A 72,089-nucleotide genomic window follows, 5' to 3' on the forward strand; every position below is an offset into this window, starting at 1 on the left:
CTTCAGTGCTGCTGTGGGTCTGCTGGCAGATAAGCACACGTGTCTGTCCACTGACAATGTGGACATGGCTCTCAGAGGACTTTTCTTCCCCTGGGTCAGCCAGGGGACGGGAAAGGCACGCGTATTTTTGAGAGTGCTTCATGCAAAGCATCTTTTTCTTTTTCAAAAGGGAGCTCAACCGATGCCAGTCAAGTGGGGTGTGTGTGGCCCAGTGAGTGGCAACCAGGGAGACTGTGGTTGGAGTCCCCTCGCTGTGTCTCTAAAAGAACCAAGATGAACAAGTCATGGCTCTCAGAGGACTTTTCTTCCCCTGGGTCAGCCAGGGGACGGGAAAGGCACGCGTATTTTTGAGAGTGCTTCATGCAAAGCATCTTTTTCTTTTTCAAAAGGGAGCTCAACCGATGCCAGTCAAGTGGGGTGTGTGTGGCCCAGTGAGTGGAAACGAGGGAGACTGTGGTTGGAGTCCCCTCGCTGTGTCTCTAAAAGAACCAAGATGAACAAGTCATGGCTCTCAGAGGACTTTTCTTCCCCTGGGTCAGCCAGGGGACGGGAAAGGCACGCGTATTTTTGAGAGTGCTTCATGCAAAGCATCTTTTTCTTTTTCAAAAGGGAGCTCAACCGATGCCAGTCAAGTGGGGTGTGTGTGGCCCAGTGAGTGGCAACGAGGGAGACTGTGGTTGGAGTCCCCTCGCTGTGTCTCTAAAAGAACCAAGATGAACAAGTCATGGCTCTCAGAGGACTTTTCTTCCCCTGGGTCAGCCAGGGGACGGGAAAGGCACGCGTATTTTTGAGAGTGCTTCATGCAAAGCATCTTTTTCTTTTTCAAAAGGGAGCTCAACCGATGCCAGTCAAGTGGGGTGTGTGTGGCCCAGTGAGTGGAAACGAGGGAGACTGTGGTTGGAGTCCCCTCGCTGTGTCTCTAAAAGAACCAAGATGAACAAGTCATGGCTCTCAGAGGACTTTTCTTCCCCTGGGTCAGCCAGGGGACGGGAAAGGCACGCGTATTTTTGAGAGTGCTTCATGCAAAGCATCTTTTTCTTTTTCAAAAGGGAGCTCAACCGATGCCAGTCAAGTGGGGTGTGTGTGGCCCAGTGAGTGGCAACGAGGGAGACTGTGGTTGGAGTCCCCTCGCTGTGTCTCTAAAAGAACCAAGATGAACAAGTCATGGCTCTCAGAGGACTTTTCTTCCCCTGGGTCAGCCAGGGGACGGGAAAGGCACGCGTATTTTTGAGAGTGCTTCATGCAAAGCATCTTTTTCTTTTTCAAAAGGGAGCTCAACCGATGCCAGTCAAGTGGGGTGTGTGTGGCCCAGTGAGTGGAAACGAGGGAGACTGTGGTTGGAGTCCCCTCGCTGTGTCTCTAAAAGAACCAAGATGAACAAGTCATGGCTCTCAGAGGACTTTTATTCCCCTGGGTCAGCCAGGGGACGGGAAAGGCACGCGTATTTTTGAGAGTGCTTCATGCAAAGCATCTTTTTCTTTTTCAAAAGGGAGCTCAACCGATGCCAGTCAAGTGGGGTGTGTGTGGCCCAGTGAGTGGCAACGAGGGAGACTGTGGTTGGAGTCCCCTCGCTGTGTCTCTAAAAGAACCAAGATGAACAAGTCATGGCTCTCAGAGGACTTTTCTTCCCCTGGGTCAGCCAGGGGACGGGAAAGGCACGCGTATTTTTGAGAGTGCTTCATACAAAGCATCTTTTTCTTTTTCAAAAGGGAGCTCAACCGATGCTAGTCAAGTGGGGTGTGTGTGGCCCAGTGAGTGGAAACGAGGGAGACTGTGGTTGGAGTCCCCTCGCTGTGTCTCTAAAAGAACCAAGATGAACAAGTCATGGCTCTCAGAGGACTTTTCTTCCCCTGGGTCAGCCAGGGGACGGGAAAGGCACGCGTATTTTTGAGAGTGCTTCATGCAAAGCATCTTTTTCTTTTTCAAAAGGGAGCTCAACCGATGCCAGTCAAGTGGGGTGTGTGTGGCCCAGTGAGTGGAAACGAGGGAGACTGTGGTTGGAGTCCCCTCGCTGTGTCTCTAAAAGAACCAAGATGAACAAGTCATGGCTCTCAGAGGACTTTTCTTCCCCTGGGTCAGCCAGGGGACGGGAAAGGCACGCGTATTTTTGAGAGTGCTTCATGCAAAGCATCTTTTTCTTTTTCAAAAGGGGGCTCAACCGATGCCAGTCAAGTGGGGTGTGTGTGGCCCAGTTAGTGGAAACGAGGGAGACTGTGGTTGGAGTCCCCTCGCTGTGTCTCTAAAAGAACCAAGATGAACAAGTCATGGCTCTCAGAGGACTTTTCTTCCCCTGGGTCAGCCAGGGGACGGGAAAGGCACGCGTATTTTTGAGAGTGCTTCATGCAAAGCATCTTTTTCTTTTTCAAAAGGGAGCTCAACCGATGCCAGTCAAGTGGGGTGTGTGTGGCCCAGTGAGTGGCAACGAGGGAGACTGTGGTTGGAGTCCCCTCGCTGTGTCTCTAAAAGAACCAAGATGAACAAGTCATGGCTCTCAGAGGACTTTTCTTCCCCTGGGTCAGCCAGGGGACGGGAAAGGCACGCGTATTTTTGAGAGTGCTTCATGCAAAGCATCTTTTTCTTTTTCAAAAGGGGGCTCAACCGATGCCAGTCAAGTGGGGTGTGTGTGGCCCAGTTAGTGGAAACGAGGGAGACTGTGGTTGGAGTCCCCTCGCTGTGTCTCTAAAAGAACCAAGATGAACAAGTCATGGCTCTCAGAGGACTTTTCTTCCCCTGGGTCAGCCAGGGGACGGGAAAGGCACGCGTATTTTTGAGAGTGCTTCATGCAAAGCATCTTTTTCTTTTTCAAAAGGGAGCTCAACCGATGCCAGTCAAGTGGGGTGTGTGTGGCCCAGTGAGTGGAAACGAGGGAGACTGTGGTTGGAGTCCCCTCGCTGTGTTATACATGCTTTTAGAAGGGCATGACATGGCTTGGAGGTTGACTTTCATAAAATGCAAACTGTTGGCTACCAAAATGCTGCCTTTCCAACAACTGTGGTTATAGGCAATGAGGAACATACTGATGAAGATGAGACGCAGATACCCGATTGGGATGACAACTTAAATATTCGGTCAGGGCAAGAAGAGGCTCGGTCTGAGGGGGAGGGGAGTGCAAACACAACAATTGATGATGAAGTTCTAGATCCCACCTACTATCAACCCCCAGTCAGGCACTCGAGGAGGTCAACAGAGGCGGTGGAGGAGGATGCAACCGACGACGAAATTACCTTGCGCCTTCCTGGACAGAGTCGGAGCACTGGTAGCACGTCTACAACTGCATCCTCAGCCACCACTCTGCCTATGAGCATTATTCGGGGTGCATCAACAGGTCGCATGGCCTCTAAGCCTTGCCTAGCCTGTTCCTTTTTTGACATAGAAAAAGATCGCCCAAATCATGTGATATGTAAAATTTGTCATGATTCTCTTAGTAGAGGTCAAAACCTCAGCAGTTTGACAACTTCTTCCATGAATCGTCACATGAATAAATATCATAGGTCCCGGTGGGAAGCTCACTGTGCTGCAATGCGGCCTAGCGGAGCGAACCATCCACCGCCCGCCCCTTCCAGTGCATCCGCGCGCTCTTCATCTTCTAGGACTGTGGGGACAGCTGTCACACCTGTTTTTCCACGCAAAACTTCCACCACTGTAACCGCAACAGGCAGTTTGCTTGGTAGGTCGTCAGTTGGTTTGGAAGGGGAAACAAGTGAGTGTGTACAGCTCTCTCAGACATCGATAGCACCTACGTTGGATGAAGGCAACATCATGTCTCCGCCTGCACTTTCCTCACAAACCTGCATTTTTCCAGGGACACCCTACTCAACACCGTCTACACACAGCAGCCAGATCTCTGTCCCTCAGATGTGGTCAAATAAAAGGCCACTTCCTCCGACCCATGACAAAGCTAAGAGGTTGACTCTATCCCTCTGTAAGCTGTTGGCTACCGAAATGCTGCCTTTCCGCCTAGTGGACACACAGGATTTTAGAGACCTTATGTCTGTCGCTGTGCCCCAGTACCAGATGCCTAGTCGCCACTACTTCTCTAAGAAAGGTGTGCCCGCGCTACACCAGCATGTCGCACACAACATCACCGCTTCCTTGAGAAACTCTGTGTGTGAACGGGTGCATTTCACCACCGATACTTGGACCAGTAAGCATGGACAGGGACGTTACATGTCGCTGACTGGGCACTGGGTAACTATGTTGATAGATGGTGAAGGGTCTGCTGCACAAGTCTTGCCGTCCCCACGACTTGTGTGTCAATCCTCTGTCTGTCCAAGTTCCGCCACTGCTTCTGCATCCTCCACCTCATCTGGGTCCTCCACCTCCGCCCCAAGCCTGCCTGGTCAGGCCACCAGCGTTCTCACTGCGCAGAAGGAATCATGCACCCCTCATTACTATGCTGGCAGCAGAGCGCAACGGCATCAGGCGGTCTTTAGCTTGACATGTCTTGGGAATAAGAGTCACACAGCTGAGGAGTTGTGGTCAGCTCTGCGGTCCGAGTTTAATAAATGGTTGTCTCCACTCAACCTGCAGCCTGGTAAGGCCGTGTGCGACAATGCTGCAAACCTGGGTGCGGCCCTTCGCCTGGGCAAGGTGACACACGTGCCTTGTATGGCTCACGTGTTGAACCTTGTTGTCCAGCAATTTTTAACACACTATCCCGGCCTAGATGGCCTTCTGACCAGGGCACGTAAACTGTCTGCAGTGCTCACTTCCGCCGTTCAACCGCCGCAGCTGAGCGACTTGCATCGCTCCAGAAGTCTTTCGGCCTGCCGGTTCATCGCCTGAAATGCGATGTGGCGACACGCTGGAATTCAACTCTCCACATGTTACAGCGACTGTGGCAGCACCGGCGAGCCCTGGTGCAATACGTCATGATGTATAGCCTGGGCCAACGAGATGCAGAAGTGGGGCAGATCACCCTGATGGAGTGATCTCAGATCAAGGACCTATGCACCGTTCTGCACAGTTTCGACATGGCGACGAATATGTTTAGCGCTGACAATGCCATTATCAGCATGACGATTACAGTCATTTACATGCTGGAGCACACGCTAAACACTATTCGGAGTCAGGGGGTGGGACAACAGGAAGGGGAGGAACTACAGGAGGATTCATATGCGCAAGACACAACAACATCACCAAGGTCCAGACGTTCATCATCACCAACGCGGCAGGCATGGGACCATGGGGGACAGGGATCAACAAGGGCGCATGGTAGCAGGCGAGATGTTGAGGAAGGTGCAGGAGGACATGAAGATATGGAGGACGAACTGTCCATGGACATGGAAGACTCAGCGGATGAGGGAGACCTTGGTCAAAATTCAGTTGAAAGAGGTTGGGGGGAGATGTCAGAGGAAGAAAGAACGGTTAGCACCTCTATGCCACAAACACAGCGTGGACTTGGTCCGCATGGCTGCGCAAGACACATGAGTGCCTTCTTGTTGCACTACCTCCAACATGACCCTCGGATTGTCAAAATTAGAAGTGATGATGACTACTGGCTTGCCACACTATTAGATCTCCGGGACAAGTCCAAATTTTGTGACATAATTCCACCCATAGAAAGGGACGCACGTATGCTGGAGTATCAGCATAAGCTGTTACTCGATCTTAGCTCGGCTTTTACACCAAACAACCGTGCAGGTGAAGGGAGTGATTCTCCCAGTTGTAACTTGACAAACATGGGACGGCATCGTCATCTTCAACAGTCTACCCGTACCAGTAGGACCGTATCTGGTGCTGGTAACAGCAATTTTATGGAATATTTTCATAATTTTTTTAGACCCTCCTTTGCAAGGCCACCAGAGACAACAAGTCTGACACATAGTCAACGGATGGAGAGGATGATACAGGAGTATCTCCAAATGAACATCGATGCAATGACTTTGCAAATGGAGCCTTGCTCCTTTTGGGCTTCAAATCTAGAAAAATTGACAGAGCTCTCCAGTTACGCCTTGGAGATTTTGTCGTGTGCAGCTGCCAGCGTTGTCTCTGAACGTGTCTTCTTCAGTGCTGCTGGGTGTGTGCTGACAGATAAGCGCACGCGTCTGTCCAGTGACAATGTGGACACACTGACGTTCATCAAAATGAACAAGTCATGGATCCAGAAGGAATTTACTACCCCTGTGTCATCCTGGGGAGAGTAAATGCTTGTGGATTTGGAATGTGCTTGATGCAAATCAAAACATCCTGTTTGCAACTAGGGCACAAGTGCTGCCACTGATGGGGTGTCTGTGTGCCCAATGTTGGGAAAAAAGGTAGACTCCGCTTGGAGTAACCCTTGCTTGATGTGTTTTTTAAAAATGATACAAGATGAACAGATCTGAAGGCAAGATGAAGGCAACATCATGTCTCCGCCTGCACTTTTCTCACAAACCTGCATTTTTCCAGGGACACCCTACTCAACACCGTCTACAGACAGCAGCAAGATCTCTTTCCCTCAGATGTGGTCAAATAAAAGGCCACTTACTGCGACCCATGACAAAGCTAAGTGGTTGACTCTATCCCTCTGTAAGCTGTTGGCTACCGAAATGCTGCCTTTACGCGTAGTGGACACACAGGATTTTACAGACCTTATGTCTGTCGCTGTGCCCCAGTACCACATGCCCAATCACCACTGCTTCTCCAAGAAAAGCATGCCCGCGCTACACCAGCATGTCGCACACAACATCACCACTTCCTTGAGAAAATCTGTGTGCGACAGGGTGCATTTCAACACAGATACTTGGACCAGTAAGCATAGACAGGGTCATTACATGTCACTGACTGGGCACTGGCAAACTATGGTGAGAGATGGAGAAGGGTCTGCTGTACAAGTCTTGCCGTCCCCACGAGTTGTTTCAATCCTTGTTCTGTATGTAGAAGTTAATACACTGCTTCTGCCTCTTCAACCTCGTGTGGGTCCTCTACCTTGGCGCAAACCCTGTGTGGTCAGGCCACCCTTCCTTGCAACTGCGCACAAGGACTACCACACACCTCCTTACTATGCTGGCAGCAGAGCTCAATGCCATCAGGCGGTCAAAGCTTTACTTTGAAATGTATGGGAAATGTGAGTCACACCGCTATTACAGAGAATAGTAGTCAGGCAGGGTCAAAACATTAAATGAGGAACAGGAACAGAATGGGACGGCCAGGAAAGAATCAGAAAACAAGCAGAGTTGAAATGCGTATCGGCCAACAAGGTACATAAACAGCAAGCAGGAAAAGTAGTCAGGTAACAAGCACACAAAATCATAAAACTGAACTGGGGGTAAAATTAACCAGAGGTTCATAGCTATGTCTGGCAGTGGTCTGCAGACAGGATGGGCATAAAAAAGGGTGTGGTGTCTTCCCATTGGTTGTAGCTGAATGATGGTATTTCATCTGTGAGATACCCACCAGCTACATTCAGCCAGAGATTCTGCATCTGTCAAGGTAATGCAGCCCAGTGGGTGAGCATAACCTGCGTCCACCTGCGCCGCTGGCATCGACTACTCTCACATCATCAGCACTATTCATGAAAGGAACACGTTGTCACCTGGCAACCGGAGTACAAATTGACGGAGCGGACTACGTTGGTGACTTAACAGCCGTGTGCGGCAATGATGCAAACCTGGCTGCGGGCCATCCTCAGGGCAATGTGACACACGTGCCTTTTAGGGCTCACGTGTTGAACCGAATTCGCCAGCAATTTTTAAAACACCATCACGGCCTACATGGCCTTGTGCAGTGGGCACGCTCGCTATGTGCTCACTTCCATCGTGCGCACACAGCAGCTCAACAACTTTCATCACTCCGGAAGTCTTAGGGTCTGGCAGTTAAACGCCGTATATGCGATGTTTCGACACGCAGGAATTGGAATCTGCACATGTTGCAGCGTGTGTGGCAGCACCGCAGAGCCCTGCTGAAATACGGTAAGACATATAGCCTGGGATAACTTGATCCAGAGGTGGTGCAGATCACGCTGCTGGAGTGGTGTCAGATCAAGGACCTATGCACCCTGCTACACAGTTTTGAAATGTCGACGAAGATGTTTAGCACTGGCAATGTCATTCTCAGCGTGACAATTCTGGTCATCTACATGATGGAGCACACTGTAATTATTATTCTGAGTCAGGTGTTGGGACAAGAGGAAGGGGAGGAAGTACAGGAGGAGTCATATGCGGAAGGGATAACAAGATCTACGAGGTCCAGATGGTCAGCGGCACCTATGCGGCATTCATGGTGAGGGAGAGGGATTAACAAGGGCGCATAGTATCAGCAAAAAGTGTTGATGAAAGTGCAGGAGCCCATGAAGAAATGGAGGACGAACTGGCGATGGGCATGGAAGACTCAGCAGATGAGTGAGAGCTTGCTCACATTTCGGTTGTGCGAGGTTGTGGGTAGAGGGCAGAGGAAGGATGCACGATTCTCACCTCTCTGCCACCAACACACCAAGGACTTGGTCCTCCTGGATGCACAAGACACATGAGCGCCTTCTTGCTGCACTACCTACATGACCCTCGGATTGTATGAATTTGAACTAATCCTGAATACTGGGTTGCCACACTGTTAGATCCCCGGTACAAGACAAAATTTGGCGAACTAATTCCTGCCATAGAAATAGACGCACGTATACAGGAGTATCTGCAGAATGTGGTACGCAATCTTAGATCTACTTGTCCACTAAACACCAGTGCTGCACAGAGTGAATCTCAACGCTTTGTCATGGATAGGAGGAAATGGTCTTTTACTTGTCCACATCGGAGGGACCGAGGGATGGCTGCTGTGCTGAGATGGCGTTGAGTACGGTGTCCCTGCACAGTTGCACTTTTGGTCATATCCCAAAATGAGTTGAAAAAGGACAGATGCTGTTGGAAAGGGGAACAGGTGTGTTGGAAAGGGGAAAAAAGTTTTGGTCCGTGGATTTGGTGGTTAAGCAACTGTAACATTTGCTGAAGAAACAACATCTGTTACAGTGGGACTGGCAGATTTGGATAAAGTGGTATATAATCTGTGACCGCTATATAACGAAAATTAATAAGAAAAGAAAGAGAAAGGTATATATCCCCATCAGCAGTCAGTGTCCACCGTGCTCCCAGTTGGAAAAGGAGAGGTTGGCAACTTGAAGGTTTGGTGGAGGATACAGAGCTGTGTGGCTATGAAACTAATAGTAGCCTGAACCGAGTTAGACGCCATTCGGATCTGGAGACTGTGAGCCCTGTTAGCGTCACAGGGTCCACATGCCCACCCAGCCCAGGAACTCCCTGTTAACAACACAGGGGCCATTGAGTACGCTGACCGTGTGCGTAGGGGCCACACCTGTGGACAGCAGGCGCATCAGCAGCAGCAGGCCTGTTAATGCCACTGGGCTGCACAAGCAGGACTGTTAGGACAGGAGCTGGTCTTAACCGTTCTGCGTTACCAACTGTGGTGGTGGCCTGCATCCACCACCCGATCCCTGCCTACCTCTGGCCTAAAGCCGCAATGGGTTCAACACATGGAGGTGTGCTCTTTCGGAGCATAATAGAAGACTGCGCACCTCCTTGTTGGCTCCAGCCCCTTTTATAACCTGGGTCCGCCCCAAACCAGGGTGAACCACAATGCACCTCCTGGAGACAAAAGTAGAGTGACACGTCATGAGTGGCATAACTAGCGTCCTATTTGGAAACGCAACTTCAATGATGACCTCATGGCTGCCATGACCCAAACACCTCACCAGTCATCGTCTGAGCATCAATAATGCGGTGACAAGTCATAGGTGTGGGCCTCTGCAAGCCATTTGGGAGGACACCTGATGCCCTGTGGTCTATATGGGACCCCCACATCAGGGCCAGGGCCAAAGAGTTCATTACCGGACCTAGTCTCTGATGCAGGAAGTGCCTGAGCATGCTCAGTAGCATGAAATACAGTCTCTGAAAAAAGACTATCAGCTTTAGCATGGTGTCTATGCCCAAAACAGGACTTAGACCCGGCACGGAATGCAAGCACCTGTGCAAAGAGGCTTTTCACACTTAGTGTGGGAGCATGCGCTGTATCCCGAAATGAAAACTTAGCGTCAGGAATGGCACAGTCAGGCTGAGCATACTCACTAGGCGAAACACTGTAATTATGCTGCAGCTGGGGTACATCGGCACACGCATGCGCACTAGCTGCCTCTCCACACTTAGACGTGGAGGGGAAATTTGTCTTGGAGATGCTGTCTATGAACAGAAGGAAAAGCTAAAGGAAGCCTGACTTTCTATCCCTCCGAATTATGAAATGCAGCAATGAATTCCATGAGTTTGCTATAACATTAGCGTAGCAAAATGTGCATGAGGGTGTGATGTAGAGGTGCTAGAAATAGCTTGTCACCAGTGGGGCACTAATGGAATACAACAGCCAGTTCTATGATGCCACAAAATGGCAGTATTTTGTGCTATCATTATAGCTTATTAAAAACAGAGCACGAGGTTGTCATGCAGAGGTGCTGCACATAGATTTGCAGTAGTGTGAATTGACAAAAGTACAATAGCCACGTTTAGGATACAACTAGGTACAGTGAGTGTTTGCTAGTAAAATTGCTTAGTTTAAAAAAGTTGTAGTGTGCAATGCAGGCAGACGTGCTATGCAAATGTCTTTGCACTAGTGGGACTATAGCAAAGTCCAATAGCCACGTATAGGATGCCACTAGGTACACTGAGTGTGTGCTAGTATAATGGCTTCGTTATAATTTGTTGGAGTGTGCAACGCAGGCAGATGCGCTCTGCAAATGTCTTGGCACTAGTGGGACTATAGCAAAGTCCAATAGCCACGTATAGGATGCCACTAGGTACACTGTGTGTTTGCTAGTATAATGGATGAGTTTAAAAAAGATAGAGTGTGCAAGGCAGGCAGACGTGCTGCAAATAACGTTCCAATACTGTGAATTGACAAAAGTACAATAGCCACGTTTAGGATACAACTAGGTACAGTGAGTGTTTGCTAGTATAATGGCTTCGTTATAATTAGTTGGAGTGTGCAACGCAGGCAGATGCGCTCTGCAAATGTCTTGGCACTAGTGGGACTATAGCAAAGTCCAATAGCCACGTATAGGATGCCACTAGGTACACTGACTGTTTGGTAATATAATGGCTGAGTTTAAAAAAGTTAGAGTGTGCAATGCAGGCAGACGTGCTGCAAATAACGTTCCAATACTGTGAATTGACAAAAGTACAATAGCCACGTTTAGGATGCCACTAGGTACACTGACTGTTTGCTAGTATAATGGCTGAGTTTAAAAAAGTTAGAGTGTGCAATGCAGGCAGACGTGCTGCAAATAACGTTCCAATACTGTGAATTGACAAAAGTACAATAGCCACGTTTAGGATGCCACTAGGTACACTGACTGTTTGGTAGTATAATGGCTGAGTTTAAAAAAGTTAGAGTGTGCAATGCAGGCAGACGTGCTGCAAATAACGTTCCAATACTGTGAATTGACAAAAGTACAATAGCCACGTTTAGGATGCCACTAGGTACACTGACTGTTTGGTAGTATAATGGCTGAGTTTAAAAAAGTTAGAGTGTGCAATGCAGGCAGACGCGCTGCAAATAACGTTCCAATACTGTGAATTGACAAAAGTACAATAGCCACGTTTAGGATACAACTAGGTACAGTGAGTGTTTGCTAGTATAATGGCTGAGTTTAAAAAAGTTAGAGTGTGCAATGCAGGCAGACGTGCTGCAAATAACGTTCCAATACTGTGAATTGACAAAAGTACAATAGCCACGTTTAGGATACAACTAGGTACAGTGAGTGTTTGCTAGTATAATGGCTGAGTTTAAAAAAGTTAGAGTGTGCAATGCAGGCAGACGTGCTGCAAATAACGTTCCAATACTGTGAATTGACAAAAGTACAATAGCCACGTTTAGGATGCCACTAGGTACAGTGACTGTTTGCTAGTATAATGGCTGAGTTTAAAAAAGTTAGAGTGTGCAATGCAGGCAGACGTGCTGCAAATAACGTTCCAATACTGTGAATTGACAAAAGTACAATAGCCACGTTTAGGATGCCACTAGGTACACTGACTGTTTGGTAGTATAATGGCTGAGTTTAAAAAAGTTAGAGTGTGCAATGCAGGCAGACGTGCTGCAAATAACGTTCCAATACTGTGAATTGACAAAAGTACAATAGCCACGTTTAGGATGCCACTAGGTACACTGACTGTTTGGTAGTATAATGGCCGAGTTTAAAAAAGTTAGAGTGTGCAATGCAGGCAGACGTGCTGCAAATAACGTTCCAATACTGTGAATTGACAAAAGTACAATAGCCACGTTTAGGATACAACTAGGTACAGTGAGTGTTTGCTAGTATAATGGCTGAGTTTAAAAAAGTTAGAGTGTGCAATGCAGGCAGACGTGCTGCAAATAACGTTCCAATACTGTGAATTGACAAAAGTACAATAGCCACGTTTAGGATACAACTAGGTACAGTGAGTGTTTGCTAGTATAATGGCTGAGTTTAAAAAAGTTAGAGTGTGCAATGCAGGCAGACGTGCTGCAAATAACGTTCCAATACTGTGAATTGACAAAAGTACAATAGCCACGTTTAGGATGCCACTAGGTACACTGACTGTTTGCTAGTATAATGGCTGAGTTTAAAAAACTTGGAGTGTGCAATGCAGGCAGATGTGCTCTGCAAATGTCTTGGCACTAGTGGGACTATAGCAAAGTCCAATAGCCACGTATAGGATGCCACTAGGTACACTGAGTGTGTGCTAGTATAATGGCTTCGTTATAATTAGTTGGAGTGTGCAACGCAGGCAGATGCGCTCTGCAAATGTCTTGGCCCTAGTGGGACTATAGCAAAGTCCAATAGCCACGTATAGGATGCCACTAGGTACACTGAGTGTGTGCTAGTATAATGGCTTAGTTATAATGAGTTGGAGTGTGCAACGCAGGCAGATGCGCTCTGCAAATGTCTTGGCACTAGTGGGACTATAGCAAAGTCCAATAGCCACGTATAGGATGCCACTAGGTACACTGAGTGTTTGCTAGTATAATGGCTTAGTTATAATGAGTTGGAGTGTGCAACGCAGGCAGATGCGCTCTGCAAATGTCTTGGCACTAGTGGGACTATAGCAAAGTCCAATAGCCACGTATAGGATGCCACTAGGTACACTGAGTGTTTGCTAGTATAATGGCTTCGTTATAATTTGTTGGAGTGTGCAACGCAGGCAGATGCGCTCTGCAAATGTCTTGGCACTAGTGGGACTATAGCAAAGTCCAATAGCCACGTATAGGATGCCACTAGGTACACTGAGTGTTTGCTAGTATAATGGCTTCGTTATAATTAGTTGGAGTGTGCAACGCAGGCAGATGCGCTCTGCAAATGTCTTTGCACTAGTGGGACTATAGCAAAGTCCAATAGCCACGTATAGGATGCCACTAGGTACACTGAGTGTTTGCTAGTATAATGGCTTCGTTATAATTAGTTGGAGTGTGCAACGCAGGCAGATGCGCTCTGCAAATGTCTTGGCACTAGTGGGACTATAGCAAAGTCCAATAGCCACGTATAGGATGCCACTAGGTACACTGAGTGTTTGCTAGTATAATGGCTGAGTTTAAAAAACTTGGAGTGTGCAATGCAGGCAGATGCGCTCTGCTAATGTCTTTGCACTAGTGGGACTATAGCAAAGTCCAATAGCCACGTATAGGATGCCACTAGGTACACTGAGTGTTTGCTAGTATAATTGCTTAGTTTAAAAAAGTTGGAGTGTGCAATGCAGGCAGACGCGCTCTGCAAATGTCTTTGCACTAGTGGGACTATAGCAAAGTCCAATAGCCACGTATAGGATGCCACTAGGTACACTGAGTGTGTGCTAGTATAATGGCTTCGTTATAATTAGTTGGAGTGTGCAACGCAGGCAGATGCGCTCTGCAAATGTCTTGGCACTAGTGGGACTATAGCAAAGTCCAATAGCCACGTATAGGATGCCACTAGGTACACTGAGTGTTTGCTAGTATAATGGCTTCGTTATAATTTGTTGGAGTGTGCAACGCAGGCAGATGCGCTCTGCAAATGTCTTGGCACAAGTGGGACTATAGCAAAGTCCAATAGCCACGTATAGGATGCCACTAGGTACACTGAGTGTTTGCTAGTATAATGGCTTCGTTATAATTAGTTGGAGTGTGCAACGCAGGCAGATGCGCTCTGCAAATGTCTTTGCACTAGTGGGACTATAGCAAAGTCCAATAGCCACGTATAGGATGCCACTAGGTACACTGAGTGTGTGCTAGTATAATGGCTTAGTTATAATTCGTTGGAGTGTGCAACGCAGGCAGACGTGCTGCAAATGTCTTGGCACTAGTGGGACTATAGCAAAGTCCAATAGCCACGTATAGGATGCCACTAGGTACACTGAGTGTTTGCTAGTATAATGGCTTCGTTATAATTTGTTGGAGTGTGCAACGCAGGCAGATGCGCTCTGCAAATGTCTTGGCCCTAGTGGGACTATAGCAAAGTCCAATAGCCACGTATAGGATGCCACTAGGTACACTGAGTGTTTGCTAGTATAATGGCTGAGTTTAAAAAACTTGGAGTGTGCAATGCAGGCAGATGTGCTCTGCTAATGTCTTTGCACTAGTGGGACTATAGCAAAGTCCAATAGCCACGTATAGGATGCCACTAGGTACACTGAGTGTTTGCTAGTATAATGGCTGAGTTTAAAAAACTTGGAGTGTGCAATGCAGGCAGATGTGCTCTGCTAATGTCTTTGCACTAGTGGGACTATAGCAAAGTCCAATAGCCACGTATAGGATGCCACTAGGTACACTGAGTGTTTGCTAGTATAATGGCTTACTTAGAATGAGTTGGAGTGTGCAGAGGACAAGAGGGTACAGTGGCAGGATTGTGGGGCTCTGGGTAGAGGAATGGAAGCCTGCCTTTCTATTCCCTCCTAATGGTGAAATGCAGGGAGGAAATCCCTGACCTTGGCTACACAGACGCTGTTGCTGTTTGCAGGACCTGTCACTTATGGCTCTCTGACCCTGCCGGTACGAGCCCTTAAAAGGACTGCTAGAATGTGCTCTCCCTAAGCTGTCTAACGCTGTGTATGCAGCGCATACAGCTGTATCGGCGATAGGACAAAGGACGGAACTGCGACAGTGATGTCTGACACCAAAGACGCAGAAGGCAGATAATGGCGATCGTGAAGAAAATGTCCGGTTTTATAATGCAGGGACATGTGACATGCAGATCCTATCACACATGCCGTTGCTTCTCTGCCTCAAAGTCCACTTAGGTGTGTGTGTGTCTGTGATTGGCTGACATGCTGGCCAGCCCCACAAGACGCGCGCGCTTAGGGAAGGAAGACAAGAAAAAAAAAAAAAAAATGGCGATCGCCATTATAGAAACAGCAGTGATCTGAAGGCGCTGTTCACGCACACTATACACTGAAATGTGATAATAGTTTGATTCACAGAGTGACTTACACTATTACAGCAGAAACCAAGCTAAGATTTAGCTGTTTTTTGGCTGCTAGAACCGTTCTCGAACGTTTCTAGAACTATCGAGCTTTTGCAAAAAGCTCGAGTTCTAGTTCGATCTAGAACATGCCCCAAAATCACTCGAGCCGCGAACTGGAGAACCACGAACCACGAACCGCGCTCAACTCTACTGATAACACTAATTATAGCAAAAAGCAATTGAAATACCCCAAATGACACATACTGTATATATAATAGCTGGGTAATTGTCCTGGTGTGTGTGGCGTCTGCTGCACACACTGGGACCTGGGCTACCTCTTATCAACAGTTGTTTCTGTTTGCGACATGGAAGCAGATATATACAGGTCACAGGTACAGTACAGACCAAAAGTTTGGACACATCTCATTCAAAGAGTTTTCTTTATTTTCCTGACTCTAAAAATTGTAGATTCACATTGAAGGCATCAAAACTATGAATTAAAACATGTGGAATGAAATACTTACAAAAGTGTAAAACAACTGAAAATATGTCTTATATCCTAGGTTCTTCAAAGTAGCCACCTTTTGCTTTGATTACTACTTTGCACACTCTTGGCATTCTCTTGATGAGCTTCAAGAGGTAATCACCGGAAATGGTCTTCCAACAGTCTTGAAGAAGTTCCCAGAGATGCTTAGCACTTGTTGGCCCTTTTCCCTTCACTCTGCGGTCCAGCTCACCCCAAACCATCTCGATTGGATTCAGGTCTGGTGACTGTGGAGACCAGGTCATCTGGCATAGCACCCCATCACTTTCCTTCTTAGTCAAATAGCCCTTAGACAGCCTGGAGGTGTATTTGAGGTCATTGTCCTGTTGAAAAATAAATTATGGTCCAACTAAACGCAAACCGGATGGAATAGCATGCCGCTGCAAGATACTGTGGTAGGCATGCTGGTTCAGTATGCCTTCAATTTTGAATAAATCACCAACAGTGTCAGCAGCAAAGCACCCCCACACCATCACACCTCCTCCTCCATGCTTCACGGTGGGAACCAGGCATGTAGAGTCCATCCATTCACCTTTTCTACAAAGACACGGTGGTTGGATCCAAAGATCTCAAATTTGGACTCATCAGACCAAAGCACAGATTTCCACTGGTCTAATGTCCATTCCTTGTATTCTTTAGCCCAAACAAGTCTCCTCTGCTTGTTGTCTGTCCTTAGCAGTGGTTTCCTAGCAGCTATTTTACCATGAAGGCCTGCTGCACAAAGTCTCCTCTTAACAGTTGTTCTAGAGATGAGAAGGTGTGTCCAAATTTTTGGTCTCTACTGTATGTGTTGCTCTAATAATCTATTAATTTATCTAGGAGGACGCATAGCACAATGAAATGTAAAATATAGAGTAGGACCCCCCTATTGAGCTTTGACGTGATGTGGCAGGGGTGGCTCAAAAAATTGATCAATTATTTGCTAAAAATCTCATTTTGTATTATAGTGCAGTTGGAATAAATCTGTGAATTTACACTTTTATTTCATGCATACCACTCTCAGATCGTGCTGGCTCCCTTTTCTCATTATGGAGAGAGAACTGAAGGCGCTGCATATGTCTTCAGAATGTGAGTACACTCCTAGTAAAGTAACTGATCTGCAATATGCTGAAACTGAGGAATTAAAGGGTAAGTTGGACATTACAATGAAAATATAGGAATTACAGGCTCTACCACATATACTAGAGGTGCTTTGGGGATAAAGAATCATATAGTAAAGAAAACCCCAGCACTCAAAATGAAGACAAAGGGGGAATTATGCATAAGTGAATTTATTGACTAATACACTGCAAAAGGAACCTAACCAGAGCAACAGCACCAACGTTTCGGCATAGAGCGTTTCTCAAGGTTGTTGCTTGAAAAGGTGTGGAGACAATAACAATAATGAGTGCATTATATACAGGTGATACACAGATTATATACAGAATAATACAAATATACATGAAGATATACTGCGGAACGTACATCACTGGTCAGAGTAAGGAAACACGGGTCTCGAAGGACAACCGGAGGTTTGCAAATAAAGGTAAGGTTCCACACGTTTTGCAGAGTATGCTCTTAATCACATGGAGAGAGAGATAATTAGTACAGGTATAATAGCAAAATTGCGTACCATAGGAGATAATAATGGTCAGGTGACAAAGGTAAAAACAGACAGCCGCAGCTGCTATCCAAACCAGACAGCCGGAGCTGGTATCAGTGCCAAGGTGAGTGGAGAAGAAAGAAGCGAGGAGGAGAGAGAAAGAGAGGGAGAGAGAGAAAGAGAGGGAGAGAAAGAGAGGGAGAGAAAGAGAGGGAGAGAAAGAGAAAAAGAGAAAGAGAGGGAGAGAAAGAGAGGGAGAGAAAGAGAGGGAGAGAGAGGGGGAAAGAAAGAGAGGGAGAGTGAGGGGAAAAGAAAGAGAGGGAGAGGGAAAGAGAGAAAAGAGAAGAGGGAAAGAGAAAGAGGGAAAGAGAAAGAGGGAGAGAGAAAGATGGAGAAAGAAGAAGAAAAGGGAGAAAAAAGGAGGGAGAAACAGAGGGAGAGAAAAGGAAGGAAAAAGAGGAATGGTGCAGAGAAAGACAAAGGGGGAACAGAGGAAAAAATCTGCGGGACCAAGAATATTATCTCAAGAATCGCGTATACCGATGGCAATCATCTGCTCCATCTTGCAATTTTCGCCGTGGCGGTGGTTTCTCTTCTGGGTCCGACAGCGACCACTTTTCTACAGATTCCCAGTCTTTTTTAGGTCCGAGACGCCCCGGAAAAAACAGACGAGGAGGGGGCGGAAACACCGGGGGACGCCCAGACAGAGTTACAACTCGCTCCCAGGTAGGGACAACATTGTGTACAATATATCCAGCCAGACCCTGTCCCCTCTCGAGACCCAGGTCCTACAGAAGGGACTCTCCTTTTGTCCCATCCCCTCCTTCAGCACCTTTAATCTAGAATATGACCTTAACAGATTTTTAGAAATCTTTGCCTGAAAGCACACTTCGCTAATGGTACTCCCGAGTTTGGCCCACCATCCTCCGCATCCGTTACTTCTTCACCCCCTAGTGGGTTTACACTCAAGGGTCTCAACCTCAGGATCCCCAGCAGTTACCAACCCCCACGCTGCTACCACCCAGTTGAGACTTTCATCAGCCTAGTCTCGAGGGATGTTCAGGCCATTACTACGGACATTAGTAGGGGGTACTACCACCTGAGGAACTACATGACCCCCGATGAGCGCAGGGCCCTGACTTCTCTTAAAAATCATAAGAACATTGTCATCAAGCCAGCCGACAAAGGCGGGGCGATCGTGGTACTAGATAGAATCTACTACATTGATGAAATTCGCCAGCAACTTAGCGACACCAATACTTACCGCCCATTACCCCATGATCCCACGTCCCGTATTTCCACTCTTATACAAGAAAAGGTGCAACATTACAAACAGAATACCATAATTGACGAAAACTGAGTGAATTTTTGACTAACAATCACCCCATCACCCCGGTGTTCTATACTCTGCCCAAGATCCATAAGAATTTGACCTCTCCACCCGGCCGTCCCATCGTCGCATCCACTGACTCCCTACTGTCACCTATCTCTATCACCCTTGAAAAAAATACTAACTCCACATATCCCTAAAATTCCCTCATATTTGAAAGATACCAACCATTTCCTCTCTATTCTAAGATCAATTCCCAGCGTCCCTGATAACTGCCTACTCGCCACTCTAGATGTCTCCAGTTTATATACGAGCATAGGCCATCATGAAGGCATCCATGCAGTTTACATGTTCCTCGATACTCACACGGACCTTCCCTCTTCCAAAAAGGAGTTCTGTCTTGATATGCACGAGGTGGTCCTTACCCAGAACTTCTTCCTCTTCGAGGATCAGTTTTTTCTGCAATGTAGGGGGACCGCGATGGGATCCAATGTCGCGCCCCCCTACGCTAACATTTTCATGGACCACTTCGAGCACTGCCATATCTATCCTCATCCACTATTTGACAGCAAGGTGACACTATGGAAACGTTATATCGATGACTTCTTTCTGATCTGGACTGGCGACGTTACATCGCTTAACTCTTTTTTCACTGACATCAATAGTGCCACTGACAACATCACATTCACCCTGCATCACAGTGATCACACCATCAATTTCCTCGACACCACAGTAATCATCAACCCCGACCATACCCTCTCGACAGATTTGTACACAAAGCCGACTGACAGAAATAGTCTCCTCCTACATTCCAGCTGCCACCCACGGCACATCAAAAAGTCTTTGCCTCACTCTCAGCATTGTCATGTCGACCGGATCATTTCAGATCCCCCTACTAGGGATGCACGCCATACTGACATGGATATGAAATTTTCAGCCAGAGGCTACCCGCCATATGTGAGACCCCCACCCTCTCGTTCTGCTCCCAACCCACAGGGTAAAAACAGGGTCCCCTTCGTGAGTACATATCACCCGTTCAGTCCTCTTATTAACGGTGTCATCTTCAAACATTGGCCTCTACTCCATCAAGCCTACCCTTCTATTCCGGAATTTGACTCCCGGCCACTCATTTTCCACAAGCGCCCCCACAACTTGAGGGACAGCCTTGTCAGGGCCGACATTGGCCCCTCCAAGCCACCTGCCAGACAGATCTTCCTCTCGTGCCAACGTAAGGGCACTTTTCCATGCCTGCATTGTCTCCAATGCTCACACATCATCAAGGGTGATTTTTTTACACACCCACGCACCGGTAAGAAATTCCCGATCCGTGGATATTTCACCTGCGAATCGAACTTTGTCATCTATCTGATCAAGTGCCCCTGCGGTCTCGGATATGTTGGTGAGACCACCCAACATATCCGGGACCGCATTAATAAGCACAAATCTACCATCCGCTGTAAACAGACCACCTTACCCATCCCAGCCCATTTTATTGCCGCAGGCCACACCATACCACAGCTCAGATTCCAAGTACTCGAGCATGTTGACCAACCCCGCCGTGGCGGCAACCGCATCAAAACACTCAGAGAACGCGAGGCGTTCTGGATTCATACTCTCCAAACTTTAGAGCCCCTAGGGCTCAATAGGGAATATGAGGCCCCCCCGTTAACACATTTATGGGTTTTATACTTGCATGTCCTCTTGATTGCAATATCTAGCATTATACTGCTAAGGTTTCAATTTGTCATCAATCCCCTAGTCTTTTTTTTCTCTGGACCTATGTAACTATGGATTTATACTTCCTTTACTTGCTTTGTATAATGATACATCTCTAACCTCTAATCTCCTATATGTCTCCTGCTAGCCTTTGGAATTAACCCCCTGTCTTTTTCTTTCCAGATATCGCACATCTGATCCTCTCCCATCCCCCACATCCATCTAGTGGCACAATCCCATTCACGCTCTGCAGCAGGTAAATTACCGATACAATGCCCCTCCAGCGCACTGCCCCTTCACCCACCCACTGGCCGTCTCATTGTCATGTGCTAATACACGTCACAGACATGCGCACCCTGTGCGTTCCACATGTGCGTTCCTCTGCACGTGACCGGATGTGACGCGCCTCCCATCACACCACTGACTTCCTTATAATGGCGCCGCACGGCAGTCATCTTCACGCCGCTGCAGCCTCTCTCCTTGCCACTGGTGCCAGCTCCGGATCTCCACTGCAGGTAGCGCTGCTGTCCTGCACACTTCAGCCACCACCGATACTTGAGATTACCCCATCTCACCATGCTGCTTTGTTTTCCAGGCGTCCTCTCACCTCACATAGTGATCCTGTCACCCCTTCACCTACGGTATGTAGCATCTGCCTCCCTGTTGTTGCTAACCATACTTACCAGCTGTGTTTCTTTTCTCCCTCCACCTTTTACCCCTTTTTTTTCCTCTGTTCCCCCTTTGTCTTTCTCTGCACCATTCCTCTTTTTCCTTCCTTTTCTCTCCCTCTGTTTCTCCCTCCTTTTTTCTCCCTTTTCTTCTTCTCTCTCCCTCTTTCTCTCTCCCTCTTTCTCTTTCCCTCTTTCTCTCTTCTCTTTTCTCTCTTTCCCTCTCCCTCTCTTTCTTTCCCTCTCTCTCTCTCCCTCCCTTTCTCTCCCTCTCTTTCTCTCCCTCTCTTTCTCTCCCTCCCTTTCTCTCCCTCTCTTTCTCTCCCTCTCTCCCTCTCTTTCTCTCTCTCCCTCTCTTTCTCTCCCTCCCTCTCTTTCTCTCTCCTCCTCGCTTCTTTCTTCTCCACTCACCTTGGCACTGATACCAGCTCCGGCTGTCTGGTTTGGGTACCAGCTGCGGCTGTCTGTTTTTACCTTTGTCACCTGACCATTATTATCTCCTATGGTACGCAATTTTGTTATTATACCTGTACTAATTATCTCTCACTCCATGTGATTAAGAGCATACTCTGCAAAACGTGTGGAACCTTACCTTTATTTGCAAACCTCCGGTTGTCCATCGAGACCCGTGTTTCCTTACTCTGACCAGTGATGTACGTTCCGCAGTATATCTTCATGTATATTTGTATTATTCTGTATATAATCTGTGTATCACCTGTATATAATGCACTCATTATTGTTATTGTCTCCACACCTTTTCAGGCAACAACCTTGAGAAAGGCTCTATGCCGAAACGTTGGTGCTGTTGCTCTGGTTAGGTTCCTTTTGCAGTGTATTAGTCAATAAATTCACTTATGCATAATTCCCCCTTTGTCTTCATTATGAGTGCTGGGGTTTTCTTTACTATATTACAATGAAAATGTCTGACAAGGGTGGAGTAGTGATAGTGATGGATTCTTCTGCATACAGGTCACAAATAATAGACCTTCTGAATGATACCAGTACATATGTAAAATTAAATTACATAACAATCCCTCTGTGAAATTTATTAAAGACACAAATAAAATCAATGACGGGATATCTTTGGGAGCGCTCACTAAAGCTCAGGGTGATTACTTGCATGTAGATCATCCTGTTCTTCCTATTATGCATGCCCTCCCAAAGATGCACAAATCCACCCCCCATGAGACCCATTATTTCTGGGATTGGCTCCATTACGGGGTGACTGGGAGAGCGGCTTCATTCATTACTTCAGCCACTAGTCCAGCGCACACCAGGTTTTCTGAAGGATTCTACTGATGTTTTGGAGCAACTTTCACATTTTTTTGGTCTCTTGGTTGAGCTGTGATGTTACCTCACTATTTTTATCCCACACAATATTGCTCTAGATGCATTGGCATTTAATTTAAAGAAATATTCCAACTTTTCTGAAGATTTACAGCATTATATGTTGGATGTGACTTTTTTTTTCCTCATGACTCACATTTTTTTTCCTTTTGATAATTATTTTTTTTTCTGCAATGTAAGGATGTGTCCATGGTGCCAAATACTACCCTTCCCTTGCAAATCTGGGAAGAATGTTAATTTCATTTTTTTCACAGAATAATCCCTTTATTGTCCTTTTGTTCTGGTATGCCTGATTCATAGACAACATGCTCATCATTTCTGCCATACCAGAGTTTATGTCTTATATCAATTCAAATCAATTTAATCTCTTTTTTTCAGCATAATTCAACATCAATTTCTATTTTGGATTTGCAGAGTGGAAAAAAAATCCTAGAAAGGAAGAGAGAGGTGGCGCTTTTCCCGTTGCAGTATTTAGTGATCATAAGGAGTGCTTGAATGGTAATGCACTCACCTTGGGGTAAAATGGATCGTGCATGTAATCCAGGGAACCCGACTATCCAACGGCGGCATCCGGTCGGCCCATTGAATTGGAGTCGTTCACTGGGCTCCGAGCAGAAAACAAAAAGACAAAAGGAGAAGGGCGGTCCGCACACAATCCGGTGGCTTAGACGTATAGGTACAAAATGACCAGATCCACTTATACTGATCTTTTCTTTATTAAAAAAGTAAAAAATTTAAAATTAACAAAGACATTATTAGTATGAGTGGATCTGGTCATTTTGTGCCTATACGTCTAAGCCACCGGATTATGCGCGGATCACCCGTCTCCTCTTGTCTTTTTATTTTTTTGGATTTACATTTGCATGATAAAATGTCCACCTCTACCTTTTGTAAACCCCTTTCTGGTAACAGTGTATTGCATGCGGCTAGCAGTCAGCGAGGTGGTGACATTAGACGTAAATTATTAACACGAGAGGCGTACTGGAAATTTTATTTAGATACTGCCTCACCGCATGGTCTGAATACCGTTCATATATGTTCCCTTATTGGTTTTTCATTATATGCATTCAAATATTTAGATGTTCTGTGTTTCAGCTTGTATTTGAATATTTGGTTATTGATTTTTTTTATGTGCTCAGTCATTTAAAACTCTTTTTACCCTTTATTTTTTATTCTCTTTTCTGCTCCCTCTTTTTCTTCATTTTTCAAGTGTATTGTTTTTAGCTTGAACAAAGTTGTATTGTAGCGTTTGAAACGCGTTACTTTCATTATCATATATATATATATAATATCCAATTCTGAATAAACTTGGAATTTTATAATTACGTTTATAATTGGAATTACGTTTGGTTCAATGGACAGTCCTTGCTTCAATTGATTCAGTGGGTGAGCAGATATTCCCTTCCCTTTACCTATGCATGTGCTAAATATTTTAAGGCTAGTGAACAACCCTCTACGCTAACTTAGGTTGGTGGCAAAGCGGTGAACACATGGGCAACATCTATAACAATTTCAGGGTATAAAGGAATGGCCTCATTCACAGTCAGTCTAGATGAACAGTTGAATCTTCTACTTTGAGAGCAAGTGAAAAATTTTGCTGAAATATGGTCAGTTTGCTGTGGGAGTCAAATCTTTTTCCCTGAGGCAACGCTTTGCTGCTCCATGTCATCCAAATACTTTCAAAATTAAACTCCTCATCTGATGAGGCTGAAGATACCGCAGCAGTAGCACTGTCAGGACCCAAGTCCTCTTGCCTTAATGCACACACACTGATTACAAGCAAACAGCTCACAGGTGAGGATTTTACCTTTATTAGCCATTCAAACCCATTTGTGTCAACATCTGTGCATGTTATCAGGCCAAAATTACAAGGGTGTGTGAACTTTTGATCAGGGTGATTTGCATGTTTTTGATTGTCATTATGATTTCAAGAGAAAACACAGTAGATGACAATAAATGGCTTCATACAACCACTATCCATGAGTGGAAAAAAACGTTTTTGTGTTATCATTCATATTCTCTGAAAAAAGGCCAAGAAAGCAAAAAATCTGCCGAGGAATGTAAACGTTTGAGCCCAACTGTATACAGAAGACAATATGAGACATTAGAGAGTAACACAACACATACCAAATACCAAGAGAAGTGAGGTTCCTGCTCGCAAGCATTACAGTCTATGAGGAAGAAGGGGAGGCACAAAAGGTAAAAGGTAAAAAGTGCTTGTACTTGTATTGTACGGTCCAGCCATCAATATAATACATAGGGGATTCACATTTTGCTACATGAACTAGTCCGGCCAGTATGGGAACAATTACAGGTACAGAGGGCTATTAAGTGCATATAGGGTGTGAACAGATGATAAAACAGAGAAAAAGGAACAGATATTGTAAGGGCAAACCAGGAATAGTTAGATGAGTAAGGCGATAGGCCATTCTAAAGAAATGCATTTTTAGGTCTTGCTTAGGGCTGTGGGTATTGTCTGTTAAGTGAATTGTCCTGGGTAGCGTATTCCAAAAAATTGTCTCAGTTTGTGAGATGTCTTGGACACGTGAGTGGGAGGTTTTAGAATATAGATGATGTCAGTCTTAGGTCATTATTGGAATGGAGGGCACAGGTAAGGTGATAGACAAAAATGAGGGAGGAGATATAGGAGGCTGCAGAACTGTGGAGAGCATTGTGGGGGAGAATGATAAGTTTATCTTGTACGCTGTAGCGGATGGGCAACCAGTGCAATGACTGGCACACTGTAAAATATGGTTCTGGCTGCTGTATTCTGGATGGTTTGGAAAGGGGACCGTTTAGTAAGAGGCAGACTGATTAGCAGAGAATTGCAGTAATCCAGGCAAGAATGAATAAGAGCGACAGTAAGAGTTTATGCAGAGTCAACGCTAAGAAAAGCTTGAATTCTAGAGATGTTTTTGACGTGGAGGTTACATGAGTGAGTGATTGGATATCGGGAGTGAGGAGGAGATCTGAGTCATGTATGACCCCAAGACTTCGGGTGTGCTGCTGGAGAGTAATGGTAGAACCACAGATGGAAATGGTAATATTGGGTTTCAGAAGATTAATAGGAGGAAACATGAGAAGTTCAGTTTTTGATAGATTCAGTTTTAGATGGAGGGAGGACATGATATTGGAGACAGCAGACAGACTATCACTGGTATTTTTCAAACTCCAAACACAGAGACCAAGGGAGCATAGTGAAGGCCATATAAGTAAAGGAAATAATCCACAAACAAATCCTCTTTGCAGAAGTAGTAACACCTTTATTAAATACAGAATTTATTCAACAAGAGGAATAAATAAGCTACAAAGTGAACATGCAATAAAGCAGAGATACAGGTGAATAAGGAGTCCTAGAGAAATCACCAGTCAGTGAACCCCATCACTGGTATTTTGTAGTAATTCAATGATAATGTCAAAAGAGGTGTACAATTGGGTGTCATCAGCATAAAGATGATACTGAAAACCGAATCTACCGATAATTTGTCCAATAGGGGCAGTATATAGAGAGAAGAGTAGTGGGTCTAGAACTGAACCCTGACAGAGAGGGGAAGAGGAGAGGAAGAAAAGAGGAACTTTGGCATGCCACTGTATAAATCATCCATAGGGGATATATGACAATCTGTTTCTCCACAAGGTCGGCATACATACAGAGGATAAAGGGTGGGAAGTGCTTAGCGGAAGCTGCGGATCTTATACACAGGCTGTGGATTCTAAATACTTTTTTGGAATAAAGTTATTACAATTGTAAAATCTAATCAGCAGGTTTAGTTGGAGACACCAAGGTTTTATATAAGGGAATATAGAAAAACTGACACTGGACACACGTGGGAAAACTGCGGAAGGACGATTATTGTTTCTTACACATAAATTGATAACATTTAGATGGATTCAGACGACCCTCCAACAAAACGTGATTAACAAAATCATTAGTACAGGACGGTATGAGAAGGGGATTTATTCTAAAAGAAATGCTGGCCAAAAATGAGAGAATCTGGGCCCCGGGGCTGGAGACTTCGGGCTTCCAGCGTGTCAGTACGAGATGGGGTCCTTGTCCCTGGAGCTTCTCTACTCAGTATAATGAGACTCACTGATCTTATTTATATAAAAAGCGTCTGAGTAAAATAGAAACTGCCGAAATATGAGGAGCTTGTCTGATCTATGTCATTGTATAAAGAGCTATGGAGACAGCGCTATTCTTCTGATAAAATGTGATGTCGCTGTAGCCCTAATATTTCTGTACATGGTCCATGTGTCTGAAATGCTTAGCCATTTGCTTTGTTTTATATTTTTCTAGCCCATTAGGGCCATGTAATGTCATTTTACCTTTTGCAATATGCCACTTTTTGAATAATATGAGCAAGTTTGTAATAAAGTCTGGAAACATTTTACTCCGAGTGCATTGGAGCTGGATTTTGTTTTTCCTTTTGCTGACACCACTGATGTTGGCATATGGCAACTGCCATTGGTTTAGCTGCAGAGAGATTCTCTGCCTTGTGTGGGTCATTCATGCAACTAAAGTAAAGCGCTGATGGCGGGCCCTGCACCATCCACCATTGTCAAGATGTCTAGGAAGTAGTAAAAAGGACACTGAGGGAATGGCATACAGGTGAGAAGGATTTTTTTTTTTGTGTATGTGAAGGTCGGCATAATAAGGGACATTAGTACAGGATGGGACATTGCTACAAGAAAAGGACCAGGATGGGCATATTACTAAAAGGGGACAAGGATGGGCACATTACTACAAGGGGACAAGGATGGGCACATTACCACAAGAGGACAAGGGTGGGCACATTTCTACAAGGGAACAAAGATAGGAATGTTAGTACAAGAAGGGGATCAAGATGTGCACATCACTACAAGAAGATGACCAAGATGTGCACATCACTACAAGAAGATGACCAAGATGGGCACATTACTACAAGAGGACAAGAATGGGCACATAACTACAAGGAGATGACAAAGATGTGCACATTTCTACAAGGGGACAAGAATGGACACATTGCTACATGGGACAAGGATTAGCACATTACAACAAAGGGACAAGGATTGGCACATTGGTACAGGGGACAAGTAAGGAGACATTACTACACGATAGGGACAAGGATGGGAACATTACTACAGGAGACATGGATGGTCACATTGTTACGTTAGACAAGGATGGACCCATTACTATAGGTTGGGAACAAAGATTGACAAATTACTACAGGGGACGAGGATGGGCACATTACCTCAAGGGAACAAGGATGGGTACATTGACACTTTGGACAAAGAAGGGTACATAACAACAAGGGGAGAAGGATTGGCTCATTGCTACAGGGAACAAGGGATGAGCACATTACTACAAGATGGTGACAAGAATGAGAACATTCCTACAGGAAGGGGACAAGCATGGGTACAAGGATGGTGATAAGAATGAGAACATTTTCATTACTACAGGGGACAAGGATGGTCACATTTCCACAGGGGACAAGTATGTAACACCAATATTACAACCCACTAGTGGGGGTTCAAAGCATATAGAAATGTCATACCAACACCAAAGGAGAAAAACATGCAAGCCAAGAATATAAATATAAAAATTTTTATATTCTTTATTGAACAATAATAAAAAATAAACACAATAAAATGGAACAATCCAAGGGACAGATGGTATTAATTGTGAAGATCCGGCAACAATACTAATGTAAATTAATGGAACCCTCAGTCAAACGTGTAAATAAACTAATCAGCTTCAAGTAAGTCACATAAATATGTGATGTCCCAATACTGCATCATCAAATGAAACATAAACATAAAAATATATGAACAACTGGAAATTACTAACAACTATATACCTGAGGAATACCTAGAGTTTCAAAATTCTAACTAAAGTAATCTTGCAGAAAATAGAAAACAAATAACCTAGCAGGCCTGCGAGGCCTCAGGTATGCGTTGCAGGGTTACGTAACCGGGTCTAAAGAAGGTTAAGGAGCGGTATCCCAGTGCATCCGACGTGCATTTCCCAACCTTAGTGCTTCGTCAGGAACCAGGAAAAGTTATAATAAAATATTTAGAACATTGTGTGGGGTGTACTAACTTTTGTAATATACTGTGAATATATAACAATGTGAAATGTTCAATGCACATGGAATATTGCTTTTTACTTCATTTTTAGAAAACAGACGTCTATTAGTAACTGCATATATAATAATTCTATTGTAAGATCTAACGTGCTTTTCCTTTCTTGTTTACTTATTTGCCTTTACTTTGACTGTCTGTTTTGTATTTTCTTGTTCAGTTTGTCAAATATATGGTTTCTCCCCGTGTGGCTGTTTCTTAGAGGTCAACAAATATTCAAGTGAAACATTTCTCACCTTCTAGGTATGATAATGGCTTCTACCTTTGTGAGTTTTGTAATGTTTAAAAATACAGTCAGGGCCAGAAATATTTGGACAGTGACACAAGTTTTGTTATCTTAGCTGTTTACAAAAACATGTTCAGAAATACGATTATATATATAATATGGGCTGAAAGTGCACACTCCCAGCTGCAATATGAGAGTCTTCACATCCAAATCGGAGAAAGGGTTTAGGAATCAAAGCTCTATAATGCATAGCCTCCTCTTTTTCAAGGGACCAAAAGTAATTGGACAAGGGACTCTAAGAGCTGCAATTAACTCTGAAGGAGTCTCCCTCGTTAACCTGTAATCAATGAAGTAGTTAAAAGGTCTGGGGTTGATTACAGGTGTGTGGTTTTGCATTTGGAAGCTGTTGCTGTGACCAGACAACATGCGGTCTAAGGAACTCTCAATTGAGGTGAAGCAGAACATCCTGAGGCTGAAAAAAAAGAAAAAATCCATCAGAGAGATAGCACACATGCTTGGAGTAGCAAAATCAACAGTCTGGTACATTCTGAGAAAAAAGGAATTGACTGGTGAGCTTGGGAACTCAAAAAGGCCTGGGCGTCCACGGATGACAACAGTGGTGGATGATCGCCGCATACTTTCTTTGGTGAAGAAGAACCCGTTCACAACATCAACTGAAGTCCAGAACACTCTCAGTGAAGTAGGTGGATCTGTCTCTAAGTCAACAGTAAAGAGAAGACTCCATGAAAGTAAATACAAAGGGTTCACATCTAGATGCAAACCATTCATCAATTCCAAAAATAGACAGGCCAGAGTTAAATTTGCTGAAAAACACCTCATGAAGCCAGCTCAGTTCTGGAAAAGTATTCTATGGACAGATGAGACAAAGATCAACCTGTATCAGAATGATGGGAAGAAAAAAGTTTGGAGAAGAAAGGGAACGGCACATGATCCAAGGCACACCACATCCTCTGTAAAACATGGTGGAGGCAACATGATGGCATGGGCATGCATGGCTTTCAATGGCACTGGGTCACTTGTGTTTATTGATGACATAACAGCAGACAAGAGTAGCCGGATGAATTCTGAAGTGTACCGGGATATACTTTCAGCCCAGATTCAGCCAAATGCCGCAAAGTTGATCGGACGGCGCTTCATAGTACAGATGGACAATGACCCCAAGCATACAGCCAAAGCTACCCAGGAGTTCATGAGTGCAAAAAAGTGGAACATTCTGCAATGGCCAAGTCAATCACCAGATCTTAACCCAATTGAGCATGCATTTCACTTGCTCAAATCCAGACTTAAGACGGAAAGACCCACAAACAAGCAAGACCTGAAGGCTGCGGCTGTAAAGGCCTGGCAAAGCATTAAGAAGGAGGAAACCCAGCGTTTGGTGATGTCCATGGGTTCCAGACTTAAGGCAGTGATTGCCTCCAAAGGATTCGCAACAAAATATTGAAAATAAAAATATTTTGTTTGGGTTTGGTTTATTTGTCCAATTACTTTTGACCTCCTAAAATGTGGAGTGTTTGTAAAGAAATGTGTACAATTCCTACAATTTATATCAGATATTTTTGTTCAAACCTTCAAATTAAACGTTACAATCTGCACTTGAATTCTGTTGTAGAGGTTTCATTTCAAATCCAATGTGGTGGCATGCAGAGCCCAACTCGCGAAAATTGTGTCACTGTCCAAATATTTCTGGACCTAACTGTAGGACATTTGTGTAAAAAATATTTCTCTCATTCTAAACATGTCAAGAGTTTCTCCCGTGTGTGAATTAGTCGGTGTTTAGCAAGACTTGATTTATCTGCAAAACATTTCCCACATTCTGGACATGAATATGGCTTCTCCCCTGTGTGAATTCTATGGTGTGTAACAAGATATGATTTTTTATTAAAACATCTCCCACATTCTGAACATGAAAAAGGTTTCTGCCCTGTGTGACTTCTCTGGTGTATAACAAGAGCGGAGTTTTGGTTAAAATGTTTCCCACATTCTGAACATGAATATGGCTTCTCCCCCGTGTGAGTTCTCTGATGTATAACAAGATGTGATTTACAGTTAAAATGTTTATTACATTCTGAACATGAAAACGGTTTCTCCCCTGTGTGAATTATTTGGTGTCTAACAAGACTTGATTTTTGGTTAAAATGTTTCCCACATTCGGAACATGAATATGGCTTCTCACCCGTGTGAGTTCTCTGATGTGAAATAAAATACGATTTGTGTGTGAAACATTTCCCACAGTCTGAACATGAAAAACGCTTCTCCAGCGTGTGAGTTCTCTGGTGTGTAACAAGATTTGATTTCTGGTTAAAATGTTTCCCACATTCAGAACATGAAAAAGGCTCCTCCCCAGTGTGTATTTTTTGATGTGTAACAAGAAATAATTTACTCGTAAAACATCTTCCGCATTCTGAATATAAAAAAGGCTTCTCCCCTGTGTGAAATTTCTGTTGTGCAACAAGAACGGACTTATTTCTAAAACATTTCCCACATTCTGAGCATGAAAATAGCTTCTCCCCTGTTTTCTGGTAACTAACACACTCTGAAGAAAATCTTTTCTCCCTTGTGTAAATACTTTGATGGATTTTTTCATATTCTGAAGTTGAAAATGGCTTCTTTCCTGTAAGAACATTTGGATATTTAATGCTTCTTTTGTGACTATTATTTTTCTTAATAGTCTGTGATGAATCAGAAGGTAGGACCTGTTTAATTGAATCAGATGATAGATCTTTGCTGTAAAGAGATGACGGTGTATCTGAAATAGAGGCATTCCCTTCAGTTATATCTTGTGTGATATCAAGGTCATCTGATGTAAAAATTGAAGATGTCAGTTGTTCATCTGATCTAATGGTACAGTCATCTGCCAAGAATGAAAATTATTTTTAATATAAACACATTTAAGGATATAATTAATAAAATAGCTAATAATTTGCAAGTTATGCAGCAAAATGTAATCATTTACTAAAACAAAGACCGCACACAATCTAACAGTAGACCTCGGAGCGGGAACTAGTAGAACATAGAGTTCAACCCTCTTTTTTCCCTATGCCTCTCAAATAATGGAATAATAAGCCACCAAATAATGTTTTATAAGCCAAAAATATACAGAAAAAAAAAAAAATCGATTCTGTCAGTGGAAAAAAAAGGAGGATTTCCACAATGGTTGTAGATGACGACTCTTGATTATAAAGAAATATGGTTTCATAATTCAATTCAGCAAAATCCCAAAACCAAAAGTCCTCGATGCTTCTCAGCCTTGCAGTGGCCCAAACACTATTAGTATCTACATGTTTGGTATTGCCACAGGGAAGAACCCACATATATATTTACAGAGTGTGTGTCTCATGGAGCAGAAGCTGGGCACTATGTGTTGGACAGTAAATGGCAGGTTTGCAGTTTGCACTCTACAAAATCCACTCCATGTTAATTTCCAGAGACTGCCTGTGGGGTCAAGGAGTCATTTAGACTAAAGCAGAATACGGTAAATGCTATTTACCGACTATATGGCCTAAGCCACACGGCGAGAAAATTGGTGCAAGTGGAGTGCGATAAAAAAATAAAAAAAAGAAATAAAATCGCATTCCACTTGGACCAATTCTAGCCTGTGTGTCAGCGCACATGAGCGATTATTTTCTCAGCCCTAATCGGACCGAGAAAACAATCGCAGCATGCTGCGATTGTTATGCGAGACTCTTTTCTCTTGCACCCATTCAAGTAAATGGGGCGAGAAAAAAAAAAAAAATCATCGCACTGCACTCGCAGTATACCGGTGTACCACGCGTGCAGAGCGAGAATCGCAATAGTCAGCTACGGAGGAGAGAGGGAGAGAAATCCCTCCCTCCCCTCCTCCGTGCCGGCCCGCCCCTCCGCAGCGCTGGCCTGCCCATCCTCATAGCCGGCCCGCCCCCTGCAGCTGCGGTCCGCTCGCACAGTCGGACCGCAGTCACAGGGATACTAGCATGACACTCGGCTCCTGCTGTGCTGCCAGCGCTAGCAGTGTCATGCGAGCATCGCAGTAGTGCCCCGTGTTGACCCGGCCTATGTTGTGGTGTCACTATTTATTTTAGGAGCATCCAAATGCAATGTTTGATCACTTCTAATTGTTGTAAATTTTTACAAAATTCAGATTTTTTTTAAATAAACAGAAAACAAATCAACCTCACATTATAATGGTCTTTCTGGAATGGAATTGAAACACTTTTCCTTTTTATCTTACAGTGAAGTGAATATTTCTAAACTGGAGATGATTAATATAAATATTCCGGGGCTGAAGCCTTGCACATTATTTCTACATTTCCCTTTAAATGGTGGAATGACCACATGAAATATCTAGGGATCACTAAATACTCTCAATTTTTTATCTCTTCTATGTAATATTAAGAGCGATTTTTTTGAACAGGTCAGGGCTCTTCGTTTCATGGTTCAGTAGGGTTAATATGCTGAAGATAGACATATTACCAAGGATACATTACCTCTTCCAGACTATCCCGTTCAACCTACCCATATCTTTCTAAGATTTAAATCTTTTTCTTCCAGGTTCATTTGGGGAACCTTGAGGTCCAGGCTTCCACACTGTCATGGGTATGACAGTAACCAGAAGTAGGGTCACCTCAACTGACTGTTATAATAGGGGCCCTAAACTAATAATGGAGAAGCTCCGCTTCAACCAATAGGGTTGATGCTCAGAACAAAATACTAATATAGTACAAAAATATTTCTAGCACACATAAGAATTCACACAGGATATTATGATATATAATGTATGTTTATCCTGCAAAAAAAAGTTCGGCTCAGTAATGAGCCTTTGTCAAGATAAATTAATCCTTAGGTAGACAAATGAATTCATATTTTGCAGATATAGGGCATAAACAATAAATGATGTAGCCAGGGAATAAGAGGCAAGGAGAGCCAGTGAGACCAGGAAAGGCGAGTGCAATGATCAGTGTCCGGTGTGTAGGCTATCCAATAGCAAACTGTCCCTTATTCCAAATGTATGCCAGCTGACAGAAAGGTCTAGACCGCCAGCGTAGCCCTAACTCCTGAGTAGCCCTGGTCCAACACCCCTGGAAAGGGCCGAAAAAAGAGGAGTGAAAAAAATCCCACAAATACCGACAGACAGGGAATAACGAAGACTTAAACTCACTGTGTGTCGCCCCCGTAGAAGCATCCGAGCTGCTCGGATTCGGGTTCGCTATGGCTCGAGGGTCTCCGGACCCGGGGTCATGCGGAAACTCAAATGAAAGGGGTTTTTTTACAAAGGAGTTGATGTATATATAGTTCGTGACACCACCCGTGGTGTATGGTGATTTGGGAGTACCGCCGCTGCCGTTGGGAGTACCCGGGGTGATGAAGTGGGGCAGCAAGGTGTTGTAGCCCTCCACGGGTAGGATGGATGCCCCGGGACTCGGTGTGAGGTGCCGTGGGATGCAGAGGTCACTCTTGTACTCCGTTGATAAACAGACGCTGAGGCGAGCTCGTCCGGGTCCCGTCCCCTATAGTGTTGCCTGGTGATCCGTGACCTGTCTCCTAGCACTAAGTTTAACTTCAACGTGGTGGCTCAGTAGTATGGAACTTGCCAGGCCCCGCTCCCCACTGTGGCTAAGTGTGTGAGCTTCCTTTCAGGGCTCACGCTTGGTATTTTCTGGACCGTTTTGGATTGGAAAGTCCTATCCCCCTCGTTGCGCTAATGCCCCGATTCTGGAGCGGGTGGGAACAGATTATAAAGGCTCCGTTCTCCTCAGATGAATTGTCGGGTTGCCTGAAGCTACTCCCCGACCTAGAGTCCGTGTACCCCATTGTGCCTTCGGTCCCGGACCAGTGACAGTGCTAGGCTGCCGGCTGTGCTCCTCGACAGGTCCAGGCACCTTGCCACAATCCCCTGCGACCGGGGGTCCGACTCCTCTAGGCCCAGACCACCGTCTGCAACCTAGATAGCTTCTCCAGGAGCCACCGCTCCCGACTTCCTCTCTCTCACCCTCTCTGACTCTCTACTGACTACACTCCTCACCTCCCCTCCGTGACCCCCCAGGTGGGTGACTGACTATTTCATTCAAGCTGTCCACTGGTGTGCCTGGTGGGTGTGGTGCAGGGTGTATCTAGGATTTGATTTGCTGTTGGAGGCAACACTATTAAGAGAGGGACCCAGAACCAAGAGGGAGGTGGAATACCGCACGGAAGGGCAGTTTTTGCAGTACCCTGTGACCACCTGACAGTCCAGGGGCATCACATTCCCCATTGGTTAAACGTAGCTCGTCCTAGAGCTACAGGACATCTAGAGGTTTATTTTTGTAACTGCAAGGAAAAAGGAGATAACATTTTATTTACAGGTTTTTCATCCCACATTAGGGAGGCACATTACTTAAATGTTACTTTAACTTTTAGAGTTCATCCTTTTAACTATGGAACACTACCGGTTATGCTAGTAGCAGAGGCTCAACCTACTCTGTTGCAGCTTTTTCCTGCAACAGTCCAGTCCCAACGTCCCGGATCCCATCAACCCACCACCCAAACAACCTGACCCGCTGTATTCCTATCCGTGGGTTAGTGACCAGGTTAAGGTCACGGGTGTTGAAAAGACGAACCTGGTAGGCACAGGAGGTGCAACTATGTACAATAACACAAGTCCATGTTGGCCACAACCAGTCCCGTGGCCATGGTCTATTTTTACTACTAAAATATATGTATAAAACCGGAGTCCATGCACCTAGTGCAAACATTAAATTAACTTTTCTTAATTTGGTGAGATTCTCTGTTGATTAAACCCGGTATGATTATTCAACATTTTTATTTTTATAAACACTACTACTTATTACTATTCAAGAAAAATAAACTATGGGGGGCGGAGCGATGTAGCTTACCAGAGAGGACGCACAGAGAAGGAGCTCCTCTAATCCTGACTTCATCCTGGCCGTTTAACACCCGGTACCTGATCCGACAACCTGCCCACCAGCTGCTGTGACAAGGGACGTCACCTGGAGACTGTCGGTCCCCATCGGTGCTATTTATCTTTTAATCCTGCAGGCGCAGACTAATCTCCTGAGGCTGCAGCACGTGGAGCGGCAGCCATCTTCCCCGCTGCCGGCACCTTCAGGGAGCGGCGCTGTGTGACTCCAGAGAGCAAGGAGGAGTGCAGGAAACATACCCTGAGGGACGATCCAGGAGCAGAGGCATTGTCTGGGGGCTGGCTGTTCCACTGGAGCTGCTCCCTGAGCCCTGCACAACATCACTGAATCCCCTGGGGCTGGAGCGTGGGACGCAGTGGCCATCTTCTCTGCGACCTGCAGCTGCATGGTGAGCGACGGCGTGTGACTCCAGGAGCGGAGAGGAGCAACAGGCATATACCCACAGAGGAAGACCCGGGAGCGGTGAGCACAGGGAGTTATCTCCCCCTTAGCTGTGTATCTGGCAATCAGTGAGCAGCACACTTAGAGCCGGCGGCTGTGCAGGAGACATTAACCCCTAGGGTGCTGGAGGGTTTGGAGTGTGAGCCTTGAAAGACAGGCCCTGCAGACTCTCTGACACATGAAAACATAGGAGAGACATATATTGAAGTCCCCACGCTGTGCAGGCCTGCATCATCCTGATAAATATACTCTGAGTGCTGTGCTGCCCTGGGACTCCCTTCATTGTTATTTTACAATATAAAAGTTGCAGTTTTCTGGCTCTCTGGAAGAGGTGGGCAAGTGGAGACGGACATATTATTAAATATACATTGCAGAGGCACGGATTTGGACGCACAGGGGCACGATAAGAGAGGGGTGCAGAAGTGGCAAACCCCCAGTGAATCAACATGAGTCCCCCTAAACAAAGTGGAGCTATTGATAAGCTTAAAGAGTACGCAAGGGGTGGTCAGGCAGATACCCCTAAAGCCAGGAGAACTACCACTCAAGCACCATTGCCTGACGGGTCAGAAGATCAAGATGATTTAACCCTGAGGCAGGTGTATGAACAGCTTCTACAAGCAATTTCTACAAGCAATAGCTCCCTCACAGGGAAGATTGAGGAGGTACACTCAGAGGTGGGCCGCTTGCGTCAAGACATGCAATCCCTGAGGGCCCGAACAACAGAAGTTGAGACACGAGTGTCAGAACTGGAAGATCAAATAAAACCACTTAAAACTAAAATGACTACAATGGCCGGATCAACAAACGCATGGCGCCAGAAAGCAGATGATCTAGAGAATCGCATGCGTCGAAACAATATACGGATCATAGGACTGCCAGAACACTCAGAGGGTCAGCATCCGGAACGGTTCCTGGAGGAGTGGCTGAAATCTAATCTTGGGAACGAGTTCTCCTCGACGTTTGCGGTGGAGAGGGCGCACAGAGTTCCAATGAGACCTCCTATTCCAGGTGCACCGCCGCGTCCCTTCTTAGCAAGGATGCTCAACTGCAGAGATAGAGACACAGCACTCCGCCTAGCCCGACAAAAGAGCCCACTTAAGTTTAACAACGTTACACTCTCAATCTTCCCAGACTTTTCGGTGGACCTCCAGAAACAGAGGGCCCACTTCATGGATGTGAAGAAAAAATTAAGGGAGCGAAACATCATCTATTCTATGCTATACCCTGCCCGGCTCCGCATAGTGCATGAAGGGTCGTCTCTGTTTTTCACTACACCTGCTGAGGCTGAGGACTGGTTACAGTTACACCCGAGACCTAAGGGGCAGAAGCAATGAGGCTACGTCTACTAAGTGACATTTGCTGAGCCCCCTGGTGCCCTTCATCTCCCATTAAAGCTTGAAGCCCCCTTTGGAGAAAGACAAGACTTCTCCGTGCCTTGAGTGATGGAGGAATTGGCCAGGAGTTGGTTCCTGTGAGATGGGAGCCCTATTTTGTGCACTCTAATACCACCTATACCAGGACACTGCATTCAGTGGTGGTATCCCCATTGATGTTTGAAATGTTTTACAGGACTTATCGGAAAGGTCCTGAAGTTCGATATTGTTTTTCTATGTTTACAGCTGCTATTGCATTAACTTTATTTCTTTGCAGAGATAGGCTTAAAACTATTGGTGGGTTAACCGCATCTAGTTGCGGGGTGAAACGCGCCTTATACTTGGGATCCTGGTTCTATAAAAAGATTTATATGATATGGGGTCAGAGATGATAGTTATGACCTGGAATGTCAGAGGCCTTAAGTCTCCCAAAAAACGTATCAAGGTATTTTCCCAAATTAAGCAAATCAGAGCTCAGCTGGTGGCACTAGTAGAAACTCACCTCACACGAGACACAGCCAGACTAGTAAACAAACCATGGGTACAATGGTCGACGCATGCGTTCCACACCACCTACTCCAGAGGAGTCTCTATATTGGTCCATAAAAACATACGATGGGAAGCAAAGGTGGTAAGGCGTGACCCGGAGGGGCGGTTTGTGTTTATATATGCGTCTATAGATTCTAGAGATTATGTGCTACTATGCATTTATAACCCCCCACCGGCTCGCGTTTCCGTTCTTAAACAGGCACTGAGCTTTGCCCTCAGCTACCCAGATGCATATGTGTTATGCATGGGGGATTTTAACCTTGTGATGAATGAGGAGCAGGACAGGTTTCGGGTAGATGGGGGGAGACAACAATCGACCCCGGATTCGACTGACTTACAACAATGCGTGGAGGGAGGCGGGTGGATAGACCTTTGGCGACTCAGACATCCTAACACTCGAGAATACACATGTCACTCCTCCACTAGACGTACGCTGTCCAGACTGGATTATATTTTTGGGTCAAGCAACATCGCGACCTCGGTGGATGAAGTGGTACACGGGGTCAGGGGCATATCAGATCATAGCCCAGTGATCCTCACTCTTAAGACTAATCAAAATGTTAGCAAACCCTTTTGGAGGTTAAACCCCTTTTGGTTGAAATTAATTGATCAAAGCGATAGGACCCGGACCCAAATAGAAGATTTTCTAAAAATCCACCCTAAACCCTGGAATATTAACTTGGTGTGGGATACTCTCAAGGCTTACCTTCGGGGGTGTCTTTCTTCAACCATAACATATCTTAAAAGAGCGACTAGAAATGAGGATGACATGGTGGAGGGGAGACTTAAGGACTTAGAGGCAGAATATATTACAGCCCCAACCGATGGGAACAGAGCAGCCTGGATGCATTCATACAGGCTGTATATGCAACACTGTGAGACCAAGTCCAAACGCAAACTGTTCTTCACTCGACAATCTTACTTTGAGCTTGGAAACCAGTCCAGTAAATTACTGGCATATATGGTTCGGCAACATAACACCTCAAATACAGTACTAGGTATACGGAGGGCGGACGGCTCCACAGCCACATCCCCTGAAGATATCTTGGAGTGCTTCCATGAATATTATAAAACCCTATATACTTCTGGAAGCCCTCATGGAGTTCAAAGCTGTGGGGAATATCTATCGGATTTGGAGTTTCCCACTTTGAGCAGATCGCAACGTGAGTCTCTGGAGGCGGACATCACACTGGACGAAGTGATTACAGCCATCTCAGATATGGCTAGGGGGAAATCTCCGGGTCCAGACGGTCTCCCCATAGAATTCTATAGTAAATATTGTGATGTATTGGCCCCGATTTTATTAGATGTTTTCTCTCATTTCTCAATCGGTGACTCTCTACCTGCCTCCTTGTACGAAGCGCACATAGTTGTGCTGAGGAAGGAGGGTAAAGACCCATTCGAATGCGGCTCATACCGCCCTATATCCTTAGTCAATGTGGATTATAAGATCTTTACCAAAATATTGGCGTCCAGGCTCAATTCAGTTATATTGAGTATAGTTCACCCAGATCAAACAGGATTTATGCCTGGAAAAAACACCTCGATAAATATAAGACGGGTCCAGTCCATAGTACAATATAGTACATTGTTCCAGGAAAATGAGTGGGCCTTGGCCTCGCTGGATGCGGCCAAGGCATTTGACTCGGTAGAATGGCCATTTTTGTTTGCCTGCCTCCAGAGATTCGCCTTTGGGCCTAGATTCAGCAATTGGATTCATATATTGTATAGGTCCCCGACGGCCAGGGTACTGGTCAATGGCATTATATCTGAACCTTTCTCACTGAGACGGGGCACGAGACAGGGATGCCCTCTGTCTCCAGCATTGTTTACACTAGTTATTGAAGCTTTGGCAATTAGAATTCGCTCTCATCCACAGATCACTGGAATCACTATAGCCGACCGCACAGATCAAATAGGATTGTATGCGGATGACATGGTTGTCTTTTTGGACAGAGTACAAGAGACCTTGCCTGTGGTTATAGATACTATAGATAAATTTGGGGAGTTTTCGGGACTGCACATCAATTGGGATAAGTCGGCTCTGATGCCATTAACACAGGGGTCTAGAACTTCAATGGAGGGTAGGTCACCTCTGCAAGTGGTGACTAGCTTCAAGTACCTGGGAATACACATACAGAAGGACCATACACTAGACTATCAGACGTGTATAACACCACTCCTGGAACACGTCAAACTTAAATATAACTCGTGGAGCAAGTTACCCCTGTCGGTAGTTGGCAGAATCAACTTAATCAAAATGATATTACTTCCAAAACTCAGTTACACACTACAACATAGTGCAGTATCAGTACCCAAATCCTTCTTCTCTACGCTGAACTCGCTTACTACTTCTTTCATATGGGGGAGATCCAGACCCAAACTCCGGTTATCCATTTTACAGAGATCCAAGAGACTGGGAGGGATGGCTTTACCGGAGTTCTTCCTGTACTATCTGGCGGGGCAGCTTAAAGCACTAGTGGCCTGGATGCCTGGTTGTCAACTGCCGAACTCCGAGAGTCACTTGGCACACGCGGCCGGGACTGACTGTTTGGTGGGTTTTTTGGAATCAGATGGACTGAGAATATCACGGCAACTACCCCTCCTCAAGCTGGCAAGATTGGTCTGGCGACAAGCTAAGAGAGTGGCACATTTTGAGGGAGTGGTGGCGGAACTCCCACTATGGGGGAATAGCCACTTCCATACTCTGAGAGATCACCCCTCAGCACAATTTTGGATCACTCACAATGTCATTACACTGGGTGATCTATATGCCCCGGGAACCACAACCTTCAAATCCTTTGACCAGATCCAAACTGAATGTAATATCCCAAGGTCGCAATTTTTTAGATACCTGCAGATTCGTACAGCGATTCAGTCCCATATGCAGAAAATTGGAACGGGGAAACTGATATCAACACTCCCGATGATAGGTATCCTAAAATCACAGGGACCTCGGGGTTTAATCTCAGCCATATATACTTACCTGTTGTCGGTGGGGGTGGAGTCGGACCCCTTGCCAGCCCAGGATAGATGGAGATCTCTAATTCCCTCTCTACAGGGAGAGGAATGGGAAGAGATATTGGAATCTCCGACTGCGGTATCCCCTTCGGTTAATAATAAGTTGATTCAATGTTACATTGTTCACCAGGCATACCTTACTCCAACTCGATTATTTAGTATGGGCCGTTCTCGTACATCGGAGTGCCCGAGGTGTCATCTCTCAGGGGCAAATTTCATACATATGATCTGGAGCTGTCCTAATATATCCTCGTATTGGAGGGGAGTGACATCTCTGCTATCATTGATTGTGTCAATTCCTGTTTCATGCGACCCATTGATATGCCTATTTGGGGTAATGGAGGAAGAGTCCTGGGATCATTATATGATAACATTCCTCAGAGGGGCATTATTTTTGGCTAGAAAAGTAATAGCCTTGCGGTGGATGGGGGATTCGAGTCCAACTGTGAGGTCCTGGGTTAAATTAGTCAATGCAACTATAGTCTATGAGCGGGTGGTATACTACAATAGGGGGTGCCCGGAAAAATTTAACAAAATTTGGGGTCTATGGAACTCTTCTCCAGACACACTTACAGAGGCTTAGAGGAATCTATGCGAATAGAGGTGGTTCCCACTAGATGTTGGGAGATGGAAGCTATCCTACGGTATCTTGCGGTAAGGTGATGCAATGTAGCTGTTGTTGTTCTTTCTTTTTCACCTTTTTATTCCCTTTTCTACCCTGTTTCTTAAAATATGGTCATGCTGATCATTAGAGCTGTTCTTATGCTTAATATAAAACTGTATATATATGCAAATGATAAGAAGAATGGATAATACTATTTTATCTTGAGTACAACAGATACTATGGACTCTATATGATTCTTCAGTGTTGTGAACGTATAGCACTATCCATGTACTAAGCTATTTCTCACATTGTAAATGTCAGCTATACCATGTTTGAAACTGTTAATAAAACGAAGTTAAAAAAAAAAAAAAAATAAAAATAAACTATGGAAAATAATAAAGGAAAATACAAATTTTCTTTTAACATTCCTACTTTAAATGGCCAGGTCCCGTAGCCATGCTTCCTTGCGGCTACGCGCCACGGACGCCGGCAAGAACTCCTCCTCAACCATCACTTGCTTGGTTACATCCAGGGCGTACCAGCCCCGCTCTCCACAATGCTGGGTATACATAACCCTATCATCCAGCTCCAGATTCCGCCCAGGGTGTTCCCTGGGAGGTGCTGTACCACATCCTACTGGGACACAAACACCTCAGCTGTGAGGCCCGCTTCCCGGATGAATCCCCATCCCTGGTCGGGGTCAAAATAATCCACGAGGCCACGGCACTGCGGACCTCGGACTCGGGAAGCGGCATTTCTCACCTGGTCCTTCTCTTTTTGGGTACAAGTAGCAATCTCCCGTCGTCGCCGGTCTCGTGTTGTCATCTCCTGATATAGCTTTTGCTGGTGTCGTTCCCAGTAGGGGGCGTCAGCGTCCGGCCTCGCCTCCCTTGCTGACATTGGTTGTAGATGTACTCCTGCGGCCCCAACAGCCGCTGGGATGCTGCACGGTGGCGGAACCGGTAGCTCCACAGGTTCCGCCCTCGCCACTTCATGAAGAAGGTCCGACTGCTTCGCAGAGGGGTGCAGAGTCCGGGTGCTCCGTTTCAAGGTACGGGCCCAGTGATGCGGCCGGGTTTGGTCGGGGTGACCGCTGTCGTCATCTGGTCGAGTGACTGGGCGGGGAGCTCCGCAGCTGGCTTCTCATACATTGGGGCTAAAAGGTTCCGCTGCCTGGGTTGGGATAGGTAGTTCAGCGTCCGCCGAGGATGGCGGTGGTAAAGTGCTTGCCGTGAGCGGGGGCGGGCAGGATCCCACAGCCGCATCGGCCGAATTAGTGGAATCAACTGGGACTGGGTAAACGCTTATCCGCTCCTCTCGTGGGATTTCGATCTCACAGGCTCGCACCGCCACTGCCAGGCTCCTCATCTCTTCTCTCCAGTGGTCCAGTATGAAGAGGAATTGCGTCCGCATCCTCCTGCAAGGTTGCTCCGTCTCTTGCTCGATCCAGTTCGCGGTTTCGGGAGCAGCACGCTCCGGTGACCAGTCTCGCGCAGCCACCATCTTTCCTCTGCGGGGTCCAGGAATGTTATGGCAGAGTCCTGGCGTCCCTGCTTCCGCTAGTACATGCCGTTACGCCCACCACTCACTGCTGTGTTGTTGCCCTCTGGGAACTTCCGGTTCCGGGCTGACCCTCAGGACGAAGGGCGGAGCTTCTGCTTCGCGCGCTTTTGGTCGATAAGATGGCGTTTTGGCACCAAAGATGGCAGAAATGGCGGGAAACAGGATTTTTGACTCGCGGTTTGGACTTTCAAGGCACACGTTACCCAGGTAAGGGGGTCCTGCTCGGGTCCTGTTCGTGACGCCAGGAATTTGAGGTGTGCCACCCCCGTGGAAGCAGCCGAGCTGCTCGGATCAGAGTTCGCTGTGGCTCGAGGGACTCCGGACCCAGGGTGGTGCGTCAACTCAAACGAAAGGGGGTATTTACAAAGGAGTTGATGTATAGTTCGTGACGCTACCCGTGGTGTATGGTAATTTGGGAGTACCGCCGCTGCCGTTGGGAGCACCCGGGGTGATGAAGTGGGGCAGCAAGGTGTCGTAGCCCTCCACGGGTAGGGGGGGATGCCCCGGGACTCTGTGTGGGGTGCCGTGGGATGCAGGGGTCACTCTCGTACTCACTCAGTTGATAAGCAGACGCTGACAACCGGGTAAACCAATTCTCCGGGTACCGCTGCCGCTGAGGGGAGCTCGTTCGGGTCCCATCCCCTATAGTGTTGCCTGATGATCTGTGACCTGCCTCCTGGCACTAAGTTTAACTTCAACGTGGTAGCCCAGTAGTATGGAACTTGCCATGCCCCGCTCCCCACTGTGGCTAAGTGTGTGAGCTTGCTCTCAGGGCTCACGCTTGGGATCTTCTGGACCGTTTTGGATTGGAATGTCCAATCCCCCTCGTTGCGCTAATGCCCCGATTCTGGAGCGGGTGGGAACAGATCCTAAAGGCTCCGTTCTCCTTAGGTCAATTGTCGGGTTGCCTGAAGCTACTCCCCGACCTAGGGTCCGTGTACCCAGTCGTGCCTTCAGTCCCGGACCGGTGACAGTGCTGTGCTGCCGGCTGTCCTCCTTGACAGGTTCAAGCTCCTTGCCACAATCCCCTGCGACCGGTGGGTCCGACTCCTCTAGGCCCAGACCACCATCTACAACCTAGATAGCTTCTCCAGGAGACACCGCTCCCGACTTCCTCTCTCTCACCCTCTCTGACTCTCTACTGACTACACTCCACACCTCCCCTCCCTGACCCCCCAGGTGGGCGACTCTATTCCACTCAAGCTGTCCACTGGTGTGTCTGGTGGAGGGTGTATCTAGGATTTGATTTGCTGTTGGAGGCAACACTGTTAAGATAGGGACCCAGAACCAAGAGGGGGTGGAATACCACATGGAAGGGCCGTTTGTCCAGTACCCTGTGATGACCTGATAGTCCAGGAGCATCAAATTTGCAAACACACACAGGGAACACGAGAATACATGCTCAGGGAGAAATAAAGTACAGGGAGGAAATACACAAACAACAAGGATATTTCCACAGCACACCAAATAGCATACAGCAGTTCACCAAGAACAGGATCACCACGCACCAGACCGATAACGCTGGAGCAAAGCTAGAGCCATCTTCGGCATGTGAGTTACTTATTATATGGCAGAGGCAGCTGTGATAGGACCTCAGCAACCTGTGACCCCAGCAACAATTCATCAGTCAGCAGGAATTAACTCCTGCTAAACCGAAGACCAGAGTGCACTAAACAGACGACGCCCGACTCTGGCTGAGCAAATGTGAATAGAGTCTGCAGTCACCATGACACCTAGTGAGTAAGGGGCAGAACACCGCATTCAGACATATACTCAGTATTGATGCGCTCTAGGGCACTAGGAGGGGAGGGACAGGTGTTCCAGATTTTGGTATATCATAAAGCCTCCATGCTTAATTGTATTTTAAATATAATCATAAATCCTTCCAACAAAATATGGACTGAGCTGGAAGAATCTGTCAGAGCTGGGCTCTCTTTACTCTCAGGTAGATGTGGTGGATCGGCCGATTCTGAGTGTGACGCTTCAACAAACCAAGACAGAGACGTCTGTAATCTGTCAAAAATCAATCTAACACTGTATATTGAAAGGTTATATCGGGCTTTTATACCCTTTGAGCTGATTACATAATATAAGACGTGATATAATTGCACAATTTTAGGTGGTTACCAAATATCATAGGTCAAGGTTAATCTTTGTTAGGGTATGTGCGCACATTGCTTTTTACCTGCTTTTTTGCTGCTTTTTCTTCTGCGCTGTTTAATGCCAAAATGGATGTGTTCTTCTATTCAAGCAAAGTCTATGGGAATTTGGGTTTCTTGTTCACACTATGTTGTTCAAAATGCTGCCTTTTTGTGGCAGAACTTTGGTCAAAAACTCAGCTTTGCAGTGCAAAAACCCAAATGGCAAAAACAATTGACATGTTGCTTCTTTGAAAAGCTGAGTTTTTGACCAAAGTTCTGCCTCAAAAAGGCAGCATTTTGAACAACATAGTGTGAACAAGAAACCCAAATTCCCATAGACTTTGCTTGAATAGAAGAACACATCCATTTTGGCATTAAACAGCGCAGAAGAAAAAGCAGCAAAAAAGCAGGTAAAAAGCAGGTAAAAAGCAACGTGCGCACATACCCTTATACTTCTGGGAGATAAACAAAGAACTGTCCAAAATTAGGTTCCCAGGAAATAATATGCCAGAAATATGACAGGAAGGTATGTGAAGGAGTACAGGTTTCAAGGATACAGAGGAGTAAATGGATATAATTATAATAGAAATGAATTCCTATTATTTATATTCCTCTGGGATTCATAATTCTGATACAGATTCATAAATCTAATATATATTCTTTATATGATTTATATGTATATTAATATATATATATTCATTATATAATCTTATATCAGATTAATCTTAATATATCTTCTATACCTGGCCCTATGCCTCCGTTCATACGGGATTCAGAGGATGCTAATACTTTTAGATTTCTGGGATCTTTTGAACATCCTATCTCCCAGATGAGGCATGTTACTTCAGCACTAGGCTTGCAGCCCATGGAGAACCTAATATCGCCAGGTCTCTCTTACAGTCAGGCCTGGATGGATTACAGTCACATATCTGGTCTCTTCCATTCAATCCCAAGTCAAGAGAACAGAGAACATTAATGAAGTTTGAAAAACTTTGGATCAAAGAGTAAGCTCCTTCTCATTGTGTTTCTCTGCGGAGTAGGTTGTTAATGGAAGCAGAAAGCTTAAATTCCCTGGCTCCATTTCAGGGGACATGGGAACGGGAGCTCAATAGATCATTTTTTCCTGCCGAATGGGATGAGATCTTTACCCTTAGGGCAGAGTCACAGTAACGTAAAGCGTTCGATGCGAGAGCACTGAATGTGATATGCTAATGACCCTCGGCTCCTGCTCTGCTGCGGGCGTGAGCTGAGTGTCATGCAACTGTGATCTGATCCTGTAATTGGATCACAGCTGCAGAGGAGAGGGAGAGAGTGATCTCTCCATCTCCTCCATTGTCAGCCTGTGCGTATGTTGCACTGCACTTTCATGTCATCAGAGTGCAGTCCAATGTTTTATTCGTATCCATAGACTTGTATGGGTGTGAGTGATGCGAGACTCTGATACAATCGCAGCATGCTGCGATTTTTTTCTTCAGTCCGATTAAAGCTGAGGAAAAACTCACAGATCTGAGCTGCAGCATTGTCTTAAATGGGGCCGAGTGCAATATGACATTTTCTCGCATTGCACTTGTGCAAGTCATATGCCAGTGTGACTCTGCCCTTACTTATAAGATCTCCATATCTTGTCACTCCCGAGAGTATACGATCTTGTCCAGGTGGTATAGGACCCCAAAGCGAATTCATCATATGTTCCCTGGTACATCTGGTAAGTTTTGGAGATGGGATTCAGATGTGGGCAATATGACCAATCTTTGGTGGGCCAAGTTTAGGACTCAATCTTTGACCTCTTTAATAAACTCTTTGGTACAACACTACAGGAATCTCCAGAAGCAGCGTTACTTTCAGTATTTCCAATGTCAATTTCATCCATCAAGAAAGGTGTCTTTTGAATATCTCTGACAGCAATGAGGAAAGTCATCCCTAGACACTGGAGATCATCCTCTCCCCACTAAGCTGGAATGGGCTGAATCTGTGGACTGTATATTGTTAGAAGATTTAGTAATTTCAGATGATTGTCTCCGTTCTGAGTCTTATGAATATGAGGACATGGTTACCCCGGTCTTCCTTTAGCTCTCCTGACTTTGGGACTTGGTTAACCAATCCATGTTATATCTAGTAATGATAAGGCTTTTTCTACTTGAATTGGTGCTTTTCTTTCCCTATTGTGCTTCCTAATGTGTGACCATATTTTATGATGTGGGTTCTTCTTTCTACCCCCTAATCCCTTTTGTAAGAATGTTCTGTCTGTTTTTTTTATTGGAACATATGGTTGTTAAAAATATTTGTTAATTATTGAATAACGAAATAAAACCTTAATGGTGACATGGTGGCTCAGTGGTTAGCACTACAGTCTTGCAGCACTGAGGTCCTGGGTTCAAATCCCACCAAGGACAAGATCTGCAAGGAGTTTGTATGCAGCACTGTGGAGTCGGTAACCAAACCGTCGACTCAGACTCCTCAATTTCCCTTGCTCCGACTCCACGACTCCGACATATATTGCTTATAGTTAAGTGAAAAATGTATTGTAGTACAATGTGAACATCAGACATTGTGTCATAAAAATTATTCAATAATCAAGATATTTAGATCGAAAAATACGGTATTTTATGTTCTGACTATAAGACACTTTTTTTCCCCCCAAATGTTGAGGGAAAGTGGGGGGTGCGTCTTATCGTCTGAATATAGGGCTGCGGGGAATGAGGGTCATCAGGGCACGAGCAGGCTGCAGCAGCGCCTGCCACGACCATGTGGGCCCGCTCATTACATATGCACGCCCATCATCCCGCCCATCTCTCAGCGTTGAAGCCGGCGACAGATGGGTGGGGGATGCGCGCATATTAAACAGCCTGCCCGCATGATCACCCCTGCCAACTACAGCCTGGAGTGATTATGTGCGGCTGTATTCACTTGCCCCCGCGCATCATCAGCGCAGGGTGCAGTGAATCAGTACACTCACTGTTCCCCTGCAGCCTCGCGATCGCCTCCTGTCTGACGGCCGCGCGGTGTGGAGACTAGCTGTGCTCACAGCGATAACGTCTACGCTGTGCGCATGTGTCCACACAGCCGCGTCGCCGGCACAGACAGGAAGACATCGCATGCTGCAGGTTTCGTGGCCGGCTCCACACAGCGCTGCCGGCACAGACGGGAGGAGGAGCGATGCTGCGTGGAGCGAGGAAAGGTGAGTGTAAACGTTTGTTTATTTTTTTTGTGTGCCACAGGATGCAGGACATATAGGAGGATGGGGGTATATGAGCAGGATGATGGGCATATAGCTGGATGATGGGGGGGTATATGAGCAGGATGATGGGGGGGTATATGAGCAGGATGATGGGGGGGGTATATGAGCAGGATGATGGGGGGGGTATATGAGCAGGATGATGGGGGGGGTATATGAGCAGGATGATGGGGGGGGTATATGAGCAGGATGATGGGGGGGGTATATGAGCAGGATGATGGGGGGGTATATGAGCAGGATGATGGAGGGGTATATGAGCAGGATGATGGAGGGGTATATGAGCAGGATGATGGAGGGGTATATGAGCAGGATGATGGGGGGGTATATGAGCAGGATGATGGGGGGGGTATATGAGCAGGATGATGGGGGGGTATATGAGCAGGATGATGGGGGGGTATATGAGCAGGATGATGGGGGTATATGAGCAGGATGATGGGGGGGTATATGAGCAGGATGATGGGGGGGTATATGAGCAGGATGATGGCATATAGCAGGATCATGGGGGGTATATGAGCAGGATGATGGGGGTATATGAGCAGGATGATGGGGAGGTATATGAGCAGGATGATGCGGGTATATATGAGCAGGATGATTGTGTATATAGCAGGATGGGAGCACATACCAGGATGGAAGTATATAGCAAGATGGGGCTATACCAGGATAAGGGTCATTTATATATTAATATATTACACACATATATATATATATATATATATATATATATATATATATATATATATATATATATATATATATATATATATATATATATATATATATATATATATATATATATATATATATATATATATATATATATATATATATATACACACACACACACACACGGCAGGAGGATCATTACCAGGATGGGGTACCTTAGAGAATTTGGGGACATTACCCCCATAACAGTGTCAGCAGCAGATCCTCGCCCCATAACAGTGTGTAATCACCACATTGTTTGCTTAAAATTTTATTTTCCTATTTTCCTTCTCTAAAACCAGGGTGCGTCTTATGGTCCAGTGCGTCTTATAGTCCGAAAAATATGGTATATTTATTTTAATACAACTTGAGAACACAAAAAAACTGTAATAAATTGTATATATGTAATACACAGTAGATTACATATATAGCTATATCATATTGACTTATTGTATTACATATTTACAATTTATTAGTTTTTTGTGATCTACAGTTGTATTACAATATATTTTATGTTCTAAATATCTTGATTATTGTATCATAAAAATGATTAAATGTCTAATGTTCACATCGCACTACAATAAATTTTTCACTTAAATATAAGCATTATACTAAATGTTATTATTTAGTATGTTTTTGTTGAAAACTGTTTTTTGCCACTTACATAGTGATATATATAACACTATGTAATACACTATGTAAGTGGCAAAAAACAGTTTTCAACAAAAACATACTAAATAACATTTGTGCAGTCCATGAATTTGTTGTAAGAAATAGAATTGCCTCAATCAGATCCTCCTTCATAGGCTAGAAACACATCTATGCAAGTAAAATCGGTCCGAGTTAGCTGAAAAAAACTCGGCTGATTTTAGTTCACGTTAGGTGCGAGTGCAACGCAAGTGCGATGCTATTTCTGAATAAATTAATGATTTGGCTAGCGTGTGTAATGCGTGTGTGTTCCTTTTTTTTCCTCAGCAGCTGTCATCTGCCATTGAGCTCTGCTACATGGCCGCTGACAGCAGACACAGCCAGAGCGATGTAGCAGAGCTGAATAGCCGCTGACAGCAGACACAGACAGAGCCGCACGATCAGAATGAAGTCGGATGAACGTCACCCGACTTCATTGTCATCCTGCGGCTCTGTCTGTGTGGCATGCCCTGATTTCGGTCACCGATGAAGATCTCACCGGTGACTGCAAATCCCCTGAGTGACCGCAGTGAGCCGCGCTATCAGCGGTGCCATCACTGAGGTTACCCGCGGCCACAGCAGAAGTCCTCACGCTGAGAGCAGTGGCCGCGAGTGACCTGAGTGGCGTCATCGCTGATAGCGCGACTCACTTCAGTCGCTGCGGGGAGCTCACAGAGAGCGGTCGAGCTCTGTGACCGCTCTCTGTCAGCTTCTGATGTAGCAGAGCTGACAGCGGCGAGGGACCTCCGTGGATTACGTCGGACAAGGATGGGTTTTTTGCGTACTTAAAAAAGTGGTGAACGAGGGGCTTTGTTATTGTTTATTATTTCAAATAAAGGATTTTTTCACTGTGTGTGTTTCTTAACTTTAATTTACAGGTTAATCATTGGGGGTTTCTCAGACGCCTGCAATGATTAATCTAGGATTTAGTGGCAGCTATGGGCTGCCATTAAATCCTTATTATCCCGATTGCCAGTGCACGAGGGCAAATCGGGAAGAGCCGGGTACAGTCCCAGAACTGTCGCATATAATGTATGCAGCAATTCTGGGCGGCTGCTGGCTGATATTGTTAGGCTGGGGGGCTCCCCATAACGTGGAGCTCCCCATCCTGAGAATACCAGCCTTCAGCCGTATGGCTTTATCTGGCTGGTATTAAAATTGGGGGGGACCGCACGCCGGTTTTTTAAATTATTTATTTATTTTACTGCACAGCATAGACACACCCACCGGCGGCTGTGATTGGTTGCTGTGAGACAGCTGTCACTCTGCGTGGGGGCGTGTCTGACTGCAACTAATCATAGGTGCCGGTGGGCGGTGTAAAGCAGGGAACACGAGATTGTTTAATGAGCGGCCGGCTTTTTCAAAAGAGGAGAAGCCGCCGGAGCAGTGTGAACGCCGTGCAGCGCCGCACTGGTGATCGGGGATCGGTGAGTATGAGAGAGGGGGGGGGGGGGGGAGAGGGATAGACCGACATGGACAAAGAGACAGAGATAGTGACCGACCGACAGACCGAACGAGAGAATAGAGAGCGAGAGGGAGAGACCGACTGACAGAGAATAGTGATTGACAGACATTGTGACATCACTCGTTTCCAGTGTTTTAGGAAACATGCGAGAAATGTATTTAGAAAATCGGATGTCACTAGGATGGTGTGAGTACCGTCCCGTGACATCCGATTTTTTTTACACGCTCCCATAGACTTGCATTGGAGAGACTCGCAGTAGAAACTCGCAAAAAAGCAGCATGGACTGAGGAAAAAAAAACAAAAACGCAAATGCGAGCTGAATCATTCACTAACATGTGTCTGATTCCAATGCGAGATTTTCTCGCATTGCTCTACTGCGAGAAACTCGCAAGTGAGAAGCAGCCCATAGATGACCTCAAATCTGACCTAATAATTTTAAGGCTAGAGAACAACCACTCTACAGTAACTTGGGTTGGAGGCAAAGCCATAACCACATGGGCAACATCTCTAACAATCTCCGGGTATAAAGGAATTGCCTCATGCACAGTCAGTTTTGATGAACAGTTGCATTTTTCTATTATTTGAGAGCAAGTGAAAAATTTTACTAAAATCTGGTCAATCTGCTGCTATAGGACACGGAGGGAAATCTTTTTCCTTGCGGCAATGCTTAGTCTGCTCCATGTCATCCAAATACTTGCCAAAGTTAAATCCTCATCTGATGAGGATGAAGATATGGCAGCAGTAGCACTGTCAGGCCCCAAGTCCTCTTCTGCCTGGCAGTCCTGTAGCCGCTCATCCTAACTGCTACCTCACTCAAAGCTTCTTTTCCTTTAGTAAGCTGTTGATCATCAAGCAGTACAGTCATGGCCAAAAGTTTTGAGAATGACACCAAAATTATTTTTTCACATGATCTGTTGCCCTCTGGTTTTTAATTGTGTTTGTCTGATGTTTACATCACATACAGAAATATAATTGCAATCATATTATGAGTACCAAAAGGTTATATTGACAGAATGAGTTAATGCAGCAAGTCAATATTTGCAGTGTTGACCCTTCTTCTTCAGTACCTCTGCAATTCTCCCTGGCATGCTCTCAATCAACTTCTGGAGCAAATCCTGACTGATAGCTGTCCATTCTTGCATAAGCAATGCTTGCATTTTGCCAGAATTTGTCGGTTTTTGTTTGTCCACCCGTCTCTTGATGATTGCCCACAAGTGCTCAATGGAATTAAGATCTGGGGAGTTTCCAGGCCATGGACCGAAAATCTCTATGGTTTGTTCCATGAGCCATTTAGTGATCACCTTTGCTTTCTGGCAAGGTGCTCCATCATGCTGGAAAAGGCATTGTTGGGCGCCAAACTGCTCTTGGACAGTTGGGAGAAGTTGCTATTGGAGGACATTCTGGTACCATTCTTTATTCATGGCTGTGTTTTTAGGCAAGACTGTGAGTGAGCCGATTCCCTTGGCTGAGAAGCAACCCCACACATGAATCGTTTCAGGATGCTTAACAGCTGGCATGACACAAGACTGGTGGTAGCGCTCACCTTTTCTTCTCCTAATAAGCTGTTTTCCAGATGTCCCAAACAATCGAAAAGGGGATTCATCTGAGAAAATGACTTTACCCCAGTCCTCAGCAGTCCACTCCCTGTACCTTTTGCAGAATATCAGTCGGTCCCTGATGTTTTTTCTGGAGAGAAGTGGCTTCTTTGCTGCCCTCCTTGAAACCAGGCCTTGCTCAAAGAGCCTCCGCCTCACAGTGCGTGCAGAAGCACTCACACCAGCCTGCTGTCATTGCTGAGCTAGCTCGGCACTGCTGGTAGTCCGATCCCGCAGCTGAAACAGTTTTAAGATACAGTCCTGACGTTTGCTGGTCCTTCTTGGGCGCCCCGGAGCCTTTTTGGCAACAATGGAAGCTCTCTCATTGAAGTTCTTGATGATGCGATAGATTGTTGACTGAGGAGGTGCAATCTTTGTAGCTGCGATACTCTTCCCTGTTAGGCCATTTTTGTGCAGAGCAATGATGGATGCACGTGTTTCTTTAGAGATAACCATGGTTAACTGAAGAGAAACAATGATACCAAGCACCAGCCTCCTTTTAAAGTGTCCAGTGGTGTCATTCTTACTTAATCATGACTGAATGATCGCCAGCCCTGTCCTCATCAACACCCACACCTGTGTTAATGGAACAACCACTAAAACAATGTTAGCTGCTCCTTTTAAGGCAGGAATGCAATGCTGTTGAAATGTGTTTTGGGGGTTAAAGTTCATTTTCTTAGCCAATATTGACTTTGCAAGTAATTGCTGTTAAGCTGATCACTCTTTATGACATTCTGGAGTATATGCAAATTGCCATTAGAAAAACTGAAGCAGTAGACTTTGTAAAAATTAATATTTGTAGCATTCTCAAAACTTTTGGCCATGACTGTATACGATGACTTGGGTCCACAAACAGCTGCCAGAAGAATTTTATTTTCCAATAGCTGTGTCGCTTTCCGTTTCATTGAAGCAGAAATGCAATCTGCGATTAAACCTCCTCTTTGGGACAGGAAAAATAGCATGTTCTTCCACTCCCTTATGAAAATGCCAGGAGTTAAATCCTCAGCTTGTAATTTTTTGGTCACGGTAAATGGGTGATTAAGCAATTCCTTCAATTCAGCCACCTGTGTCCATTGACCTTCATTTAAGGTTACTTGAGGGTTCACCATATCTATAAAGAAACGATTTTAGTTCACGCAATCGCTCAGTCATTAAATAAGTGCTGCCTCACCGAGTGGCTTGATCAACAATTGCCCCTCTCCCAGCACGTCTTTTCAAGATGGAATCAATTTTAAGGGTTCTGGCAGCAATAACCAATTTTCTCACTTTTCCAATCTCATTTCCATCATGTCCGACTAGTTTCACATATCCGGCTTTTCGCCGGTTTGGTGGATGCGGCGCACGCCAGTACGATACAGTACAGTGGCAGCGCCGCAACTTCCTGGTTACATGACAGCATGTGACCGGCATTTGTCGCGCTGCCACTGTACTGTATACACTGTACTGGAGTGCACCGCATCTGCCAAACCGGTGAAAGGCCGGATGTGTGAAATCGGGGTCCTTTTTGCAGACTAGCTCTTATTGCCAGCTGCAGCGTGTGCACAACACAGCGCATGTGATGAATATGAAATTGTTTTGAAGCAGCTTCATCAAGATCATCTAATCCTAAAGTATCATTTTGCTGTTCTTCTGTTGTAATATCTGTTTGTTCCTCAGTTACATGAACAGCACTGTGGCTCCATCTCACATATACTGAATCCTAAATTTTCTTCTAGATGTTGTTCATTACTCTCATTCATCAGTGTAATTGTACTTATGTTTGAAGCATTGTTCGTTACAATAGCAAGAACCTGTTCTTTTGAGTTTGTAATCTTGCAGAACTTTTTCCACTAAGGCCTGGAGACACTGGTCGGTGTGATGAGCTTTACTATCTTTTACTGCCAGTGTCTTGGTAACAATTTCTTTATTGTCACAAACATATCGAACATTGATGGCAAAATAAATCAGGGAAATACAGTGACTCTGGCACCCAGCAAAGGCAATGGGTGAAAAGATAGGACATTCAGACACAGCGTTTTGTGAGGATCCGTTTTTGTGCTCAAAAACAGATCCTCACAAAGAATGAGCAGTCAGTTTGTGGCATTTTTCTAATCTGCTTTTGCTATTGAAAGCATTATTTATGAGCTCAAAAACCATTCAGGTGATGCAGTTTTTTAAAAAGCTGATCTGCTTTTGCAGCTGACAAACGTATCCTCAAAAAACGCAGCAAAAAGCTGTGTGTGAATGTAGCCTTAGATCAGGAATAGAACAGCCATTTATAGGACAATTCATAACTTTCCCAAATTCCTATGAAAAAATATTCATCACATTCTGCATTGCACTACTGTCACCAATTTATTATATATTTTAGGAGTCGGTGCATTTTATACCGACTCCACCAAAATTAGCTCCGACTCCGACTCCACATCCCTGTTTGTATGTTTTCTCCATGTTTGCGTGGGTTTCCTCCGGGCTCTCCAGTTTACTCCCACACTCCAAAGACATACAGACAGGGAGTCATAGGGCCAGATAGGGATGGTGAGCCCCAATGGAGACAGTGTTGCCAATGTATGTAAAGCGCTGTGGAATTAATAGCGCTATATAAATGAATATTATTATTGTTCCATAAACAATAAGAAATAATTATAAATTCTGCTAATAAAACCTTCTCCTATAAGAAAATGAGAGAAGGATCCAATTTATGGTAATTTACAGGAGAACGTCTTCTAATTTCAGGGGATCTCACCGCAACAAAAGGGCGTCCAGTGCCCAAAATAATATGGCCAGTATTGGCTGGAGGAGAATGGGGTGGTCTGGAAGCAGAATGGTGACCATTTGAGATGGCCGGACTACAACCCTGATAAAGCAGCCACAGCCGGTGACTGAGAAGAATCTGTGACTTCTCTGCATTTAGTGGTCACTACTCACCTGGGCGGTTATCTGTAGGAATCCCCTCTTTACTCCGCTCATCTCCCCTCACATATGTCTCTGTAGTATTAATATGGGGCAGATCTTCCCCCTGAAACAAATATTGTAAAAGTCACAGACAGATGGAGAAGTCCCATCTATGATCAGCTCTAATCCTGCCATCTCCACCGCTCTCATTACACAAGTATAACACATATAATACTGGAGGATAAAACAAGACTGAGCACAAGACCTTCACAGCCGTCTACACATCATAGGGAGATTTCATGGCACCTTCTCTCCATCTACCTCATGATCCTGAGGAACATCGGGGTCTTCTTCTTTACAGTCCTGTGGGAGAAGAGGACGGGGACATCTTTCTGGTGTTGTCCTCTTACTGGATAGACCTGGAGGAGACACATACAGGGACTGGATTAATTCCTTACATACAGATAATTATAGGCCGTGTGTATTTAGTCCTGTCTATTACCTGGTGATGTGAGGGGCTGGGGATCCTCCATCATGACGTCCTTGTACAGATCTTTGTGTCCTTCTAAATACTCCCACTCCTCCATGGAGAAATAGACGGTGACGTCCTGACACCTTATAGGAACCTGACACATACAATGATACCGTCACCCCCGATCCCTTCATAGCGTTACTGTATAATGTCCCAGCATTCCCAGCAGTGTCACCTCTCCAGTCAGCAGCTCAATCATCTTGTAGGTGAGTTCTAGGATCTTCTGGTCATTGATGTCCTCATGTATCGGGGGGTGAGGTGGAGGCCCCGTGATTGGGCTCAGGGGTCTTCCCCATCCCTCAGACACAGGGGCCTGACAGCGCTCACTACAGGTCTTCTTCACTACTGTGTAATCCTGGTTATGGAGAGACACAGTAATAAATCTCACTCCAGACATTTCCAGAGTCCTCACCTCTCCAGTTCTGTGCATCTGTTATTCCCATAGATAAGAATGGTGTAATGTGGCGTCATCAGAATCTCTCACCTCTCCAGTAAGCCGGAAGAGGATCTCTAGGGTGAGGTGTAATATCCTCTCCGCCATCTTGTCCCTGTCCATATCCATCCTTCACGGGGCAATCAGGAGGATTCTCTTCTATAGAGCGATTGTTCTCCCCAGCATCTAATGTGTATGGAGCCTGAGCCCAGTAATGGGGAATCTCCGCACACCTCCACCTGCAGAGCCGCACACTAGATATATAATACCCTGCACCTACCTCCACCTGCAGAGCCGCACACTAGATATATAATACCCTGCACCTACCTCCACCTGCAGAGCCGCACACTAGATATATAATACCCTGCACCTACCTCCACCTGCAGAGCCGCACACTAGATATATAATACCCTGCACCTACCTCCACCTGCAGAGCCGCACACTAGATATATAATACCCTGCACCTACCTCCACCTGCAGAGCCGCACACTAGATATATAATACCCTGCACCTACCTCCACCTGCAGAGCCGCACACTAGATATATAATACCCTGCACCTACCTCCACCTGCAGAGCCGCACACTAGATATATAATACCCTGCACCTACCTCCACCTGCAGAGCCGCACACTAGATATATAATACCCTGCACCTACCTCCTCCTGCAGAGCCGCACACTAGATATATAATACCCTGCACCTACCTCCACCTGCAGAGCCGCACACTAGATATATAATACCCTGCACCTACCTCCACCTGCAGAGCCGCACACTAGATATATAATACCCTGCACCTACCTCCACCTGCAGAGCCGCACACTAGATATATAATACCCTGCACCTACCTCCACCTGCAGAGCCGCACACTAGATATATAATACCCTGCACCTACCTCCACCTGCAGAGCCGCACACTAGATATATAATACCCTGCACCTACCTCCACCTGCAGAGCCGCACACTAGATATATAATACCCTGCACCTACCTCCACCTGCAGAGCCGCACACTAGATATATAATACCCTGCACCTACCTCCACCTGCAGAGCCGCACACTAGATATATAATACCCTGCACCTACCTCCACCTGCAGAGCCGCACACTAGATATATAATACCCTGCACCTACCTCCACCTGCAGAGCCGCACACTAGATATATAATACCCTGCACCTACCTCCACCTGCAGAGCCGCACACTAGATATATAATACCCTGCACCTACCTCCACCTGCAGAGCCGCACACTAGATATATAATACCCTGCACCTGCAGAGCCGCACACTAGATATATAATACCCTGCACCTACCTCCACCTGCAGAGCCGCACACTAGATATATAATACCCTGCACCTACCTCCACCTGCAGAGCCGCACACTAGATATATAATACCCTGCACCTACCTCCACCTGCAGAGCCGCACACTAGATATATAATACCCTGCACCTACCTCCACCTGCAGAGCCGCACACTAGATATATAATACCCTGCACCTACCTCCTCCTGCAGAGCCGCACACTAGATATATAATAACCTGCACCTACCTCCTCCTGCAGAGCCGCACACTAGATATATAATAACCTGCACCTACCTCCACCTGCAGAGCCGCACACTAGATATATAATACCCTGCACCTACCTCCACCTGCAGAGCCGCACACTAGATATATAATACCCTGCACCTACCTCCACCTGCAGAGCCGCACACTAGATATATAATACCCTGCACCTACCTCCACCTGCAGAGCCGCACACTAGATATATAATACCCTGCACCTACCTCCACCTGCAGAGCCGCACACTAGATATATAATACCCTGCACCTACCTCCACCTGCAGAGCCGCACACTAGATATATAATACCCTGCACCTACCTCCTCCTGCAGAGCCGCACACTAGATATATAATACCCTGCACCTACCTCCACCTGCAGAGCCGCACACTAGATATATAATACCCTGCACCTACCTCCACCTGCAGAGCCGCACACTAGATATATAATACCCTGCACCTACCTCCACCTGCAGAGCCGCACACTAGATATATAATACCCTGCACCTACCTCCACCTGCAGAGCCGCACACTAGATATATAATACCCTGCACCTACCTCCACCTGCAGAGCCGCACACTAGATATATAATAACCTGCACCTACCTCCACCTGCAGAGCCGCACACTAGATATATAATACCCTGCACCTGCCTCCACCTGCAGAGCCGCACACTAGATATATAATACCCTGCACCTACCTCCACCTGCAGAGCCGCACACTAGATATATAATACCCTGCACCTACCTCCACCTGCAGAGCCGCACACTAGATATATAATACCCTGCACCTACCTCCACCTGCAGAGCCGCACACTAGATATATAATACCCTGCACCTACCTCCACCTGCAGAGCCGCACACTAGATATATAATAACCTGCACCTACCTCCACCTGCAGAGCCGCACACTAGATATATAATACCCTGCACCTGCCTCCACCTGCAGAGCCGCACACTAGATATATAATACCCTGCACCTACCTCCACCTGCAGAGCCGCACACTAGATATATAATACCCTGCACCTACCTCCACCTGCAGAGCCGCACACTAGATATATAATACCCTGCACCTACCTCCACCTGCAGAGCCGCACACTAGATATATAATACCCTGCACCTACCTCCACCTGCAGAGCCGCACACTAGATATATAATACCCTGCACCTACCTCCACCTGCAGAGCCGCACACTAGATATATGGCTGCTCTGTGCTTACAGGACCTGTGATGATGTCACATGGAGGGGAGGAGTCAGGGTCACATGATCAGCTCCTCAGTGTATGCAGGGCTCTCCCTCCTCCTGCAGAGCCTCACACTAGATATATGGTAGAGTCTAAATCCCAGTGGCCAGAGGGCCCTCTGCTGACGTCACGCCCATGTGACCGGCCTCTTGTGTGGGAGGAGCCTGTAGTTGCCGGCAGTCAGTGCACAGTTGCTGTTTCCAGCCCTGGGTGTGTGATGTAACAGGAGGTAATATCTGATGGAGATTATCACATACTAGAAGGTGGCTCGATTCTACGCATCGGGTATTCTAGAATTTACGTATTGTGTAGTTCATGTATGATTTTTGTTATATATATATATATATATATATAGATGTTGTTGTGTGTAGTTACCAAGTGTTTGTGTAGGCGCTGTACATGTTCTGGGTGTTGTCTGGGTGTGACGGGGGGTGAGAGCGGTGTTGTATGTGTGTTGCGTGTGTTGCGTTGTTTGTGGAGCGCTGTGTGTCTGTAGCGTTGTGTGTGTTGCGCGGTTTGTGTGTGTGTGGTGTGTTTTGGGGGGAGGTATGTTTTGTGCAATGTGTGTGTTGTGCGGTATGTGCGTATATTTGTGTGTGCCGCGGTGTTTGTGTGTTGGGTGTTGTGTGTGTGCAGCGTTGTCTGTGTGTGTGGGTGTCTGTGTAGGGCAGTTGTTTGTGGTTCCCAGTGTGTGTGTGTGTGTGGTGTGTTGTGCAGTGCGCGCGTGTGTGTGTGTGTGTGTGTGTGTGTGTGTGTTGGGGGGAGGTGCGCACTCCCAAACGTGCTCCATCCCCCATGCAGCGCACTCCCCATCGTGCTCCATCCCCCATGCAGCGCACTCCCCATCGTGCTCCATCCCCTATGCTGCGCACCCCCCATCGTGCTCCATCTCCCATGCTGCGCACTCCCAAACGTGCTCCATCCGCCATGCTGCGCAGTCCCAAACGTGCTCCATCCGCCATGCTGCGCACTCCCAAACGTGCTCCATCCGCCATACTCCGCACTCCCCATCGTGCTCCATCCCCGATGCTGCGCACCCCCCCATCATGCTCCATCCCCGATGCTGCGCACCCCGCCATCATGCTCCATCCCCGATGCTGCGCACCCCCCCATCGTGCTCCATCCCCCATGCTGCACCAGCATCAGCCTCTCTGCCCCCAGCATCAGCTTCTCTGCCCCCAGCATCAGCCTCTCTCCTCCCAGCATCAGCCTCTCTCCTCCCAGCATCAGCCTCTCTCCTCCCAGCATCAGCCTCTCTCCTTCCAGCATCAGCCTCTCTCATCCTAGCATCAGCCTCTCTCCTCCCAGCATCAGCCTCTCCTCTCTGTCCCCAGCATCAGCCTCTCTCCTCCCAGCCTTCCCCAGCATCAGCCTCTCTCCTCCCAGCCTCCCTCCTCCCACCCTCCCCCAGCATCAGCCTCCCTCTCCCAGCCTCCCCCAGCATCAGCCTCCCCCAGCATCAGCCTCTCTTCTCTCAGCCTACCTCTCCCAGCCTCCCTCCTCCCAGCCTCCCTCAGCATCAGCCTCCCTCTCCCAGCCTCCCCAAGCATCAGCCTCCACCAGCATCAGCCTCTCTCCTTCCAGCCTCCCCCAGCATCAGCCTCCGCCAGCATCAGCCTCTCTCCTTCCAGCCTCCGCCAGAATTAGCCTCCCTCTCCCAGCCTTCCCCAGGATCAGCCTCTCTCCTCCCAGCCTCCGTCCTCCCAGCCTTCCCCAGCATCAGCTTTCCCCTCCCAGCCTCCCTCAGCATCAGCCTTCCCCAGCATCAGCCTCTCTCCTCCCAGCCTCAGCCTCTCTCCTTCCAGCCTCCCCCAGCATTAGCCTCTCTCCTTCCAGCCTCCCCTTCCCAGCCTTCCCCAGGATCAGCCTCTCTCCTCCCAGCCTCCTTTCTCCCAGCCTCCCCCTCCCAGCCTCCCTCAGCATCAGCCTTCCGCTCCCAGTCTCCCCCAGCATCAGCCTCCCCAAGCATCAGCCTCCACCAGCATCAGCCTCTCTCCTTCCAGCCTCCCTCAGCATCAGCCTCCCCTTCCCAGCCTTCCCCAGGATCAGCCTCTCTCCTCCCAGCCTCCTTCCTCCCAGCCTCCCCCTCCCAGCCTCCTTCAGCATCAGCCTTCCCCTCCCAGTCTCCCCCAGCATCAGCCTCCCCCTCCCAGCCTTCCCCATGATCAGCCTCTCTGCTCCCAGCCTCCTCCAGCACGCCGTGCTCCTCTGCCGACACTCACACACCCGATCGCATCCACTCACACACACCCGATCGCATCCACTCACACACACCCGATCGCATCCACTCACACACACCCGATCGCATCCACTCACACACACCCGATCGCATCCACTCACACACACCCGATCGCATCCACTCACAAACACCCGATCGCATCCACTCACACACACCTGATCGCATACACTCACACACACAGACACTGACGATATCGCACATACGCGCTCACAGTCACAACATCCGGAGATACCACATGCTTCAGGCCATGTGATCCTCCGTCAGGTCCTGGAAGGTCACATCGAGGCTGAGAAGCAAGCGATATCGCCGGATGCTGTGAGTGTGTGGATGCGATGTGAGGTGTGTGTGAGGTGTGTGTGAGGTGTGTGTGAGGTGTGTGTGAGGTGTGTGTGAGAGTGAGTGTGATCTGATGTGTGTGTATGTTTGTGTGTGTGCTGTTATGTGCGCAGGACCCTGATGCGCTTGTAACCATGCGAGCATGGTTACCAACGTATCCACACCACTCCCGTGCGAGCGGGGGGGGGGGGGGGAGTACAGTACTCACCTCCGTGACAGCCGTGTCAGTTCGGGGAATGCGCGGGGGGGGGAGGGGGGGGGGAGTACAGTACTCACCTCAGTCAGTTCGGGGAATGCGCGGGGGGAGGGAAGGGGTGGGGCCAGAGCTAGCGTGCATTGCGTGAGGGGGGCGGGGCGTGGCGTGGCCGAATTGCCAATGCCTGCAGGGTGCCGGGGCGAGAGGCCAATCTGTGGGGGGGCGGAGCCTGGGCGAGCGGCTGGCCAATCCGTGTGGGGGCGCAGCCTGGGCGAGCGGCCAATCCGTGTGGGGGGGCGGGGCCATGGCGAGCCCAGCGGCTAATCAGCTTTGTGTCACCGTAAGGACACAATTTTGGAGCATGACAGACAGACAGATAGACAGACAGATAGACAGACAGATAGACAGACAGACAGACAGAATAAGACAATTATATATATAGATGAGCTTCAGGGGGAAATAAAAAGGGATTGTAGGTCACCGTCTCTGGGTGCAATAGTGTGCAGCAGTAAGTGCAATGCTCTGTCTGTGGGGGATGCGATGCTCTGACCGTGGGGGGAGAGAGGGTGTGATGCTCTGCCTGGGGGAAGGGGGAGAGAGAGAGGGTGCGATGCTCTGCCTGGGGGAAGGGGGAGAGAGAGAGAGAGAGGGTGCGAGGCTCTGCCTGGGGGAAGGGGGAGAGAGAGAGGGTGCGATGCTCTGCCTGGGGAGGGAGAGAGAGAGAGGGTGCGATGCTCTGCCTGGGGAGGAAGGGAGAGAGAGAGGGTGCAAGGCTCTGCCTGGGGGAAGGGGGAGAGAGAGAGAGAGAGGGTGCGAGGCTCTGCCTGGGGGAAGGGGGGGGGGAGAGAGGGTGCGAGGCTCTGCCTGGGGGAAGGGGGAGAGAGAGAGGGTGCGATGCTCTGCCTGGGGAGGGAGAGAGAGAGGGTGCGATGCTCTGCCTGGGGAGGAAGGGAGAGAGAGAGGGTGCAAGGCTCTGCCTGGGGGAAGGGGGGGAGAGTGAGGGTACGATGCTCTGCCTGGGGGGAGGGAGAGAGGCGGTGCGATGCTCTGTCTGTGGGGGTCGCAGAGCAGCACCCGGGGTCCCTTTCCTCTTTTCCCGTTAGAGGCATGGAGCGAGGGGATAGATCGAGGAGGAGGGGATTGGAGCAGTCACTATATAACAGGGAAGCCCATTGGTTATTAAAGCTGGAGCCAGAGATCACAAAGGGCTGAATTCCACAATGATCTGTGACTGATACTGATGTGTTTATTAGCAGGTGATTATCAGCGCATTCATTATACACAGTTTATGGGAATTTGTGGCATTATTATTATTATTACTAATTATTGGTGATTTTTCTTTACAGAGTTCGGGGCAATGTCGGCTCCACAGAGAATTCTTCCTCATCCACTGAATATGAAGGTTTTATCTATTGGAGAGAATCCCACAAGTGACATAAGAGGATATATCTGTGTATATATTCCCTGTGCTGTGTATTATATGGGGTGTACTTATATATTCTCTGTACTGTGTATTATATGGGGTGTACTTATATATTCTCTGTACTGTGTGTTATATGGGGTGTACTTGTATATTCTCTGTACTGTGTATTATATGGGGTGTACTTATATATTCTCTGTGCTGTCTATTATATGGGGTGTACTTATATAATGTTTGTATTGATGCTTCTTGTAATCTTCTATCATTGTAAGTTGTCATTTGCTCGTGATTTGATGATTCGGTGACGGGGTTTGTTCCCCCCTCAGAGGTTGTGTGGGTTTTATAAGTGGTGCATTCACTTTCATATTGTCATGATTAAGAGCAGTCATCTGTGTGAAACGCGGTGACGGGCAGGGTGTACTTTTTTTTCACATCATGCTTTTTCACTGTCTTTAATAAAGTTTCTTTTAATTAAGCTGTTTCTGGATTTCCTCTCTTCTATGTGGTCTCATAGACGCTGCCATCACTAATCTAGGACTTAGTGGCAGCTATGGGCTGCTATTAACTCCTTATTACCCCGATTACCACCACACCAGGGCAATCGGGATGATCCAGGTAAAGTGCCGGGACTGTCACATCTAATGATGTGGCAATCCGGGAGGCTGCAGGCTGATATTTTTAGGCTGGGGGGCAGCCTAATAACCATAGGCCTCCCCAATCTGAGAATACCAGCCACAAGTTGTGAGGCTTTATCTTGGCTGGATATCAAAATTGAGGGGACTGCACACTGTTATTTATTTTACTGTACAATATAGACCCACCCACCAGCGGCTGTGATTGGTTGCAGTCAGACAGCTGTCAGTCAGCGTGGGGGCGCATCTGACTGCAACCAATCACAGCCACTGGTGAGCGGGGGAAGCCGTGAATATGTATGAGGCTAATGAGCAGCCCGTGAAGAAGAATGAGAGGCCGCAGCAGTGTGACAGCCACGCCGGTGATTGGTGAGTATGAAGTGCTTGCTCCTACCCCTTTATGCCGGATTCTGGTCCCCATAGATTTTCTTTGGGGCCAGCATCTGACCAGACACTGGGGATCAATCCCCCCAATGACTCAGAGTTAGTGGGGGACTGATCTGCCAGTCCTACAAAACGCAGAAAGAAGTGACATGCTGCTGCTTCCCCCCCCCCCCCATAAAAACTGCAAGGAAAGAAAGCAACGTGCGCACAGCCTGTCTGAATTCTCATAGACTTTGCTAGGATAGGCAATGCATGCAGTTTTGGGCAAAAAACTGCACCCAAAAACGTGGCAAAAATGCAGCATGCGCACAGGGCCTAAAGATGGAATTGCTGCTAGTCAACTTGCAAGACCTGTCACAGTGGCCGGTGTGTAATGTGTGGCAGATGGACAGGAGGTATGAGAACGTCCTCTACCACACCACATCCTTAGCTCTTCATTGTATTACCTGGCTGGTGTGTAATGTGTGGTAGACGGACAGGAGGTATGAGAACGGCCTCTACCGCACCACATCCTTAGCTCTTCATTGTATTACCTGGCTGGTGTGTAATGTGTGGCAGATGGACAGGAGGTGTGAGAACGGCCTCTGACCACACCACATCCTTAGCTCTTCATTGTATTACCTGGCCGGTGTGTAATGTGTGGCAGATGGACAGGAGGTATGAGAACGGCCTCTGACCGCACCACAGCCTTAGCTCTTCATTGTATTACCTGGCTGGTGTGTAATGTGTGGCAGATGGACAGGAGGTATGAGAACGGCCTCTACCGCACCACATCCTTAGCTCTTCATTGTATTACCTGGCTGGTGTGTAATGTGTGGCAGATGGACAGGAGGTATGAGAACGGCCTCTGACCGCACCACAGCCTTAGCTCTTCATTATATTACCTGGCCGGTGTGTAATGTGTGGCAGATGGACAGGAGGTATGAGAACGACCTCTACCGCACCACAGCCTTAGCTCTTCATTGTATTACCTGGCCGGTGTGTAATGTGTGGCAGATGGACAGGAGGTATGAGAACGACCTCTACCGCACCACATCCTTAGCTCTTCATTATATTACCTGGCCGGTGTGTAATGTGTGGCAGATGGACAGGAGGTATGAGAACGGCCTCTGACCGTACCACAGCCTTAGCTCTTCATTATATTACCTGGCCGGTGTGTAATGTGTGGCAGATGGACAGGAGGTATGAGAACGGCCTCTGACCGCACCACAGCCTTAGCTCTTCATTATATTACCTGGCCGGTGTGTAATGTGTGGCAGATGGACAGGAGGTATGAGAACGGCCTCTACCGCACCACAGCCTTAGCTCTTCATTGTATTACCTGGCCGGTGTGTAATGTGTGGCAGACGGACAGGAGGTATGAGAACGGCCTCTGACCGCACCACATCCTTAGCTCTTCATTATATTACCTGGCCGGTGTGTAATGTGTAGCAGATGGACAGGAGGTATGAGAACGGCCTCTACCGCACCACATCCTTAGCTCTTCATTGTATTACCTGGCCGGTGTGTAATGTGTAGCAGACGGACAGGAGGTATGAGAACGGCCTCTGACCGCACCACAGCCTTAGCTCTTCATTATATTACCTGGCCGGTGTGTAATGTGTGGCAGATGGACAGGAGGTGTGAGAACGGCCTCTGACCACAGCCTTACCTCTTCATTATATTACCTGGCCGGTGTGTAATGTGTGGCAGATGGACAGGAGGTGTGAGAACGGCCTCTGACCACAGCCTTACCTCTTCATTATATTACCTGGCCGGTGTGTAATGTGTGGCAGACGGACAGGAGGTGTGAGAACGGCCTCTGACCGCACCACATCCTTAGCTCCTCATTATATTACCTGGCCGGTGTGTAATGTGTGGCAGATGGACAGGAGGTATGAGAACGGCCTCTACCGCACCACAGCCTTAGCTCTTCATTTTATTACCTGGCATAACACTACTCACTAGTGATTGATGGCCCTGACAGAAGTTATGAAGCATTGAACGACCCCCCTATTACATGGAATACATTACAAGCTGCGGTCAGACACATTTCACCTATATGATGAATATGGTAGCATGTACATCATCTGGCTATTGTCTGAATTCTCATCTTGTCTTTGCTTTATCTACATAGGAACTTATTTCATCCTTCTAATCTCATTTCCTGCTCCAGGACTGACTGCTTTCTTTGCATACTAACAATAAGGTTTGTCATTCATCATTAGACTTATCCCTATAGTTAATAGTCCGGGTGCTATAGATTTGCTCTTATATACTGTTTTATATATCCACAGATCATAAACATTAAGCGCTGTGCGCCCTTGGGCAGTGGCCCGTTCTTTTAGTGTGGGTCAGAAGTGTTCTCACAATAGTCCCATTGAGGGGTATGTGTGACCTTTTGGCTACATGATTCCCCTATCATATGAGAGTGTTACTAGTGGACTTTGTCCACTTTGACATACTTTGATCACAAGCACGTGCCATATTGGCAGTTCTGCCATCTTATATTTCTCCATTAGGTATGTACATACTTCACAAATAATTACGGCTCACATCATTATGGTGGATATATGGCATTATGTATAACTCACACATCTCTTTTTTAGTATCAATCATACTGATTCCCACTGGTAGCTATAGACTACCGGGGTATAATCCATTGGAGATATTGATGTTTACAAAGGTATCGTTTACATTTGTTCCCATTTGTGGGATATAGTACTTATTCTTTATTTTTTCTTTTCTCCTGACTTTTTTCCTGACTTCTCTCATATCACTACTCTCTGTGCCCTCTTCCCCTTCCCTTTGACCCTCTCCGCTGTTCCTCTGCACGCCTTCTCCTCCCTTTTCTTTTTCTTTGCCTTTTCCTCTGTTCTCCCTCTTGTTTGCTCTAATGTTTTACTTTCTTGTATATTTCTTTCTGCGCTCTCTCTCTCTTTGTCATAATCGTGGTCTCACTCATATCTTCAATCTTCACCTGAATTCTTCACCTAAAGCCGGTTTAGCATGCTTACATGTGTCTATTTTTAGGCATTCCTGCTTATCATGACGGCATCACCCTGAGTATTAACTCGAATACGTGTCCTTTCCTTTTTCATATAGGTATGCCCCATTTTTCTATATTGTCCAAGTTAGGAGGGTCTTCAGTAGTATGAACCTTCTCTATTTATATGTATCTCTGTACTCAATACATCTCGTATGATATAATTTTTTCGCAATGTATCTGTTTTTTCTACTATCAGTGTATATATTTGTCTATTGATGCTAACATGTTTATCTTCACACTAGGATGTGTGCATAATGTATGGGTGTCTGTACATGTACTAATTTTGCTTTTTTTCTTTTCTGTAAAATTGTATCACAGACCATCTCTGAGGAAGGCCTATATGTGCTGGCCGAAACGTCAGATTTGAGATTTGTCTAGTCCTTTGCATCAATAAAAAATCTACTGCATTCAAAAAAAGCACTGTTTTTCGGACTCTTACTCTTTACTGTGTGCCCGAGCTTATTTTGATTATTGTGAATTTTTTTCTCGGAGGCACCTACTATATTAGAGTGAGCCAGACTCTCTCTTTTGCATTGTAATGTGTAGCAGACGGACAGGAGGTATGAGAACGGCCTCTGACCGCACCACAGCCTTAGCTCTTCATTATATTACCTGGCCGGTGTGTAATGTGTGGCAGATGGACAGGAGGTGTGAGAACGGCCTCTGACCACAGCCTTACCTCTTCATTATATTACCTGGCCGGTGTGTAATGTGTGGCAGACGGACAGGAGGTGTGAGAACGGCCTCTGACCGCACCACATCCTTAGCTCCTCATTATATTACCTGGCCGGTGTGTAATGTGTGGCAGATGGACAGGAGGTATGAGAACGGCCTCTGACCGCACCACAGCCTTAGCTCTTCATTTTATTACCTGGCATAACGTTACTCACTAGTGATTGATGGCCCTGACAGAAGTTATGAAGCATTGAACGACCCCCCTATTACATGGAATACATTACAAGCTGCGGTCAGACACATTTCACCTATAATGATGAATATGGTAGCATGTACATCATTGTGAATAGATTTATTTCATAAAATAACCACTTTAAAGGGGAAAAAAACCCCTTACATAGCAACGTTTGTAATAGTGAGTTGAAAGAAAAAAAACATCTGCAAAGGGCGCCCTGCAACTAAAGGTCTTGTCCTGAATCACTCTTTTTTCTTTCCTTTGACCCCATGTGTAACACAACAACAAGAAACTGTAGTACCACTACATGAGTTCAGAAGTGTCTTCATCAAGACATTGATCTCTTGCAGCCAATCACTGACCTCAGCAACTCGTTCCAGCTACGTCGGATGAGCCATGGAGATCTGTGATTAGCTGCAGTGATGTTGACGTGATATCACAGCCAAACAGCATAGAACATGACAGCAGTGAAGACCATGCTCAATCTGTCCAATCTGGTTTGGGACTGTAAGGGTATGTGCACAGTCAGTGTTTGCAGTGTTTTGGAAGTAGCGTGTTTTTCCATGTCCAGAATGCTGTGTTGTACAGTACAAGCACAGTGGATGGATTTATAGAAATCTCCTGCCCACTGCGCTTCTTTTCTCAGCTCCATAAATTGATATGAGGTGTGGCTTTCTGAGCTGCAGCATGTCAATTTCTGTTGCTCTGGCCCAACTGTTCTCCACAGGGAGATAAAAGCAAAAGTTGGTAGCGCACAGAACCGTGATCGTAGGCACAGACTGCTGCGTTCTCCTGCAGAGCACACTCACATTTCCACAGGCGGGCTGACACTGCGTCAGCTGCTTTACATGCAACCTAAGAGCTTACTTTGTAGTCTTCCACATCAGTTAGCCTATGTGAAAATAATCAATGTCAACACTTTCAAATCTAGTACTACTAATAGTATACTGATACATGACAGACTGAACATGAGTCAACAGTGTGATGCAGCAGCAAAAAAGGCAAACACAATTGTGCAATGTATTAACCCCTTAACAACCAGCCGATTTTTCACTTTCCGCTTTTTTTCGCCATTCTTCTTCCGAAAGACGTAACCTTTTTATTTTTTAGTCAATATGGTCATGTGAGGGCTCATTTTTTGCACAACAAGCTGTACTTTTAAATTAAATCATACGTTTTACCATATAGTGTACGTTTTACCATATGATGTACTGGAAAACAGCAAAAAAATTCCAAATGCGGAAAAATTGTAAAAAAGTGCGATATATTGTTTTTGAGATATTTTATTCACTGTGTTCACTATATAGTAAAACTGATGTGTCGGTGTGATGCCTCAGGTCAGTGCGAGTTCATAGACACCAAACATGTATAGGTTTACTTTTATCTAAGGGGGTAAAAAAAAACATGTTTGTTCGAAAAAAGTGGCTTACGTTTTACGCCATATTCCGTGACCCGTAGTGTTTTCATTTTTCAAGATCTATGGCTCAGTGATGGCTTCTTTTTGCGTCTCAGGCTGACATTTTTAATGGCACTATTTTTGCGCAGATGCTACGTTTTGATTGTCTGTTATTGCATTTAGCGCAAAATTTGTGGAGACCAAAAAACATAATTTTGGCGTTTGGATTTTTTTTGCTGTTACGCCGTTTACCAATCAGATTAATTGATTTTATATTTTGATAGATCGCGCATTTCTGAACGCGGCAATACCAAATATGTGTATATTTTTTATTTTTTTTAACCCTTTCATTTCCAATGGGGTGAAAGGGGGGTGAATTGAACTTTTAGGTATTTTTAAAAACTTTTTTTAACTTTTTTTATTTTTATTTTACTAGTCCCCCTAGGAGGCTATAACGATCAGCAATCTGATCACTGTGCCATATCTGCTTATCACAGCTAGACAGCTGTAAACAGCAGATATACTCATTTTGTGCCGCCCCCGTAACAGCCGGCCGAGCTGCTCGGATCAGGGTGCTCGGTGGCTCGAGGTTCTCCGGGCCCGGGGGTCATGCAGCCACTCAAATAAAAAGTGGTATATACAGGGGACAGTGTCTATAGTTCGTGACGCCACCATGGGGTGTGGTAAGATGGAGTACCGCCGCTGCCGATGGTGGGAGTAACCGTGGCGACGGAGTGGGCAGCCAGGTGTTTAACCCCTCCACGGGTAGGGGGGGGATGACCCGGGACTCGGTGATGGTGACGGGGTGTGCCGTTGGGGAGTTAAGGGTCACTGCGTACTCAGTCCAATAACACTGACACTGACAACTTAGTAAACCAAAGTTCTGGATACCGCTGCCGCTGAGGGGAGCACTTTTGGGTCCCGTTTCTGCTGGTGTTGCCTGTTGATCTGTGACCTTTTCCTTGGCACCTTGTTCTCTGTCTTTTGGCCCCTATAGCTTTGAAATATTTGGGTCCCGCTCCCCAGTCTAGCTAACTGAGGGAGCTTGCTCTCAGGGTTCACGCTTGGGATTTCCTGGACCGTTTTTGTGGAAAGTCCTATCCCCCTCGTTGCGCTAGTACCCCGATTTTGGAGCGGGTGGAGAACGGATCTTGAAGGCTCCATCCTCGTCGGGTGAGTTGACAGGTTGCCTGAAGCTACTCCCTGCCCTAGGATCCTCGTACCCCGTCGTGCCCTGGCCCCTGCCCGGAGATGGCACAACGCCGCTGGCTGCCCTCCTTGGCAGTTCCCTGCCCCTTGTCAAGATCCCCTGAGACCGGGGGTCCAGCTACTACCAGGCCCAGACCAACGTCTGACACCTAGTAGTTCCAAGGAACCCAGCTCCTGACCTCCTCACACTTTCACCTCCAACGCTACACTGTCCTCTCTTTCACACTCCTGACCTCCCCTTAACCAACCCCCCAAGTGGGCGACCCTATTCCACTCAGGTCGTCCACTGGTGTGTCTGATGGGTGTGATGCAGAGTGTTCCTAGGATTTTGATTAGCTGATTTTGGCAACACCATTGGTTAGGGACCCTTAACCAAGGAGGAGATGGATATTGCATAGAAGGGCAGATTGCACAATACCCTGTGACGAACTGATAGGCCAGGGCGTCACAATTTCATGTCTCACTCAGCTCTCGGCCGGGGGAAACTGAAAGTAAATCATGTGCGCTAC

General features: G+C 46.4%; 1 protein-coding gene across 1 annotated transcript; it reads right to left on the reverse strand.

Moving 5' to 3' along the window:
- Window positions 1-30,416: 30,416 nt before the first annotated feature.
- On the reverse strand, window positions 30,417-56,928 carry LOC142312414 (uncharacterized). Its single transcript, XM_075351351.1, has 4 exons — window positions 56,582-56,928; window positions 56,401-56,498; window positions 56,113-56,203; window positions 30,417-31,787 (listed from the first exon to the last, which is right to left on the reverse strand). Exons 1-4 carry the CDS (start codon window positions 56,712-56,714, stop codon window positions 30,661-30,663), a joined length of 1,449 nt encoding a protein of 482 aa, XP_075207466.1. The 5' UTR covers window positions 56,715-56,928; the 3' UTR covers window positions 30,417-30,660.
- Window positions 56,929-72,089: the final 15,161 nt, after the last annotated feature.

This window comes from Anomaloglossus baeobatrachus, chromosome 5 (genome assembly GCF_048569485.1).
Source record: "Anomaloglossus baeobatrachus isolate aAnoBae1 chromosome 5, aAnoBae1.hap1, whole genome shotgun sequence".
Classification (NCBI taxonomy): Eukaryota; Metazoa; Chordata; class Amphibia; order Anura; family Aromobatidae; genus Anomaloglossus; species Anomaloglossus baeobatrachus.

Excerpts from the sequence above, each read along its gene's own strand:
- LOC142312414 (XM_075351351.1), bottom strand. The coding sequence starts at position 56,714 with ATGTGTCAGGTTCCTATAAGGTGTCAGGACGTCACCGTCTATTTCTCC. Across the intron at positions 56,499-56,581 it reads CCAGCCCCTCACATCACCAG|GTCTATCCAGTAAGAGGACA; the intron begins GTAATAGACAGG and ends TGTCTCCTCCAG. Across the intron at positions 56,204-56,400 it reads ATGTTCCTCAGGATCATGAG|GGGGAAGATCTGCCCCATAT; the intron begins GTAGATGGAGAG and ends TATTTGTTTCAG.